Source organism: Pimephales promelas, chromosome 4 (genome assembly GCF_988280905.1).
Source record: "Pimephales promelas chromosome 4, fPimPro1.hap1.1, whole genome shotgun sequence".
Classification (NCBI taxonomy): Eukaryota; Metazoa; Chordata; class Actinopteri; order Cypriniformes; family Leuciscidae; genus Pimephales; species Pimephales promelas.
In genome coordinates, this window is record NC_142772.1 from 9,302,640 (window position 1) to 9,374,728 (window position 72,089).

A 72,089-nucleotide genomic window follows, 5' to 3' on the forward strand; every position below is an offset into this window, starting at 1 on the left:
AGACTTGGAAGTAAACGCCCACTGCTGTGAGTGGATAACAGTTTTGCCTATTTAGAGTTTCATCTAACCTGTCAATGCACTTGGGGGAAATTGTTTTGAAAACGTCCAATGTTATAAAATGACAACTGGAATTATTCGCTCATACATGTGCGCCCCAGAGTCCGTGTGTAGCACCATTCCTGTCGGATCCAATATAGGCGGCACAGCACCGTTCTTTAATCTTAATTGGTCTGCAAATCCAGTCTTGTTTACAAAACAATCCTCAGTGAAATGAAGCGAACAGACGGACAATGTTTTACCCTCATCAGCTGGAACGTCATTAAAAATAAAGTTTAACCATTCAGTCCTACTGGAATCCAGAGGAAGCATATGCAGTGACAATACGCATCACGAGGTAGGCCTATGTTATTTAGCTATGCATGTAATGTGCAAATCGGTGGGCGGGGCTAAACCGGCCGTGTTGAAGTAGGCGTTGATCTTCTTCTGCGGGGGTGGTGTTTTATCCTCTGTCACCATAGTTCCCCACTTTTAAAAACGAGTCGTTTGCTGGGCCTGGTGTCAATGAAAGCTTTTATTGGACCCATAAGGACGTTTTCAGTTCTGAAACTTACAGGATATTCTTATATGATGACCTCTTAGATGTCAAAAGATCAAGGAAAATTTGATTTCTCAGTTCATCACCCATTTAACTCTGAAATATGATCAATATGAGGGGCCACCAGCCTAAAATGAAAATGTGTCTGGTATAAAAAGCCAATATATATAACTGCTCTCTTCTCTTCCACCAACTATCAGCTACTTTGTGTTGTAGTCACTTACAGGCTGGCGCTGGGTGGACTGGTGTGAGTGCCGTGAGTAATGGAGGCGTGGTGGAGTCTGCGCAGGGAGTCAATGGAACCGTGCTAGCCAACCAGTCCAGCATGGGCACTGCAGGATACCACACACACTGATGGGGCGATGAACATCTCTAGCACTCTACTGCGGCCGCAGCAGGGATCTACACACCACCCCCTCCCCATTCTCAAACACCTGTCAAGATGGCTGGCCTGGGGAGGGGGTGTGCCATTCCCCTCCGATCCTCCCCATCCTCCACTTGTAATTTTCCTTGAGTTTGAGACTTTGAGGCAGATCTTGCTCATCATTGCGGGGTCTCGAGTTGCCCTACACTGGGATTAAACCACGCACCCTGATACACAAGCATATTCAGACGCATTAACACACACCCACATAAATCCACAAGTCTTCGGCCTGGTGTCCGACTGACTTATTCGGAGAGGACTATGCCATTTTTAAGTCAAAGTACTATAAACGAATAAAATCAACTTCAACTTTTCCATTTTGCTTTTTTTGGGGGGGGTTTGTTTAGAGCGATTTCAGCTGCTGATTTTGTAATATATGAAGCTTTGCCTTTTTGTTTTTTTGGACTTGCCATTTTAAAAGCAAAATTCTTTTGTTGAAAGGAGCGACGACACCAACGAATCGTGTGAAATGTCAACCTTTTTTGTTTTTGTTTATAAAATGAATAAAATGGATGTCAACTGTTGTATTTTTTTAATTAGACATTCAATTTCTCAAACTAAACCAATTGCAGGGATGACTGCCACATTTTTTTCCTTGAAGGCAGATGAATATTGCACAATATTAATACGTTTTCACAAGAATTTGATGTTACGCAAATTTTAGGTATTTTAAATTGTTTTGCATTCCACTTTTTTTGAGGGCTTACAAGTACAGTATACCATTCTGTATGTAAATAACCAAACTGTGTTTAACTGTTGGGACGCTATATAAAGATAATTCAGATGTTGATTATGGATGCTTGCTTGCTTGCTTTTTTTTGTAGGTAGGAGGGAGGGAGGGAGGATAGGTGGGTGGGGAATGGGCTTGGGCTTCATTGCAACTATTCGGCATTAGCGGCACTGTTAAATGCTGGTCCAAATGGTTTAGGGATTCTTCCAGAGAAGTCTCTTGACTCGCGCTGCAACGGGCGTTTTGTTAGAATTGCGATTAATCCTGTATATAAAATCGAAACATTGAATTTTTTTTTTAAATGAAGTATTTAGTATCAAGACGAGAAACCTGAATGGATCAGAATTTTGCACTGTTGCCCATTGGCGTTTTAATACACGAGACCAATTGTGTTGCCTTATTTGAGTTGATTTCATTTGAAGAAACTGATGATCTTTAAACATAGGCAGTGCCTACGAATAAATCGAGAATTTTTTTTAAGAATAATGTTCATCTTACAATTATGTATTCTTGCTTTGTCCCATTAAAATGCAGATGCAAACAAATATTTCTGCCTGCCCTGTTGTCTTTGAGGTGGATTGTCTTTTACTACCTTGTACAGACTTATACCCCTAGTATAAGTCAACAATACTATACAATGCAATTACTAGTTTAGGCAAAATTATTGGTTGTGGTGGAAATTAGTTTTAATTTGCTTAATGATAAATCATTACCACACAAGGAATAAAACGTGTCACTGTTTTATTGTGTTTGGGTTATAGTTTTAAAAGTGTAGTAATGCAAAATATGTTTAAGGTTCATTGGTTAACTGCATGAACCAATAATAAACTGCACTTATACAGCATTTTTTAAAAAAAAAATCTAAGTTAATGTTATTTTCGCCATTTACTTTATTAAAATCTTGTTAACATTTGTTAATGCACTGTGAACTAACATGAACAAACAATGAACAGCTGTATTTTTTTTATTAAGTAACGTTAACAAAGATTAATACAAATACAGTAAAAATGTATTGCTCTTTGTTAGTTCATGTTAGTTAATGAATCTTATTTATAAAGTGTTTCATATTTTATCTGTAATATTATTTTCAAAAGTAAGAAAAACAATATCATAGGCGCTAGTGTAATTATTTTACAAAACTACTATTATCTTAAAATGCAGAAAAAAATAAACAACGAGTCAGCGAAATAATTTTTGCTGAATGTTAATGAGTCAAGAGCAGGTCAAGAGTTGCTACTGGCTTCAGTTCCCAGTATGCATTTGATTGGTCACCCTATGGCCAATCGGAAAGCTCGTTACAGCCGCAGCAGAGCGTCTGTATGTAAGGAGGAATGGCGACGGTTGTTGAGTCTCTGAAGTGAAATCCTCCGTGGGATCTGACCACTGAGCGCCTGGAAAGCGCCCTTGTAGAGGTTGGCCAGTCTCCCATCATCATTTACTTCATTTCATTCATTCACTGTCACACAGCTAAGGTTAAACTCGATGTCATTTCAATGTTTTGTTAATCTTTACTGTACTAACGTTACTGTGTAATTGCAGGAACATGGCATTGCCTTTTTAATGCGTTTGTGCAAAGAATTTGAAGAAACATTTTAAAGAATGTTTAATGTTTTTATTTTTTTTAATTGTCATTTAAATATACTTTATGAAATGTGTACTAAAACTACTCAAATAATTTTAGTAATAGTTTAACTATGACCTATGATGAGGGTTGCTTTCATAGACATCTCTATATCTGGTTGGTTTTTGAGTGTTGGTGTTGAGGGAGTTTTTTTTTTTTTTTTCTTCTTTTTTTTCTTTTTGCTATATCATGCCAACAGGTTATTTTTTTGAACATGTAGCCTACAATGGTATTCTTTATAGCACACATACCATGGTATTTTATGTTAGCCATGCAGTGTCATGGCCAATACTATCACTGTACCAGAGCATTTTTATAATATTGTTTATACACACACACACACACACCTCAAAAACGTACTGTTATGTGAATTGTCTTTTCTTACAGTTGCATGTGATTGATGTGCTGCATCATTGCTGACTTTCCAGCAATATATTGGAGGTAAACATTTAGCTCATTCAGCGCTATTTTTGTTTACTCTCTTATAAAGTATCCTGTTACTTTTTAGAGGTGAGAATCCAATTCAAACGATTTAGTGTTGTGCATGAATTGTCCGAATGAATCAACTGAATCACGAATAATTGGTGCTTTTCCACTGCTGGTACGGCTCAGTGCGGTTCGGTTCGGCTCGCTTTTCCACTGCGTGGTACGACTCGGCTCGGCATGGCAGGTCTCGGTTCACTTTTTCCTTGTTTGCTTTTCCACTGCTGTTAGTACCGCTTTAAAGTGGGTGGGATTAGATTAAAAGCAGTCACTACAGCGGTGGCTGTTACTGGCTATGTAAACCTAGCGGGTTTGGTTTCTCGTGTTGCATACAATAACGCTGGTAGTGACGATTCTGTCTGACTCTGATCAATCAGTGATCTGCAGTGTTTAGTACCGGTGCAGTACGCTTGGGACCTCAACAGACCAGGTACCATTTAAAGCCAGCCCTACCGTACCATGCAGTGGAAATGTGCCATAAGTGAGCCGAGCCGTACTGTACCATGCAGTGGAAAAGCGCCAAATGTCAGACCTTTTTGCAAACATTTACATTGAATGTGGTAATCTCCACCATCAGACAAGGATTTATCAGTAATATTTTACTGGGATGGCGCTTTCACTGGGCTTTGTGCTCCTGTAAAAAGGAAAAAGTCTAATGATTCCTCTGCACTGTATCATAGTAGCACTACAGTTCTTAAATAATATATTGCTTAGGGCTCCCCCCAAGTTCATGAAGAATAAAATTGTTCTCTGTATCACTCCCGGTTTCAGTGTGTGGGATAACAATGGATGGTCCTCTGGTAAATTCTGGAATACCGCTGGCGACACAAACGGTGGTTTCTCCTGTCACTCAAACCTCCGGTAACTTAAGCGGGAAACTTCGGGACAAGCGGAAGACTCCTGCGTTCTTATCCAATTTGGGCAAGGCAACCTTAAGAGGCATCCGGAAGTGCCCTCAGTGCGGTGTTTACAACGGCACTCGTGGTCTCAGCTGCAAGAACAAGGCCTGTGGAACAATATTCAGGGATGGGGACCACGAGACGGGACGTTTGAAGAAAGGGGTGTCTGAAGTGGTTCGAGTTGTGACGGACAGCGAAGGTGGTAGAGCTGGAGGGCCGCAGGTATTCTCTGTGCGTCAGCGGGGACGTGGCTCTGAACAGCGAGGCTTTGTTGAGTTAGTCCTCACGGATACAGCCATTACTACCGCAGATGGAACCTTGCTGACCCGTGTCAACCTTGGTCGCTGTTTCATGCCCTCTTGCCAGGAAAATGAAAGCGAGTCAACAGTTGAAGGTTCCCATCAGCAAGTGTCGCAAACATCCAAAAGTCCCTGTACCCATGTGAAGCAAGCAATGGAGTGTCAGACCCAAGCAACACCTTTGCCACTCAAGAGTTCTGTGCTGGAGGCCCTGGTGGCCACTCCCCAGGTTAAGGAAGAGTTGTGGAGGCTGGCTACAGAGACACCGGGACCCTTAGTGCAGAGGGTCTCCAAAGGTACCCTAATAGTGAAGTGCCAGCCAGGTGAAGCCCACCCTCTGGGACTGTTGCATTTGACTGTTGGCTTATCTAGTGGTAAAGAGAAGACTGAGGGTGTTGCTCCCTTTCGCTGTGCATGCTCCGCACCCAATGCCAAGGGGGATTTGGAGGCAAGAAGCGGGAGTCACCCTAATGTCAAAGAACGAGAGAATTCCCATGAGCACAGTTTACCTGAACATTGCCTGCACTTCTATGCCTGCGTTTGTGCCTTCACGAGTGATGAGAAGCTTGCCACTGAGTTTTCAGCTTTCCTCAACTACAACATGAATGGTAAGTCAACCATTTAGCTCAGGGGTCTCCTGCAATCCTTTCTGCAAGAGTTTAGCTTCAACCTGCTCCTACACACTTGCCTCAAAGTTTCTAGTAATTCTAAGGGGACGTTAACACGTTTTTTTTTGTGTGTACAGATGACAATATTGTCAAAACAATCCCTGTTCACACGTACTTGCATGCCAGGCCAGTAGTTGGCGAGGTGACTTTGTAGATAAAAACTATATGCCCAATAGACTGAACACATAATGCACATGCATGTGACGTCACGGTTTTTACAAATTTGGATTTTTGTAGTTTACACAAAGATGAAAATGTTATCAATTACAAAAACTTGCACTTTGAAACCTGTTTTCAAAAGTTTGCAATTTCTGGCCCACGAAATCAGGGATCAGGGAGTCGGCCATTTCAAGAGCTGTTTCAATTGCAATATCCTTATAATGCTCTGGGATTTTCATTCCCCCCAAAAATCCCACAATGCACTTAATGGAAAACTTACCTAGCCTTGTAATGCTTATAATATGAAGCTATACTTGTAAATCTAAAGATAGATTATATAGCTCTGACTGATTTTAAAATGTAATGTTGCCCTCCCCTAAAATGAGGCATAACATAGACATTACCTGAGCAGTTGAGTTAAAGTCTCTAGAGTTCAAATCATTTTATCCCTTAACTCATTCTTTGATCACCAAAATTACATATTTAAACGTTTTTTCCTCCAAAAAAAAATTGTCTTAAAATAGCTTGAATGTAACTACACCTTCGCTTCATTTAGAGTACATGGTTCTATGAATATGCAAATTAGCCCTGCCTCCACGAGCTCAGAGATCCACTCGTTGACGATCACGTTTACGTTATTGGTTACAAGGTAGTTTGTGACATCAGAAACACCAACGATTTCAACAATTTCGTCTTTGGTTCACTGCTGTATTAAAGGGATACTCCACCCAAAATTAAAATTCTGTCATCATTTACTCACCCTCGAGTTGTTGCAAACCTGTGTGAGTTTCTTTCTTCTGTTGAACACAAAGGAAGATATTTTGAAGAACGATTGGAACCAAACAGTTGTTTGGTATTATTGACTTCCATGGTAGAAAAAAATATATATTATGGAAGTCAGTGGTGCCAAAGTTCCAATCGTTCGTGCACATATAGGCTAACATGCATTACAATGTAGACCTACTTATTTTGTTGTAAAGCATTATACAACACCTCTGACCCCCTGAAATTCCCTGATGTCACCTGAAATGGAGCCATCAGTGTCCCAATGTGTATTGAGCCAGGTTATAACCTAATTCGAGTACACAGTATACTGATTCATGACCTAGTATGCTGATTGACACACACCCCTTGATTCAGGTGTGTTACTTTGAGGAGGATTTGCGCTCAACTCTGCTGGATTGATGGTGGCCCTCCAGGAGCAGGATTGAATACCCCTGATTTAGGTTGTCTGCATCTCCACCCACATAAGCTCTATTCTGAAAAACATAGCGCAGTGGTTCTTAATTCTAGATCTGGCGAACCACCCACGACATGTCTCTCTTATCTCTAACACGCCTAATCATTAGATCATCAATAGTGATATGACGTTCGAAGCTTGTGTGTGTGTGTGTATATATATATATATATACACATACTTTTATTGTCTTTTGACAAAAAATGACTGGATCTTCTGGGACGTAAAGGCAGCTTTTCTACCTTTTGACCACAAGATGTCATTAATGTGCACTGTGTTCTAAAGCTTTGAGGAATGAACCATTCAAGGGCCAGAGTTGCCCACCGCTGTTCTGTGGCAGTGTTAGCCACCACTTCTCCTTGTCTAGCACACTCAAACCAGATAATCGAATTCAAGTTTGTTGTAGCAGGCTTGAAACTGAAGTCTGCAGGAATGTAGTCTTCCAGGGTTGGCTGTCCCTGCTCTAAGGTTGCATCCTTACCCAGGTTCCAAAAGTGACAGATTTGAAAAGCTCCATATAGGAAGTCAAGTCACCTTTATTTCTATAGCGCTGTTTACAATACGGATTGTTTCAAAGCAGCTTTACAGTGATAACAGGAAATGAATGCAACAAAGTTTGTTTTGGCTGTACTGCAGATCTAGAAGAAAAAAGTGTCATAGTCCATGATCTTAAGTAAGTTCAGTGATGGAAGCAACTAGTTCAGTTCCAAAATAGTGCACCTTATGTGTGAACTGCACAGGAAACTTGACTGAATTGTTTCCTGGATGTTACCACGATGGTCTGCTATCTATATAATGTATACACACACATATATAGTAGATGAATAACTGGACAGACTTTACATTTTAAAAGACTGAAATTTTTGATTGATACTTCTTGGTACTGAATGAAGCATATTAATATGTTAAAAAAATCCTCTTGCCAAATTTAAATGATTTTTCTTTTTTTTGAGTTTTAGCACAGTCAATTCTGGAATTGCCTTCTCCATTAAGGATACTTGCAATGCTTATTTACATGTTGGCAAGAATTACCTGTCTTAGAAGAGAGTTTCTATTCCTATTCCTGCAAGCATTTTGGTACAGGTTTGATATGGTGCCTGGAGTGTTTTTCTATGCATCAGACTGATGACTGTCTAATAATCTGTTATTATTGTGTATGTCCAGGACTGCAGGACAGTTCAGATGCCACGGCTTCAGGTATATCTCAGCAGCACATTGAGCCCTCCATCTCTCATCGTTCCAAGAGACTCAAATTTATGGAGTCGTCTGTGGGTAAGTTCCTCTGACCAGCCATCCACAGATTGTCTTGAGCCCACTGTTTTACTAATTTCAGTGGAAAGTAGCTAAAATCTGCTTAAAAATGACTAAATGTCATTGGATGATTAGCGTGTTAAAGAATTAGTTCACTTCAGAATTAAATTTCTTGATAATTTACTCCCCCACATCATTCAATCTGTCATGGATTCAAATTTCCAAATTGTGGTTTCAATTTAGCATCAAAGGTCATTATTTTTAAATAAATTAAATAGAAAATAAGGTAAAACACGATGTTGAATGATTTTGAAGTTGGAGGAGAAAATGAGATTAGTTTTTCGACCTACATTTTCCGCCTACGTCACGCGTAGGGTTGGGTATCGTTTGAATTTGAACGATTCTGATTCCGATTCCTTGTTTCGATTCCGGTTCCTAACGATTCTCAATTCCGATTCTTTTAAGAGGCAGGGTCAAAAAAGTTTAGCTAACCTTGCTAACCAACGGTCTTTCGGAAGGAAATAATCCTTCTGTCACAAATACTCCTTTTGTCACAAATTTTGCATTTTGCCGCGATTTCGTTATTTTTAGAAAAGTGAAGCCACACTTTGGACCGCCGACGTAAGCTACTCATGTTCGACTCGCGCGGTTATGCCAACACTTCCGGTAGACGCTTCTTCGTTGGTGTTGTTCAGCAGTTTCTTCTTCCGCTCGGCGGACTGTGAATATCGAAACTAGGAATCGAAATTTTAACTTTTGAACGATTCCGGGAAAAACGAAAAGTTAGTCTCGGTTCCAATCGATACTCGATTCTCGATACCCAACCCTAGTCACGCGTTACCTTTCCAACGTGATTACATAATGCGTGAAGTCGTGGACGTGCAAGAGTGCTTTTGTGGTTAAAAATTAAATTAATATTTTTTAAATGACCGATCATTTCACTTGATAAGACCCCTATTCCTCGACTGGGCTTGTGTAGAGCCCTTTGAATCCGCATCGAAACTGCAATTTGGACCTTCAACCTGAAGGAAAAAAAGCCTGAAATGTTTTCCTCTAAAACCTTAAAGCTACACTGTGTAACTCTTTTAGTTTATTCTTAGCTAAAAACACGTAGTTCTTTCAAAAATAAATGTGCTCAATAATGTATATTTACTTTGTTCAAGTAATAAAGTATTCTCGTGAGTGTATAATATGTTATATATGTTGAAAATACATACGGGTAAGGGGTTCTAATGTCGGTCGCCATGTTGCCCCTCCATCTTGAAAGTAGATTAGCCAAAGAGGGACATACCCGTTAATTCAAGCTTCGCCTTTCGCGTTTACGTTTGAGTTAACACTCATGGACGAGGTCGAACTGGAAGCCATGTTAATCTTGGACTACACTGGCCACCGTAGGAGTTAAAACGTAATTGGAATTGGCCTTATGCACAGCTGCACTACTTCCTGAACTTAGGCCAGCTCCTTGTTTCCTGTCTGCCATTATTGGTCAAATTGATTAATTTTAGGTGTGCTTGACCTCAGTAGTACAACAATAATCAGACACACCTGAATTAATCAAGTTTGGCCAATAATGGGCTATATGCACGCATAAATTCCGCATTTGACGCAAGGATGCTCGTCCATTTCCGGTTGTGGAGATTAAAGCGGAGGAAAACCAAGGAAAACGGGATTATGGCAGAGTCTTCAAAATTTACTGTCCTCCAGTCTTTGAAATGAAACGTACATACGTTTAGATGTAATTTTATATATATTTATTTAATATAATTTTAAAAAGAAGCATAAACACAACGAGGGGTGTCTGTTTTATCTGTTTTTGTGACTAACGTTTCTTTAGTATAACCATGGAGTATAAAATTCAATATAAATTCTCGGTATTGCATTGGACTCTACGATCGGCGGAAGTTATCGAGCATCCCTAATGCTTCACCGGAAATACCGCCGTACATAGAGCCCATAGCAGACAGGAAACAAGGAGCTGGCTTAAGTTCAGGAAGTAGTGCAACTGTGCATAAAGTCAATTGAGAGGAACAGAAACTAATATTCACTGGATGGTCATATACCTTTTCACCGCTAGATGGGTATAAAAATCACACATTGTAGCTTTAATTTCTTTTCGACTGAAGAAAGAAAGATATGAACATCTTGGATGACACGGGGCGTGAGTACATTTTCAAGAAATTTTAATTCTGAAGTGAACTACTCCTTTAATGCCGTGATTGCATCGTATTTTCATTCTGCCTAAACCCTTCACATCTATTTACTTCTCTCCTACTCTCTTTTCTCACATTCTGTATCTTAACAGACAAATTACGAAAAAAGCTATTCTCATTTACATATTTTTCTGTTTCTGACAAGAATTGAGCATGAAATCCTTATGTCTGTGCCAATCCTTATAACAAGTTAAAGACAATGGCTGTGCTATGATTTTGGTTATATTTGCATAAATTATTGCTCCTAGAGAAGGTTAGAAAATACAAAATGTCTTTCTTAATGTTTCTCTCACACAGTGGATAACCACCAAATGAGTAACAAACCACAAGAAGGAGATTCTGTTTTCAGTCAGTGATGATTAAGCCAAATATTTTCTATGGAAAATAGCTATGGTTCGTCTAAAAAGTCGCTAGTTATGTTGCTAGGTGCTTTTTAAAAAAGGGATGTTCGACTGGAATGGAAAAATGTGACATACTTGCAGCAACTACATACATTTACATACAAATTAAAATCCACCAGAATGTTTGATAAACAGACACATAAGGAAGCAGGTAATTTTGTGAATGATGGATATTTGAATTTTTTTTAGAAAATCTTAGCTTTCTGTTGATGCAAATTCTGTGTGGGGATCGAAATGAATCCTTCCTAGAGCCTCTTCTTCTCCACCCACTGAAATCTGTCGTTGATGTCTACATGCTGTGGTTACTGACCACCTCCTCTGTAATCTGCATTCCTCTTTTATTCTTTGGCTTTCTGGACCTGTCACTGTTTCACACAGCTTCCTCTGCTTCTCCTCTGGCTGTCAAAGACACTTCTGCTCCCACCCTAAACCAGCGCAAGCCCACTCACAGAAAACACTCCAGTTCTACTGGAATTAAGAACCCAGGTGCTCCAAATATTTCCTGTTACACGATTTTGCTTTTCTTGGTTTCTGTTTCTTTTCTAGCACTCTGGCTGTCATTGTTCTTCAGCATTGTTACAAATGTTGAGATATTCATCACATTACCCCTTTAAGTTTGAAAATATAAATGACGTACACATGGCTTTTATTATCAAAAGTTGTATTTTTTGATGTGTGTAATGTCCTCGGGTGAATTTAACAGGAAGCAGCCAGCCGGTGGATGAGACGCATGTGTCATTGGGTTTCCAGCAGTGGTTAGCCAGTGTTACAGAGAGGATCCATCAGACGATGCACTTCCAGTTTGATGGTGAGAAAACATTAGGGCGACCCTCACAAAGCCTGTTAAAAACCTGTTATGTCTGGGTTTTCATATTTCACTTCAAGATAAAAAAAAGAGAAGATCATTTGCTTTTCCTCACATTTTTACTTAATCATTTTGTAGAGTAAAAAAAAAAACCCCAAAAATTCTGAAAAGGTGCATTTCCATCTTGCTCCAACCAAAGTAATTTGAACACCCGTGATGTCATAATTATAGACATTACAGGAGACCTTTAAGATTTCTCCTATTTTTTTCAGTTTTTCAATATTTGATAACATTTTTTTATGACAATTAAGCACAATAATAAGAATCATCCAACAGTGATTTTATTTTTTTTATGAAAAGGGCAGAACAACAAATACTACTATGATTTATTAAATAAGTCATAGAAGAATATACTTTTTAAAAACTGAAATTAGTGTAAAAATTAATTTAAAAAAAGTACAATAAATGTAAATGCTCATAAAATATTTATATATATATATACACACACACATACAGTCATACACATATACATACATGCATATATAAATATGCATACATACATACATATATATATACACCTTATTTGCAGCTGTATCATACATTTATTAGATTATGTTTCTCACAGTGGACATGCACCTATGATGACAATTTCAGTCCCCTCCATGATTTCTAAGTGGGAAAACTTGCAAAATAGCAGGGTGTTCAAATACTTATTTTCCTCACTGTATATACAGTATATATTTTTTTCTTTTTTTCCTTATGTCTATATATTGTATAATGTTATAATTTTTGTATAATATAATTGTATAATAACACTCACCGGCCGCGTCTTTAGGTGCACCTGTTCAATTGCTCCTTTTCACAAATATCTAATTATCCAATCACATAGCAGCAAATCAATGTATTTAAGCATATAGACATGGTCAAGACAATCTCCTGAAGTTCAAACTGAGCATCAGATTGGGGAGGAAAGGTGATTTAAGTGACTTAAGAGACGGGCTGGTCTGAGTATTTCATAAACTGCTGATCTACTGGGATTTTCACATACAACTATCTCTAGGGTTTACAGAGAATGGTCCAACAAAGAGAAAATCTCCAATGAAGTGGCAGTTCTATTCCACAAAGAATTAAGGCAGTTCTGAAGGCAAAATGGGGTCCGACTCAGTAGTACTATTGAGCTGTACCTTTTATAAAGTTATGGGCAGTGAGTGTATTATTCTGTTAATTTTTGGGATAAATTATGACCAGACATGTTCTGACAGGCCTGAGTGTTTCCCAGTTTTCAAGTATTTCTACGTTTTGTATCAGAATTTCAGATTAGAATGTTGAGTTAACACTGAAGTTGAAGTTTGATGTGAATAGGCAAGCCAGAGCCGTTGGTGTTCCACATCCCTCAGTCTTTCTTCAATGCCCTACAGCAGCGTTTATCATTGGGCTCAAAAAAGAGAAGACTCCCCAACTACACCACCAGTGAGTATAATGTGTGTAGTCATTAAACATGTGCTAATTATAAATCTTGTTATACCTTGTTTTAATATTTTGTCATTTCTGTGTTTTTAGCATTTGTGCGTGATGATGCTTTGCCACTGGGCTCTTTCTCTAAGTACACCTGGCACATAACCAACCTGATGCAGGTGAAACGAATCTTTGATACACCAGAGGTGTGTAACCGTTTTCAGATCCTCACTAATGGCCATAGCCTCTGTGGGCAGTCTCTAAATGAGGGCACTCTGTTTGAACAGTTACCTCTGGAACTCACTCAGAGTTTTGTGAAGAACAGTGACGGCTCCTATTCACTGTACCGCTCCCGGGAGACCCATCCTGATCCTGGATCAGACACCAGCCACCACTCACGCACAAATAAGCCTCTGGCCATCAGACCACTGGAGCAACGCACCTTCCTCAGAGTGGGTAAGTGGATGTGTTCAATTGGGGGCTTTTTACATGACACTTTTTTCAACTAAAAACCGAAAACCTTTTATGCATTTTGACAGTGCCGTTTTGGGGGCCTGAAAACACTTTGCTTGTGCTTGTTTTCGAAAACTAAACCATTATCGTCTCCGTGTTAACTACAAAATTGGAGCCGGCCGTCGCCCTCTTGGCAGCGCATCATTCTCTGATATCTGGAAATGGTCAAAGAGGCGGAATTAGCTGAGGTGACTGCTAACAGACAGCAGACAAACGGCTAGTAGTGACCGCAGCGGCAATACACTCAAGTGGCCCCGCCCTAATTATGCAGAACTTTAAAGCTTAATATAATTTAAACGGATGTTATAAAAATAAATCATTCCCCTCACTGTTGTAATGAAGTGCAAAATTAACTATAGAGACCACTTTTTGTACTGGGCTGTAAACTTTTTCTTTGGCTGTAAAGTTGGGATTGACTCTCTTTTGCATCCTGTCTCTAGTGGCCAGTTGATGAATTGCAGTTTAAGTCACCGCGTCTCAAGAGAGATAAAGAGCCACTTGGTATTACGTGTCTATAGGCATGTAGTGTTTCTTTACAAAGTGACGTTGCTAACTACTGGCCTGGCAGCATAATACAGATTTTTTGTCCTTTTCATAGATCCTTGGGAATGGGGAACTTTTTGACAATGTTGTCGTCTGTATGTGAAAAACACACTTTTCCTTTTTTAGTAGATTGTTGTCATGTAAACGTACCCTTTGTTTAGAATTGGATTTATGGTTTCTGAGATTGTTTCAAATCTCATTCCCCTTTCAATTGCTATCCCCAAGGACGGCAAAGTGATTCCACTGGCTAAACGAACTTTCTATTGCATTCTTTTTGATTCCTGATCAAACATTCTACAATATTGCTTGTTGTTGTTTATATGAAAATGCATGAATTGCTTTATTAATTATATATCACATGACCAAAGCAACAAATGGTCAAACCATTTTAATTTTACATTTTTTTCAGAACTCATATATTAGCAATATTATTGATCTTTGTGTTTAGATATCATAATACCCAATTTTCTCTTAAAATTTGAGATTGATATTCAGTTTTCAAAGCGGAAATGTTTTCAGTGCCACAACAGAAAGATTCCACATTATATTCAATACAGTATCCAGATATATTATAACAGCGCTTTCTGGAATACTTGATTCTGTGGAAGCCCATTCCATCCACATAAGAAAAATATCATGCTTTGGTGAATTATAATTATGACATGTTGAAACAATGACAAGTCAAAATAATAAGATGATTATGATTAATAATAACTACGATGTCAGACTCATAATTTATGATTTTGTATTTCATAATTTAATCTTTGTCATAATCTTGTCTCAATTTTGACTATGACTTAGTATTTCACAATTTCGACTAGCTCATACTTATTACTTCATTTCTAAGAATTTAGAGATTTTTCTCTCATTAATAAGACTTATGATGAATTTTTAATGTCATGATGACTTTTTTTATGATGGGTTAGCATAACACTGGCAAGAAATAAGACATACTATCACCATTTAATCTGAGTAAGGCATTTGGAGGTATTTCTCCCAGTAGATAATTCGGCCCGGCTCTAGCTTTGAGATATGAGGTGGGCCAAGTGAAATTTCTGGTGGGCCCGTATTAACATAATTTAATCCTTTCCCCTGTATCAAATTTTGTAACAAAGAGGCAGGTCTTCAATGGGGCTGTTTTGCTGTGTTGTTTTTTTATCACTATCACTCAACTGTACGGTATCCGAAAGTAGGGTGTTTTGAAAGTGCCAACTCTGAAAATCACACCAATTTTAAAATTGGACGTTGTTTGGCGTGGGGCCAGGGTGGGCCATGCTCCTAACAGGAGCCGGACATGGGGATAGTTATCACTCCAAGTATTCTGCTTTACTGTATAACTAAAACACTGTGGTATCGTCTCTCAGGGACCTGTGCTGCTGAGCAGACGGAGCCAGTGCCCTTTGTAATCGAATGGATTCCAGACATCCTTCCGCACTCACAGGTGGGAGAATTGAGGATCAAGTTTGAGTATGGCCATCAGCTGGGTAGTAAACCGGAGCACTGCAACAGCTCTCCTGGGACGGCGAGGACTGAGCAAACAGCAGCAGATGCCATCCCACAACAGTGAAGAACCACTGTAGAAGACTCAAGTAGAAACTTATAAGGTGCTTCTCAGAAAAATGTTCATTGTCAGAAACTGTTCAAAGGTTGCATTACAGCATCGGGCATACAGATGTAAATTATTTATATAAGTGTACAACTAAAATGATCTCGTCCATATATGTTTTGTGCGGTAACAAAATATTACCTCATGTTCAAGATATCCACATTTCTTAAAGCTGCAGTCCATAGCTTTTTTGGGTTAAAAATGATCCAAAATACATACTTGAGAAAATACATAACCAAAACTTTCAAAACTCTCTGCTTGCCTTATTCTATTCAAAGCGGTAAGCTTGTAATGTTTTTAAGTTCAGTGGTACTGGTGGATTTCCACGGGAGATTCAAGCATGTCTTTGACCCCATTTACACCTGGTATTAAAATGCGATATGTATCCAGATAAGTTATCCGGATAATAAAAAACGCATGTTAATGCAAGGTGTAAATGCGTTGTGATCGGATCGCGATCGGATCTGCCTGACCACATCTGGAGGTAGTCTGGCTCGCATTGTGTCCGGATCTTTACTAGGTGTAAACGCAATCTGGTTGTTGAAACCACATATGTATATTTTACTCCTCCCAAAAAGGCACAAAAATAAACGAGTGAGAGCTTGTTATATAGGCTATATGTCATGTTATAGTCAGATATGACGGCGCTACTGCGACACGCATCACCCATCACCGCAGATGAGCAGCTGAGCGTCTATTCATCGAGCCAACGTGCAAACATCGCAAATAAAAGTGAAAGTAAGTCACAGACGCTTCATCTTCAAGTAAAGAAACGAAATTATCTTACCAGCGCTGTTGCCACTCTTTTATTGATGTCTTTGATTTGGAAATTAGCTGATGATCAACGAAATGCAGCTCAAATCTGTTGCTTTTGGTGGCGTGCAATCCATTAAATCTGCATATAACGCGGGAGTTTAAGATCGGATTTATATCCGTTTTGCAAAAACACATTTATGTGGCCAGGTGTAAATGGAATCGGTACTTATTATCCGGATAACTTATCTGGATACAGATCGCATTTTAATACCAGGTGTAAATGGGGTCTTTGTGTCATTACGTCACATCTGTACACATAAAGAAGGAGTCTCGGCTAGTCGGCTATATTTATAGCCTTTTCTAACAGCACTTGATATAATTAAACTCATCAATTTGATGGCGGATCCAGAAAGGTTCAAACGACAATCACCAGTGACAACAGATTAATCTGTTGTAAAATGCAAAAGACTTCAAACTTCGGAGTGGTTACAGGAAAAAAGAGACTTAAACCGGCCCATGCGAAAAACAAGGATACATATCGGAAGGACATTACATGTAGTCACGCAATGCTGATGTTGTTAACATAAACAATTTGAGAACAAAGTATAATTTGCACGGTTTTGCGTGATATGATAACTTATAAGTGATTAGTAGATTTAATATGCGCGCTTTACTGCAATGTAAGAACCAGAACAAAAGTGGATGTTACTTTTTCAGATGACATTTTCCGGTGAAAATTCTAATGTTGGTCATACTTCCAAAAAGAATAATCTGTGATTCTGAATGCCACTATCCACACTGGCGCGGCGACTGACAGCTGCAGACTCTCCTCAAATATTGTGTTCATCCCCGCTGTGCCATGTCAAAGTACAGCTCATGTAAAGTTGATAATATATATCCGCGAATAACTGCAATTGCAGATTTCGAACAGAGATGGTGACAAAGAGGAACAACTGCGGACAGCAGCTTTAATAATGGAATTTTAACATAACCTTTTTACAATCAAACGATGGACTGTACTAATGACAAGTGAAAAGTTCCTGTTTTCAGAAATCATGTAGATTTAATACCTTTCAGTATTTATATAAAAATAATAGAGAAACTAAATCAATGTAAATATATTAAAAGCCTTCTACTGTTAAAGGTTTTTCTGGTAATATATTATAATGCATTTAATTAAATAAATAAACCAAAAATTTAGCCACTTGATAATGTTCATGCATTAAGTTATCTTAAGTGTCCAGACACTTAATATAGATACACCTCACAAAACACTTATATCAGATAGCACAGAATGATTATTATAAGCACAGAATGATTATTATAACCATTTGCCAAAGTATTTAAAATAAAATATTTAAAGACTATTCCAGTACTGATACATTCACAGTGAATTCCAACATTTGACCTATCTGAATTTATGCCTGGGAATCTGTTTACTCCCTAAATTAATTTGTTTTATTTATTTACAGTTGTAATCAAAATGTAAATATTGTGTGCTGTATGTTTTGTGCTGCAACCGCCTTTTTAAAAATGTATTTAACCAGATGATCTCATTGAGATTTAAAACCTCTTTTTCAAGAGAAACCTGGCCAAAAAGGCAGCATATTAGGTATATTATATTTTGGGTCAGACTCAGTAGTGGTGTACATCTTGGAGTTCTGGCATGGAAACCGCATGCGTTTAGTATGCCTTACTGTGAAAGCTGAAACCTCAGCGCATGTTTCTGCATCTTTTGCAGTCACTCAAGGATTTTTCTGAACCTGCCTTCTCAGATATCTGGTTGTAGCAGTTGATGGCTTCCTTTTTATTCCCCGTCCTGGGAGTCTAACCAATGTTCCTTTAACTTTGAACTTGCGAGCTATGCTTCCAACGCTGTCTCTAGGAACATTTAGTGTCTTCGCTATATTTTTGTATCCTGTTCCTTGTTTGTGAAGGGCAATGATACATTTTCTCAACTTTTTGGACCATTCTTTTGACTTAGCCTTATTGCTAACATGCAGTCAAATGTGACGCTCAACAATCCTAGCCAGTTTAGATATTTCATGTGTTTTAATATTTCATGAAGCCCTTGATTAGTTGCATCAGGTGTGCTTGAGACAACATCTGTTTTGCAGAATTGTGCCGTCGGGAATCTATTCCGGGGGGTTGAATAATTTTGAGACTGCAGAAGTCATTAAAAGTTGAATTTGGGGAAATGACTTAACATTTTTGTCAAGCTATTTCAATTATTTTTATTTGATTTGTTAATTGCAAACAGCTGAACGTTTGTACATTTTGCCAATAAACCGGATTTGCAAACTGTACATTTTGCAGATGTTTTTGTCTTTACTCAAACAACTGACGTAACCTGATGATTGTAATCCAGGCTGGTTTGGCATGACTGAAACTCAGGGCTGGTAACAAAGATTTCTGGCTGTTTGCATTGCAAAAATGTGCAGTATGCAACAGAGAATACTGAACGTATTATGCAATAGTACTGAATCTGTCAGTGCAATACACAATGCACAACTATACTATACCTTTTATTTTCAGTATGATAAATAAATTCTATGTAAAATTAGCTACATTCTTTTTTGAATGATTATTTGATCGGACAGCCAAAAGGCTAGAAATTCTACACAAATCTGTTTAAAAAAAGGCATATTTATTTCTGAGACAATAACTGGAGTCCTCTAACATTGAATGTTTAATTAAGTGGGTGGTGTCTAGTAATCGTCTTGGAAATTAAAATATTCATTGGCATTTTCAATTCAATGCATCTTAATGATGGAGCAATGGTAATATAAGTAGTACACAGTTTTGAATATTGTTACCATCATAAGATGTAAAGTCTAATTATTAATCTCAAATCAGTTCAATGTTAATTCAGGTTCGGTCAATAATAGCGCAAAGTTAATAACATTTTTAAACAAGCTATATCAAAGACTTGAATTAGCTATACACCGTCTACTTAACAGTATGCAGTAAAGCTAGTATTCCATTTTGAGAACAGACAATTTCCTCCTATGGCAAGCCTTTTAACATTGAACATCCTTAAAATGTACTGGTATCTATTTTCATGTTTCTAGTGCTTGTTTTTAGCAACTATTCCATTAGTTACTAGAACCTGTATCTTTAAGAAGGTATAAGGTATATCTTTTAAATAAGTATTTATTCATTAGATACCAGTTCGTAGTTAGCAGATACCAGTACCCATTAAATGGATATTAGTACACGTTCATTAGATTCTAGTACTTGTTCATTAGAAACTAGCACTTATTCATTAGATACTACTGGTACTTATTTTAATAGTGACTATCAACTGTTGTATTGTTACTACTAACATTTATACTTTTCCCTTTGACTTATATGGCGATCTGTCATTCAGATATCAAACAATCGGTTCTGTATTCCATTTGTGACTGTATTTATTATATAGTAGTTATTTCATTAGGTACTTATACAAGGGGAGCTCAGAGGGTTTGGTTAAGCACTAGTAGAAATGGTGGTCTGAGTTTCAGAGAAACTGGAGCGTGAGAGAGTGTCCCAGCTGAAGGGGTTTATTTTGGATTATGTCTGCATGTTTGAGGTATTAAACGCATTTGCCCTTATGGTTTTGCAATAAAAATCTACAATAATAATAAAAAAAACATATTTCACATTAAACAAAAGGAAGCTGGAGCGCTGCTGGTGTCCCTTGTATCCTCTGGTGCTCTTGGAAGGGTTGAAAGTTCATAAAAATTGGAAAGAAATCCAAGTCCAGGCACTCAGGGTTACAAAAGTGAAAAAGGCCTTTATTAAACAATCGAGGGCTAAACCATTAAAAAACACCAACGCGTATCGGCCCACTGGCCTTCATCGGGGTGTTGGTCTTCAACAGTAAACTATATTTCTCTATCCATTTACGCTTCTTTCCATATGGTGGTGTGACTCCTCTTCTGTCCGGCGTTAAAGGGATAGTTCACTTTGAAATTAAATTTTGATATGTTTTAGCTTACCTCAAGGGCATCCAAGATGTAGGTGTCTTTGTTTCCACAGTATTTTCAATTTTGACATTTTTGGGTCAAACCGGTGTTGTCTGTCAGTCATATAATGCAGGTTTAGGCGGTCCACCTCAAAGAGCATGCACAGAGAAGTCAAAATTAAACTTGATTTAATGACTCGTGAATGTAAGTACACGTTGATGGCCTAAGACACGAAACGAGCGGTTTGTGTGAGAAAATGAACAGTATTTATATCGTTTTTACCTCTTGTTAACACCCATGTCGAACTTATCTGAATCAGATGTCCAACTGAACCGAACTGAACTGTGTCCAATGTATGCCGGAAGTGATCTCTCGCGTCACGCAATGTTTACACAGAGATTTCAGAAGTTTTACCTTTCACTAAACATATTTAGATATATGGGAAATCGCAATGGAAGACGATTTCGATATATCTAAATATGTTTAGTGAAAGGTAAATAGAAAGGCGTGTCAGCACACACCACGGCTGCAACTACAGTATGGTCTCCCCAGTGGACCAGCACCACAACCGTCTGGATTGAGCCGAGTAGGGGACATCTCTGGGGTCTTCAAGTGGGCACCTTCCATCCTCAGTGTTTCGTCGACTAGCCCACGACACCTTAAGAGGGCTCGACAGTGACTCTGACCTCTACATCCCTCCTGCTGCTGAGGTTGCTCCTTCCTTGAAGTTAACATGTGACCTAACTACAATCTCTCCGCAACCCAAGCATTCGCGCCAACCCGTTTGACTATTGCTGTCGAGCCCCACTGTTGCGTTAAAGTAGTTTCAGTGGCAACGGTTCCGTATGGCATACCACCTACCGCAAAACACAATATCAGGAAACAGGAACGTAATGACTGTAATTACTATGCAACCTATACAAATAAACCAACAGACTCTTCAAGTTTTTCAAGAATTCTACGAAACCCTATCGTGGCGGCCTGTACACGGTCAGGTAAAATATTTCCGTCTCAACCACAGCCAGCCTTTACTGTGCGATGCAACTCTTGGCCACTGAATCCGACGTCTCTGAGGAACCGGGTTGTAGAGTGTGCCACAAATCCACTAGATAAACCTAGACTCTCCATCCTCGCTGTTCTGCTTCAGTGGCCACGGGCCAGATGAGCATACCACAGTTTCTTCCTCTCATATGCCTCATCTACCGCATCCTCCCATGGCACTGTTAACTCTATCAGTTGAACAATGCGTGCTGATCCAGACCACAATACAATATCTGGTCGTAGGTTAGTGGTGGCAATCTCAGGTGGAAAAATAAGCCGTTGATCAAGATCAGCCAGCAGCTTCCAGTTGTCCTGGGCGAGAACTGGTCTTAACACCTTTTCTTGGTGGTTGCTAGCTTGGGCGGAGGAATATTGTCTTCTGCCTGTAATGTTTTGCTAGAACAGGCGGCATGTAAAACTGCATCTTGGTAAGATATATTTAAACAGGTTGTGAGTCCTGTTTTTTTAGGCAGTTGAATATAACTTTTAAAACTATTCAGCACAAATGTTACTGCTGGTAGACTATGGAAGCTGTCACAGTTGCTAGGTGACAAGAACAGTCCCCCTTTGACTAGACATCCCATTCAAAAACACTCAGTTCAACCTTTCTTTTGAAGTCGTGGCCTCGGAAGAATGCAGCCTTTGAATAGGGACACAGCCATTGACTGCCCCCTGATACTTGTTCAGGCATGTCTTGACTTGTCTAAAGTGTCAATGAAGTAATATACATAAAGAAACCTCCAGGTGGCGTTTTTTTTTTTTGGCTTCTTTACAGTATTAGTTCTTGTTGTGCCTCTTAAATAGATGCAGGTATTTATTCATAAGATACTAGTTCTTATTTGTTATATACTAATACTTATCCATTTGATACTCAAACATATTAAATGTATACTAGTACTTACAAATAGCTAAAAAAAGAAGTACTAGTAACATGGAAATAGAAACCAGTATGTTTACCCCTTAAAGGATGATGAACTGAGAAATCAAATTTTCCTTGAGCTTTTGACATCTAAGTCATCATATTATAAGAAATTTTGTAAGTTTCAGAACTGAAAACGTCCTTATGGGTCCAATAAAAGCTTTTATAGACACCAGGCCCAGCAAACGACTCGTTTTTAAAAGTGGGGAACTATGACGACAAAGAGGATAAAACACCACCCCCGCAGAAGAAGATCAACTCCTACTTCAACACGGCCGGTTTAGCCCCGCTCACCAATTCCTGCACTACACACAATCACCATGGCAATCACGCATAGCTAAATAGCATAGGCCTACCTCGTGATGACAAACCGGATCGAGGAACCGAGCAATACAGAATATTGTGCAGTGCCTGGTTGTGGAAGACAGTCGCTGCATAAGCTTCCTTTGGATTCCAATAGGACTGCATGGATAAACTTTATTTTTAATGACGTTCCAGCTGATGAGGTAAAACATGATCGTCTGTTCGCTTCATTTCACTGAGGATTGTCTTGTAAACAAGACTGGATTTGCAGACCGATTAACAGTAAAGAACGGTGCTGTGCCGGACAGACAGGAATTGTGCAACACACGGACTCGAATCATTCTAGTTGCCATTTTACAACATTGGACGCTCCAAGTTCATTGACAGGTGAGTTAAACTCATTATAATATGCAAAACTGTTATCCACTCACAGCAGTGGGCATTTACTTCCAAGTCTTCAGTGTGAGACGCCCATAAAAATCCAGCGTTTTTCAGCTAGGCTCAAAACTAGGGTAAAAAATAGCCTATTACTTGTTCATTTTGATGTTTTTGAATGCAAAAACCAAGCGAACGTCATAAGTTGACCTCAGACACCAATATAATATACAATTTAAAAAGCCAGTTCATGACCCCTTTAAGCTTTAAATTCTAAAACGGATTGCCATTCATTTGATACACGTAACTATTAAATCCATGCTAGTACTTATTTATTAGATACTAGTAGGCCAAGCTAAAAAAAAAAAAGTATTAGTAACATGATAATAGACGCCAGAACATTAAGGTTTGAATCTTAAAACGGCTTGCCATGTTTCCCTGCAGCGTACACAATCCTCCTGTCCAACAGATGGCGCTAATGACACGTCTGCCTGTATCACTATGTGTCTGTGAAGGAAGGAAGACTGGCAGCTTAGAAAATAAACAAAAGACGGGCTCAGATTAATAAATGTTTTTGAGGTTAACCGTAATCTTTTAACCACGTTTGTGCAGTCTTTAGGTTGAACTATCAGCAAGGGCTGACGGACTGGCCATGAATTTAGACCTATCGCTGCGAGTGAGCGTCTTCTCCGAACAAGGAGGAAGGAAATACATGGAGGATTTAACTGAGGTGATCGTGGAGCTGGAACCCAGCGACGATGAGCTGCGAGAGGCCGGGCACATTGATCCAAAGCCGGACCAAGAGCCCGTCTCTGAAAGCGACCCACCGGACTGCACAAACAAGCCTTTACCAGTCATGGTAACGTGGAGAAACACCCTGTCGGCCGACGAGATCGACGGGACAGAGGAGCCCGGGACTCAACCGGCGGCAGCGGACAGCAGGAGATCGGTCGCGTTCTTCGCCGTGTTTGACGGCCACGGAGGGCGAGAAGCCGCGCTGTTCGCTCGAGATCACCTCTGGGATTTTCTCAAGAAGCAGCGGGGCTTTTGGTCTAAGGATTACCGGAAAGTTTGTGCCGCAATTCGTAAGGGCTTCGTCGCATGTCATCATGCAATGTGGAAAAAGCTTCGTAAGTAACGTTACATTCATGATGACTATTTTCCAATAACATTTCCTGACGCTGGATTTTTTTCAATTGCTTTTTTTATGTCTAACTTTGACTTCGTTGTGAGCAGGTTCGATAATAAGGTTATTACGATGAGTGTAATTTAAGACCTCCAGACAAATTTAACGAATGAAATCACTTACGTGTTCAAATTATTTTTAGACAGATGAATATAAATTCTGGGGCTGCGATTGATCTGTCACCAATTATACACTTTTTGAAATTGGGCGCCACGCTATACACTCGACTGCAGAAAACAGGAAAAAAAAAATCAAATGAACGGATGGGTCATAGTGCGCACCTGCGCATGCGCGGAAATTAACAGACTAAAAAACGCAGGTCTGTCTAAAAACTGTTGCAGACCTAGTTTACAACTTTACACACTGAGAGAGATGAAGCAAATTCATTATACCACGGAAGCCGTTTCCGCAGTAAGGGTAAAATCTTTCCGTGGCAGGGACAGCTGCCACCGAGACCTGTCACTCCAACCGTCACCGCTAGTGGCAGGTCGAGTAAAATATCATTATGTTGGCATAATAAATATTAACTGTCTCATTATTATTTAGTGTCTCATTATAGTGAGCATGTTACTCATAATGACTTCCTATTATTATATTAAATTTAAAAACTGTCCCATAACTGTGTACTTAGTATGTCATAATAATGAGAAATGCTCTCAATAAAGTTAATGTTATAATATTTATTTAGAAGAAAAATCTAATTTAAAGAATTAATATTAACATCTTATAATGAGAAGAGAACCTTTCTTTTTAAAATGGCTTAATATCGTGTATTACCTCGTAATAAGAAATATTCTAAGAACGACTTGACGACCGTACTGATATTTTTTTCCTAATGATGAGGTTTCTTGTAAAAAAGGGTTCTCGTAATGAGTTTCTTGTAATAATGACTTTGTATCTCATAATAATAAGAATCTTTCTCATAAATAATAATGATTATAAGAAGCTTTCTCGTAATAATGACTTAGATTCACATTATTATGAAATACTTGGGCTAGCGTCTCATTATAATGAGAAACTCTTATAATAATGATGACTTTAAAATGTAGAAATATCTACCTTGCAAAAAAAGGGGAAAAGTCTCGCACAGCACACCACTCGAACTTTAATAATTTAGGCACTTTTGTTTATAAATGTATCCTAATGTGCGCATGTGCAAAGCCATAGAACAGGTGCGCGTGATGGCAGGCTAGTAGTGATGGGATTTATGGCTCTTTGAGGGGATCCGGATCTTGGCGATCCGTTCCTTTCAAAGAGCCGTTCAAAAGAATGGCTCTTTTGGCTCTTATTAAATATTTAGTATAATCACTGGGAGGAATGATGAGGTGAGATTTGTTGTCAAATAATTCAAAATCAGATATCACACATCAATATCTGAGTTTGAATTATTCTGAAATATTGATTATTACCTCATTTGTCATGTGTGGACTATATTCCATAGGGTTGCACAACATCCCTCTGCTTAGAACGTGACATCACTATTTTGGATTTACCTTTAGTACAAAGTGTGTGTATGTGTAAAGCTGTTGACTTATGTTATTCATACAATACCACAAGAACATTTTGATAAAAAACAACAAAAAAAAAATTTGAAGTTGTAAATATATACTGTAGATACAATGAACACAAAATGCAATGTAAATAAATACAAGCAGTTCCTTACTTTATGGCTTTTTTTTAACTGGAGTAACCATGTGATGGCGGCGTGCACAAGTTTTGGCTCCGCTCCTACCCAATGACATAGGCATGTACGTGGTAGGGTTATAAAAGATAACGTAAGAGTAAATGATGCACGCGCGTGCACTACTATCACACTTATCACCCCTGCGCTGGGTGCGCCCCTTCCCCTTTAACTGAGGAGCTAATTTGCGTGCATCTGTGTAAAACACGCATAAGAAAAAAAGAACGACAGAAAGAAACGGCTCCCCTCCAGCCGCGACTCGGCTCCCATCGTTCATGTTTATGAGCCGTTCAAAAGAATCGGTTCGTTCGCGAACGTCACAACTCTACAGGCTAGCGACATCTGTTGGGCAAAGCCGTCTAAATGCAAGAACACGACAAACATGGCACGGTTTTTTTTTTTAAACTGTTATTTTCATTCATGTGTAATCTATAATATAGTTAAATAACAATGAAGATAAAACTATTATGAGATGTTAATTCATTATTATTTAAAAAGTATCTCATTATGACTTACAGAACTGGATTTTATTCATCTGTGGAGAATTGGCCTTGTAATCAATGTATTGATGCAGTTGGTTAACCCTGTTAACCCTGTTCTTCAGCGGAATGGCCAAAAACATTAACTGGCCTCCCCAGTACTTCAGGCACTACAGCCAGTGTGGTGGTCATCAGAGGGGACCGCATGTTTGTGGCTCATGTCGGGGACTCGTCCGTCGTGCTGGGTGTGAGGGAAGATCCCTCTGATAAAGTCATCAAAGCTGTGGAGGTCACACAAGACCACAAGCCTGAGCTCCCGAAAGAGAAGCAGAGAATTGAGGGACTGGGAGGAAGGTGAGATAGATTTTTAATATTTTTTTAGTCATCATAAGTATCAATCTCTTGGATTTATGCTGTCATTTCCTCTTATTTTGTGTGAGTGTAGTGTGGTGAAGAAGTCTGGCGTGAACCGTGTGGTTTGGAAGAGGCCTAGTCTAACTCACAACGGCCCGGTCAGAAGGAGCACCCCGATCGATCAGATCCCCTTCCTCGCTGTTGCTAGAGCTCTGGGTAAATGCTTAATATTTAATAGATCAGAGTGAGATTGTAATTAAGTAATATGTGGTTTGTACTGACTTCAAAAGACACTGCTTTAAATGGTGTTTAGAAGGATTGTGCAAATCTATTAGTCAAATTCAGTGCCTATTCACTATTCATCATCAGGGACACAGTAGTTCACCCAAAAATGAAAATTCATTCATCAGTTCTGGCAGCATCACCCACATGTTGTTCAACCACATACGACTTAAGACATAAGACCACAAAATGAAGAGATTTATTATGAAACCTGAGAGATTTGTCTCTCATTTCCCCAAAACATTCATACTTCAAATGATTCGAGTGGTTTAAATCCAAGTCTTCTGAAGAGACACGATCTCTTTAAATGATGTACTGATTTTATTCACACACCATAAAAACATAATTAATATAGAAACATTTTTCACAATTGCCAGTAAATGAACAATTACAGGAAAACAGCATTGAAATAACATGAAATTTTGGAGTTAACCCCTTAACGCCTGAATTTATATAGCTGTATATAAAAAAATGTTTTATGTGTTTTTTTGCCTTTAAGTAGATGGTAAATAATGTTGAGATTATCAATTTCACTTTTGCACAACAAATAAATCGAAATTTTGTTATGTTGCAAATTTGCAACAGCGGGCATAATGGTCAATTTGGGGTCAATTTGGTATGTTGAAAATCTCCAACAGCAGGCATTGGTCAATTTGGGGTCAATTTGGTATGTTGCAAATCTGCAACAGCGGGCATAATGGTCAATTTGGTATGTTGCAAATGTTCCTGACCGTGCGTAAACAGGAAATACGTCCGTCACTTTGCGGTCCCACTAGAAACAAGTGCTTGTCGAAGGTCCGTAGCGAATATGCACTAACCGGCATTGGGGGAATGCAGACGTTATCTCGGCTGGTTGACTGAGTCAAACGGTTTGTTGCATATTTGCGACAGTGGGCGTTAAGGGGTTAAAAGACTGAAATTGTATTTTCTTGTAAATCATAGCCTACCTCACTAATCGGTTTTATATACAACTTTAAAAACAACAACAACAAAAAAAACATTTTACAGTGTATAAACTTTGGATGTGCTCAGGATGTTTATGCGTTGTTGAATGTGCTCGTAAACTAATGAACACGGAGAATGCGAGCAGATTTGCTTTGGCTGGTGTTCTCAGCGCCTTCAAAATAAAGGTTCAAAATTCCTACTGGTGACCATGCAACCATGACAATGTGGTGGCTAGTTCCTATAACTCCTAGAACTACCCGGTGCAAAAGCTTCTATACTGGAATGGTAGGCATATGAGGGTGAGTAAATGATGAAAGAATTTTTGTTTTTGAGTGAACCATCACTTTAAACTTAAAGCTAGGATGGAATTGACAGACTTGTTTTTCGGGCTGATGGTTTTAGAGATTTCCAGGATATATTTATTGACAAATGCGACCGTATGCAAGTAATGTTGTAAACGTGTTCGTCCAGGTGATCTATGGAGTTATGACTTCTACAGTGGAAAGTTTGTTGTGTCTCCCGAGCCTGACACCAATGTGGTGACCCTTGACCCAAGACGGCATCGTTACATCATCGTTGGCAGTGACGGCCTTTGGAACATGGTGCCGCCGCAGGAGGCGGTTACTGTGTGCCAGAGCCATGATGAAGCTGTGGTACGAAAAAAAAGTTTCTAACCATATGTTTTAATATTCTAACTTCTCTATTTGTGTTCATTTATAAAGGCCGATTCACACCAAGGATGATAACTATAAAAGTATAGTTCTAAATCTAAAAGAATAGCAGAGTTCACACTTTAACAATGGCACAGAGAAACAATATAGTTGGAATGACTTTCAGAACAATTTTTCTCCGCTGATGAAAGATAAAAAATATTGACAGCCAATCAGTATCTGTCCTGCTTTAAAGCGCTTGAGCTAATGTAGTTCGCTATCTTTCCAGTTAGCATTCTTGGTGTGAACTGGCCTTAAGAGTGCGTTTTACACCCTACAGGCACCCTTCGGGATGTCGGTTGCACGTCGGTTGGGCCGCCATGCATTGATGCGATGGCGCCAACGGATGCTCCGTGCAGACAATACCAGCGTTATAGTTATCGCCCTTCCTGAGCCTGGCAAACCCCACCTTCCTATGCATAGAGATGAGGTCATTCTCAGCCTAGCAGAGGGCCCGCACTGTGACCCAGCTATAGGGTCCCGCTCCAACACACCACTCATTAAGGTAAAAAAAAAAAAAATTAAGGTCATCACAGCAGCACAAAATGTTTATCAAAATGATATACATTTGTCTAAATTTTATTCAAATGATACTAGGGGTGTCCATGGTTAACCGGTTAACCGATTAACCGTTTAAAATTGCATAACCGAGTGAAACCTTTTTGCTCGGTTAAGTGGCGTCAATACATATTTGCACAAAACTTTTGCGGGTTTTTTTTCTGATTGTCGATAAAAAAATATTGTGAAATGACAGCGTTTCTATTAACGGTGTTATGCGACTAAAACATTTTTTTTTTTCCTTTCGCGATAAGCCATTCCAATGGCAACGGACGTTGGTATATCACAGCCACCGCACTAGACATTATTATTATTTATGGAAGGAGACGTGGTGTGTCATCCAAGCATTAATGGCAGGGAAAGTCGCAGAGTTTCTGTGTGTTTCTCCCTCATTTCTGCTCCGCGGTCTTGATTGTGGCATTTCTTTGAGGTTTTGTCTAGTAGGCTATTCCATGTATCATTTATGAATTTTAAAAAAGAACTCTGCCTCGTATATGTCCAAACGGTCAGTGTACTTTTGTGTTCATTCGTTTCCCCTTATTTAATCCGTAGGCCTAATTGCAAAACGAAAAATGAACGGTTGTTGTATTTTGTAAAACGCAGAGTTGAACACCAAAATGTTCATTTGAACTGTAGGACTACGTGCTGCGCAAAAATATATAGGCTATATATCGACGAATTTTCAGATATTTGTTTGATTTTTTTTTTTTTTTGCCCCTTTAAACATTTAAAATATTTGACAAATGAATATGAAAAAAAAAAAAAAGATTTTACTGGTTTTCTGAGGCCAAATTAGAACCTGGAAATTATATTTCCCCCGCAGTGCTGAATGAGAAGAGCCGTAACCACAGCCTACAGAAAGGGGATTTATAGATGATTTATAAGATATAATAAATGTGTCTGATAATGAAATAATATAAAATAACGAGGCATTAATTGTTTATTAATAAACTATTGTTTTCTAAATCAGTTTCTGCTAAAAACAAATCTCCATCCCCGGATGCACCTTTAGAGAGAAATACATAATTAGCTAGGCTACATAATTACATAGTCAGAAGATATTGTCTTTCGATTCGAATTTGTTCGTTTTAAATTGGACATTTAAAGTTTTAGTCTACAAGACTAAAGCTTTAAATGTCCAATTTAAAACGAACAAATTCGAATGCGGTGGCTGTTTCAGTTCTCGCGCTCCAGTTCACGGAGATCATGAAACGCGCCTGTTTGTTAAAGCACAACGTTTTCTTGTTATTGTGAGTTTACGCAAATAAATGTATTTGCGAATAATGTATTATTATTTTCTGTATGACCAGAAATGAAAGAGTATTTTAAGTTGTTTCCACTGAAAGAACTGCAATGAAACTGCAAGTGTTCACATGGGCGTCTCGCAGCCTCCACACTAAGCACACACACTGGATATGCGTCAAAATATTGTGTTTATTTGTGCTTTGTTGCTTTTTTGGATAAAAGCGTCGTCTACATATGCAGCCTAATAAAATGTTACAATAATGATGATTATTATTATTATTTGTGGACACGGAGTTTTTTGCGAAATGGACGTGTTGCCATGTGCGTATTTTCAATTGGCAATTACAGTTTGAAGGGTGATGGAAACGCGCCTACTTTAACTGCTCTGAACTCACCACTGCGTTTTATTTCTATAAATTAATTTCGTTTCAAATGGGGTCCAACCAGTTATTAAAGGTGTTAAAAAAATTAACTCACCTCGAGGTTGCGGCGCGCACATGGTTAACCGAGTATTAACCGATAAGGGCCTCGGTTAACGGTTAATGAAAAACTTGAAAACGTGCAGCCCTAAATGATACAGAACGCAAAAAAAAGGTCTCTTATAATCATTGAAGCCGTCAATCAGCTCAAGCTCACAGTTTTGCACTTGCAAATTCGAATTCATGTTATAATCAAAGAGGCTGTCTATGCATCACAATTAATATCTTGTTTACATTGTTTCTAGTGCTGCAATAAAGGATTATTTTGATAAACGATTCGGACGATTATTATTATTATTTTCCGATTAATCTGATAAATTCAATTAGATTTTTTGGTTTATTATAATTAAATAAATACCCTGATTACCCTAATTTATGGGTTTTATGTGTAAAAGTGTACTTTAAAAAGTGCAAAAGCCACACATTGAGTTTTACTAATATCAATGTTTGTGTTGTTTTTAATTATAAACTATGATCAATGTAAAACATAAGAAAACATTATATCCAATGTTTTAACACAATTTTTGTTAAAAATAAATAATTCATTTAATTTTTATTCAAAATGAATTGAATTATAGGGATAAATTGATCAAATAAATATAGAAAGTCTGAAAACAAGTGTGTGAACAGAGCCGCAATAGATCGCGTTTGAAAAAGAATTTAATCTTAATAGAAGACAAATGCTATAAAAAGAGAACGGAATGGAGGTATGTAGCAAGCTAACAGGCTTGATGAAAAGGACGGGAAAAATGATGCATTAGTGCACAAGCATTCGCTGAAAACCACTGAGTACAGTGACTAAAAAACAATATTTTACTGCTGCTGTTATTAACTGCCTTTATATTTAGTGCTTCACTTTGTAAACTCTGTTTTAATTTAATCTATTTCTGCGGTTGCGCTATTTTAATCCATCACTTATGTTGCGAGCAAATTGATTGTGCAACCTGATGCTCGAGACAAAATACAGACATCCCAGGTCTCCCGGAAGTTCTGGGAGTCACCCGCATATTGATAGCAGCTCCCTGATGCCCACAAATTAGTTCAAAACTCCTGGAATCTAGAGCGCACAAGCAAGAGCGTGCAAGTGAAAAAGAAGAGGCTATGGCTGCGTCCCAATTCGCCTTTTTATACTACACCCTAAAAGTATGTACTCTTTTTGGGAAGAAAAAGTACGTACTTTTGAGTGTGTAGTAAAAGAGTAGGCAAGCTTTGGGACATACTACTTTGTCATATTTAACGGACAGATCTGTCGCGTGCGTCCTATCACCGTAAACTGCCCTGTCAAACATCTCGTCACAGTTAAAATCCTTCATAGAATTTCTTACCATTTCGGAGAGAAATGTAGCACGTTCATCTGCCAGTCGTGGGTCTTTCATGCGGACGTAACACCTCCTTTACAATTTGAATGTAATGATGTATTTAAAAGTTAATGGCTAAACGTATCTTTACAAAAGTTCACAATGCTGCTGCAGATGCAATATAATGTAGCCAACATTGAATACATACATTTTCATCAGGTGAGATACTGATAATGAATCACTCAAACCTCTCTACGCAAACATGTCCATGTACTAATTCTATTTTCGAATACTATTTAGGACGGATAGTATTCGAATTGGGATGCAGCATAAGCTCCAAACCATGTAGCGCATGGCGGGAATGCATGTAAGACAAAGAGCATCATGATTGGCTTGTTTCAGCCAATCACCAGTAAATGCTCCCTGAGACGTAAGCAGACCAACTAATTGATAACGACATTGTTTCTACACTTTGTTGGATATAATAATAGGATTCGCAAGCATGCATAAGTTAGCTGTACTGTTTGCACTGGAATTGAGTGGATTCTGAACTTAAAGGCCTCTGATTTGCCATTGCATCTTAGCAGACATTTCTGCGACCCTGTTTACACCTGGTTTTAAGATACGTTTTGGTTGATCGGATGGGCGTGGACGAGGGACACACGTACCCGTTTACACCTGGTGTTTGAATCCATCTCTTTTGTCCACTTTTAACCACGTCTGTGGGCGGGTAAATTTATGTTTTATTCAGATCTTTCGATCTAGATGGACAAAATAAACTTGTGCAATTTACATATGCACGCGTCCAGAGATGACGGAAAAACATACGGATCGCATCATTTAGTTTCTGGTCTGATAGCTGCAAGACCACACTGAACGGTACTATTAAAGTGTACCGGCGGTGAAGGTGTAAAATCAATGACGATGTAGAATAATTCAGTCCAGGGTGTTTATTTTGGTGCAAAAATCGTGATTCCCAGCAAAAATATATACAATGAAAAACAAAACAAACTAAGGCAAAAATAAATATATATCTATAAAAATAAATATACAAATCTAGCAGTCTGTATTCCGGCTATGCCAATATCAAGGCCCAAAATACAAGGAGTAATGCCACACTCCAAAAACACACTCCACAAAATGGCTACCAGAAGCCCTTTTATATAGTTAGGCTCCTCCCACTTCTGGAACATCCCATGTAAAAGTAAATGAAAATTTCAAAGTAAGATAAAACTATACAAATACTTCAAATAAATGATATTAATACACAATCTAAGCATCACATTAGTAATTACAAAGTGTTGCTTACACATTAAGAAGAAAAATGCCAGAGACATGATAGTTTCCCAGATTTCCCCCTGTGATGTCACTGACAATGGAATTTCCCTTCCTACTGGGCAGATGACGACTTTAAAATGGCAGCCATGGCTGCACATGGGTTTGAGAAGTGAGAAGTGACCCACCATGCGAGTACAACGGTGTTTTATGTGTATGTTAGTTAGTTATAATAAACTGTTAACATTTGTAAGAATTTGGTGTGGTTTCTTTGAATGTTAAATCATACAACAAAACAAGAGAAAACATTAAGCATTGTAACAAAACCCACAAAAGAAAAGAAAATTATTTAAACAAAACTGTAGGACAAAGCAGAGGTTATTACACCAACTAAACAGAGAAATAACCACACATCAATATATATATATATATGATGTTATTTTGCCGGCATCTGGATTGTGTGTGGTTGTATAATGAATGATGTAAACTGTTAATTGGTGTACATGTACTTCAGCAGTCCTTTCAAAATAAAAGTCATAAGTCACAGGCTATCTGTGACAGGTACATTTTTCGTCTTCAAACCAAACTTGGTTCTCCAATCGCCAAAGTTTAAATCCTGTCTTGCTAGTGCGCTTCCCATTACGTTTACACAATAGGTCAGTAGGCGGAGAGTAGACGGTATTTTGCTGCTTTTCAAACACATTCAATCACATGAGTATTTACACTATGAAAGCAATCCGGTCGAATGGGGTTTTGACTTCCTCTGGAAGTGGTTGAAAGTAGACAAGCTCAACATTTAAGACCCCGTACACGACACTAACATAATACCAGGTGTAAACAGGGCCTGTGATTGGCTGTAATGCTCAATGCTAAAAAATAAATCCATTTTTGATGCTTTTCAACAGTGGGCACTAGTCAATACCTGTATCTTGAGTCTGGGATTGTCACATTCGAACAATTCCGGTATCGACTTGGTACCAAAGTACCAGTGCTTTTCACAACACTTGTCTGCAACTTCAAGCAGACAAAAACAGGAGTTCATGATACCCTTGAACTTCAAGAGATTTCTGTACACTGTCCAGACTCACAGCTAATCAGAATTTTTCAGATAAGACTTTTCACAGAGTTCCTGCTCATGTTAGCCACACTTTGGCTCCATGCCCACCAAAAGAGAGACTAACACACTGCTCATCAGTCCTGCCTACTTTTCCCGATCGAGGCCTCCATTGTCAGAGCAGTTCCGATGGAAGCCATGTCTCCGTGTTTGTTTGGCCCCAGTGTGTTTGAAGCACAGCTCCTCCAGCTGCTCTTGGCTGTTTTGCTTTGGCTCGGAGAGCTGGAGAGTGGACAGATGTTTGTGTTTTTAATCCTTTTAAGTGGAGTGGATTAGAGGTTTAGGGAGGCCGCTTTGATCATTTTTCCTGTTTGCTCTTCTGGTGCTGTTATGATTTTGATAGAGGGGAAATGAAAAATACAGAACAGGGCAAGAGAATGCAAAAGAGCAGCCGTGATGCGTTTCCCCTGTTGTATTGCAGTGATGAAGACCAGACTTTACACTCATTTTATTCGCATTTTGTCTTTAAGAGTTGTTCCATTTGCTTGCAGTTTGAATCTTTTCAATTTCTGGTACATTCCTTTGGAATATTTTTTTAAAACTTTTTTTTTTTTAACTTTTTAATATTTCTTTTAGGGATTTACAGATATTAAAATTCTGGCCAACACGGATAAACTGATCATTATTGTCATGGTATGACTGATATTAAAATTCGGTACTATTTTGTCTAGATAAGTTGAACACCGAATGGTTTCAAATGCTACACGATTTCTATGCATTAAAACATGATGTACCATATGGAAAATTAGTATTAATTAAGACTTAATACTTTAAATTTGCCATAATCTAATGCTTAAAGTTAACGTTAATCTTTAATACAATGATAAATATTACATTTAACAATGTTTAATGCAAAAAAGGGCAAATGAGCATGCATAAGCTCATTAGCATAACGTTGGGTAAAATTTCCGACGTTAGGAGAATAAAGTTAACATGGCATTTTAATGTGATATGGTATAACAATAATATCTATAGCAAGAACTCTTTTTAGTCACTGAACTTTTCCTCCTGATTCTTTTCTTTTTTTGCCTTTTGTTTTGTTCTTTTTTCGCCTTTTGTTTTTTAACAATGTTTAATGCAAAAAAGGGCAAATGAGCATGCATAAGCTCATTAGCATAACGTTAGATAAAATTTCTGACGTTAGGAGAATAAAGCTAACATGCCATTTTAATGTGATATGGTATAACAAGAATATCTATAGCAAGAACTCTTTTTAGTCACTGAACTTTTCCTCCTGATTCTTTTCTTTTTTCGCCTTTTGTTTTCCCTGTAACAGTATGAAAATACTGTATAGAACATACACTCCACATTTGTGGTCTGTTTTCCTGATATAATTTGCTAGATCCCATAAATAATTTACTGGAATGCGCTAAGCTCTCGTTTTTCTCCCCAAATCCTCACGTCTCTTTCCAGGTTTGTTTTCACACAGACGCTTTACAATGTACTCGTCTACCCTTTTCGCTACTGATCATATTAGCAGTGTTTACTGGAATGTTTCTAAAGAAGGTAAATACAATATTTATTGTCTGTCAAAATGACGGAATTCCAGTTAATGAACAGTTTTGATTAAGGCAATGTAGAGTTACATACATCGAAATTATTCAACCCCCATTGCAAATCAGGTTTATGTGCAAAATGTACAGACTTTCAGCTGTTTGCAAAGACCAAATCTAACAAAAGTAATTGAAACAACACAACAAATGTTTCAAGTGTTTTACCCAAATTCAACTGAAATTGCAAATTTTAATGACTTCTGCAGTCTCAAAATTATTCGATCCCTTCATGGCAATTATCTTTAGTACTTAGTAGAACACCCTTTTGCTGTTATGAACTGCCGCAAACAAGTTGTATAACCAGACACCAGCAGACGTTTTCAATATTTGTAATAATAAGAAATGTTTCTTGAGCACCAAATGGATCATGTGACAGTGAAGACTGGAGTAATGATGCTGAAAATTCAACTTTTTCATCACAGGAATACATTACAATAAATTAGAAAAATGTAATAATAGTTCTCAAAATTTTTGTTCTCCTAATTTGATTTATTCTCTAATTGAATGCTGTGTTTTTATGACAGATAAATGCTGCTCTGTTTTTCTTTCTTTTCTGTTTTTAAAAATACATTTAAAAAATCTGTTATATTATGATAAAAATAATCCTCATAAATAGATTAATTGTAGTTTGTTAATGTTTGTTGTATGAATTTCTTTTTCTGCTGAACACTAAAGAAGATCATTTGAAGAATATCGGTTACCAAACTTGTATAATTTGGGGGAAAAAAAAAATACACACACATATATATATATATATATATATATATATATATATATATGGAGGTCCATGAACTGCTGGGTTACCATCATTCTTCAAAATATCTTTTGTGTGTGTGTTCAGCAGAAGAAATACATTCATACAGGTTTGGAACAACTTGAGGGTGCGTAAATGATAGAATTTTCATTTTTGGGTGAACTAACCCTTTAACTTGTTATGGAGCTGTCAACTTTCTCAAAAGGGTTTTGCCTACTTTTACTACTAGCTTGGCAAAAGTAGCCTTAAAGGTGCTCTATGCATTATTTAACGGCCTCTAGTGGTGATGTTTCAGAATGCAACAAGAGCGCTCGTGCTTGTGTGCGTACTCAATCTCAAGAGCGAGCGAGCATTCACTACCGGCCACACGGAGACTTTCAACGCAACGGTGAAAGCATCACACAACATGCTGGAAACTAATGTAAACATTTAGCCGACATGTGATGTTATATAGCATAAGCCATTTCCAGTGGTGGAATGTAACGAAGTACATATACTTTGTTACTTTACTTAAGTACATTTTTCACGTATCTTTACTTTACTTAAGTAGAATAAATAGTGCATACTTTTTACTTTTACTTCGTTACATTTTGCAGCAATTATTATACTTTCTACTCCACTACATTTCTACAACTTCTGTTACATTTTCATTACATTTTCTGATCAGTTTTCCCCTGCCAAAACGTAATCTGACCGTCCGTTCGTTGCTCGTTTGTCTCACCAGTGAGGTTTGGTTGCCATAGATGCATCAACTAAATGCGTCTCGCACGCAGTGTGTTTATCGTGCAATTTATACTCAAAAAATGTATTTTTACGTGTATAAGAAACACACCGTGTGTAATACGTTTGGTTAGGATTATGGCAAGCCAAGAGGTTCAGAATAACACCATAAATTAATCGCGTCTACTGCCAAACATAGTTGTTAACATGTATATACTATATATATATATACTATATATAGTAAGGATAAGCATGGTTTATATTGCCTAAATGCAAGCTTGTTTCATAATCATTGAACATCATTATAGGAGTATTAGGTTGAATGAGTTAGAATTAAATGTTTTATTAATCATTAGAAAATAGTCATTAAGAGAATTAATTGTTATGCAAGTACTTTTACTTTTAATACTTAAAGTACATTTAAAATCAGGTACTTTTTACTTTTTACTTAAGTATGGTTGTCATTGTGTTACTTATCTGGTTATTTGTACTTTTACTTAAGTACTGAGATTCTTATAATTCTTAAAGATTACTTAAGTACTGAGATTCTTAAATAATATTTATCTGGTTATTTGTACTTTTACTTAAGTACTGAGATTCAGTACTTCCTCCACCACTGGCCATTTCACTAACTATTCGTGTATCTTTCACAATCAGCAATGTCAACATCGGTGAATGTATAATATGATAACGGTGTAACAGTAAGATCGTATTAAGTAACATTACTGTACTAAACGTGTCTGGAAATGTGTATAAACAATATGGTAGTAGTGGGATGAGTGACGTTAGTCATTAGATCTAGTAAATAAAATAAGTTACATCCTAAAGCACCGACTTTTTGTTATCCTGGAACATTCTTTTGTATTCATGTCATGTTTCATGTAGTTAACCTTGCTATTTCACTAGAGTTTACTATGTTGATCCGCGTTTTCGTCCGTAGTCGATCAGATTCACGTTTTGCCTGACGAGCTTGAGCAGATAAAACTTTTTTTGTTTTTTATGTTTATGTGGAGTTTGTGTTGGAGTCTGTGTTGTGCTGGATGCAGGACGTTTTGGGGGGGTTATCAGACTCCATGTCGTCAGTGCCGTTGGTCGCATGATAGACTGTAGGATAGAGTAGGGCTGTCGCGGTAACCGCCAATATTGTAGTACCGCCCTTCTGACAAGTCAACCGCAGAGGATTGCACGTAACCGCAGCAACCGCGATATTCACGTTTTTTTTTTTAAAAGGCTATACCCTTCTTGTTTTGAACTTAATGCATGTGTATTGAATGTTAAACAAGTTCATAATGATAACAAGACTGTTTATCATGGTGATGTGTAGCCTACAGGCTTCACACAGACAGTGAATGAGAGAGATCGGCAGAGCGCGTGCAATTACCTGCGTCTGTCTTTGAAGTCGTGAAAAGCTTGTCGTGTCAAAGGGAATCGAAATATTTGTCGCATCATCATTTTAACGTTCTCTTCACGGGTATTTTCCCATAAATAAACATCAGCGCTGGTCAGCATCCCACAGCACAAGGAAGCCGTGGGGTCACGCATTGAATCAATGCTATATTGGTCTCTAATAAGTTAAGCATCAGCTTCAGTGTTGTCCATGCGACGCTTTGCTGCTCAGCTGAGCCTTGAAAAGTTGAACCTCAAAGTTAAAAATAATTAACATCTTGTTTCTTTACATCTCTTTTAATGAATCAGCTTTTTTAAACGTGTTCGTTGAATGAACGGTTCAATGACTCGCTCAAAGTCCGTTGTCATAACAAAATGCGCGCTGAGTGAAAGTCTTTCAATGCGCATATACTATGTAGACGCTGTTTAGTTTCGGTTACATTAGTTACTGAAAATGTCCTCGTTTTTGTCCACATCGTAAACTTTATTTATATAGCAACAAATACATCTAAATTAAATAAGTAAATAAATGGCGGTAATACCGCATATCGCGCTATTGAGCCACTCAATATTACCGCAAGGGAAATTCCATAACCGCGACAGCCCTAAGATAGAGAGGCTCGGGAGCGCGCATGCACGTCACATCCGACGGATTTCGCAGGAAATCCGACCCGGAGACCTCGCATATAAATATGAATATTGGCCTTCAGAGGTAATAGCAAAACCCGAAAAGTGGATCATTGCAATGTGTGATTACAACCCCTTCAAACACAGGCAATTAAAAAAAGGATTCATTTTATATATAAAAAAATTACATATAGGACCTTTAAAAGGAGCTTCCCAACATGTGTAATTTGTAAATGATAATGCTATTTCTTGGTTTAGAAATGGGTAAAACACAAAATGACTGAATCTTTGACCCTCTACAGACCCCGGATCCAGACCTGTCCTCAGCCAGCAGCGAGTCTTTGCCGGCACTGGAGAGAAGGAACGGTCTGTCAGGAGTAAGTCTCAGCACAGAACCCCCGTTAGAGGAAAACCTCCCCTACATTGAGCTCATGGACAAAGCTTCCTTGACTGTGTGCCCCTTTGAGGGCAACTGGACCCCAGAGATGCCCCTGTCCTCACCAGATGTGTCAAGTCCGGTAGGGAAGAGGCCCAGGCGCAGCCCCCTCACCCCGAGCAGCTCCCGCCGGAGGACTAGGGAACGCTCCGTACCCAAACGCAACATCGGCAAGAGTCCCAAACAGGCGCCCAGCGTCACAATACTGCAGCACCGTAAAGCGACCCTCTGCGTCTGCTAAAGTCAGACTGCACACACTAACACAGATGAGCGAAGATGGATGTTCAACCATCCACTCGGATATTCTGCATAGTCACAGGAATAAATAACTGCTATTGTTTTGACTGCCACTTTTTATTTGTAATGTATGTTTTTTTTTTTAAATAGTGTTTCATTTCCTCCTTTTCCTTTTAATGATGTGAGGGTAAAAAATTGATCCCCCTTTTAGTGTTTGTATTTAGTCATTTTATATGAAAAAAAATATTCAGATCAGTCTCTAAGGAATATTCTTTTAAAGGATGTTTTTAATCTTTTACCCTTTTAAAATTAAACAGAAAATCCATCTTTTACATTTCATGAATTGCTTGTACAGATTTTCTGAAAATGACCAAATAATTGTAGACATACAGTATATAATATTTTTATATTTGCTATATTTTTTCTCCAAATAATCAATTTTCTTGCCCCACAATCCCTGTGCACATTTGGCCATGCCAATATACTTTGTGCATTAAATGTTCACACCAATGTATTTGTTATTACCCTGTCTTTCTAATTTTGAGTTACTGCATGAGTTGAAACTAAGACGCATTTCTGATCATTGGATTACAGAGCAATTGTTTTATTATTATTATTTTGATAAAACCTTTGTAAAGGGTGTGGATTGCATGTTCTGTTATATCCTTAGAAACTGGCTTTTTCTTGGGGTGTGTTTTGTTTTTTGACTGTTGTATAATGGAATCTACATTTTCATATGTATTTCGATATTGTAAGTTATTTAATATCAATAATGTCTGTTAATGAAAAGCAGATAGCATCTTCCAACACCAGTTCCAGAGCTAATGTGAGGTGTGGTTTAAGCTGATGCTGAGGCCGAGGTGTGAGTGTACAACACATTTTTAGCGAGATGTTTCTCGAGGTCTTTGAGATTTTGTCTTTCGAAGGAGGTTTTCCAGTAAACTGTCAGTGGATAAGTAACATTTTCATAGAGTTGTTTATGAATATTCACTATTTGCTAAAGTGACAGTTTTGGTTTGATTATTTACTTCATGTGGTGTTGCCTGAAGGACAGTTACAGTTTGATGGATTTAAATGCATAGGAAATTTATTAAAAATGAACACATAAATCCAGTTATATTGTGGTTGCTTATTTCAAAAACATCTACAAGGGGCCTACATTATATATAAATAATGGTAATAGTTTACAATAAGGTCTAATTTGTTAACATTAATTAATTAATGCATTTGCTAACATCATCTTATAATTAGCAATATACATATATATATAAATGCATTTATTTATCTTTGTTAACGTTAGAAAAATCAACAAACACAGCTTTGGATTTTAAAAATGTGTAAGTAAATGTTAAAATTACCATATATTAAGATAAATAAATGCTGTGGACGTATTGTTCAAAGTCATATATATATATATATATATATATATATATATATATATATATATATATACTGTATATATATATATATATATATATATACAGTATATAATGACAGAAATAATATTGTTTTAATGACATTCTGTATGGTAAAAACTTTTTTTTTTCTTCTTGTTGAAAACAGCATTTGTAAAAGCCTGTATAGATGGCCTGAGCAATAATGGAGGTTTAATTGAGGTTATTCCCTTTTATTGTGCTTTTCTGAAATGCGTAATCGTTTATATTGAACTGCATCTCTCTCTGAAATGGTTTTGAATATTAGTACATTAGAAGCCGTTTAGTTATGGGTTTAATGTTTTTTTTCTCCTTGAATTGTAATAAAGAGACACAGTTTTCGTGTTAGATTTCTTGAGAAGCATCGTCACATTACATGGACTTAAAGGGATACTTTACTTTGAAATTAATTTTTGATAAGTTTTAGCTTACCTCAAGGGCATCCAAGATGTAGTGTCTTTGTTTCCACAGTATTTTCAATTTTTAAATTTTTCGGTCAAACCGGTGTTGTCTGTCAGTCATATAACTTAATGCAGGTCTATGGAGCCCACCTCAAAGAGCATGCACAGAGAAGTCAAAATTAAACATGTTTTAATGACTTAAAAATGTAAGTAAGTACACATTGATGGCCTAAGACACGAAACGAGCGGTCTGTGTGAGAAAACGAACAGTATTTATACAGTTTTTACCTCTTAACAGCCGTCGAACTGATCTGAATCAGATGTCCAACTGAACCGTCCGTCTCCAACGTGACGCCGGAAGTGATCGCGTGCGTATGTAAGTTTTACCTTTCACTAAACATATTTAGATATCGAAATCGTCTTCCATTGCGATTTCCCGTATATCCAAATATGTTTAGTGAAAGGTAAAACTTCCGAAATCCGTGTAAACAATAGGTGACGTACATACGCACGCGATCACTTCCGGCGTCACGTTGGAGACGGTTCAGTTTGACATCTGATTCAGATCAGTTCGATGGCTGTTAACAAGAGGTGAAAACTATATAAATACTGTTCGTTTTCTCACACAAACCGCTCATTTTGTATCTTAGGCCATCAACGTGTATTCACGAGTCATTAAATCAAGCTTAATTTTGACTTCTCTGTGCATGCTCTTTGAGGTGGGCTCCATAGACCTCCAATTATAGCTATGACTGACAGACAACACCGGTTTGACCGAAAAATGTCAAAATTGAAAATACTATGAAAACAAAGACACCTACATCTTGGATGCCCTTGGGGTAAGTTAAAACATATCAAAAATTAATTTCAAAGTGAAATATCCCTTTAACCAAGTCACAGTTGTCAGCAAATAGGTAACGTTAGGTAGAGAATTATTTAAAAGCAAACCCAATATGAGACCGTTGCAAATATTGTTTATTGACATTTTTCGAAGTTATTTTTAAAGTATATTTGTAAGTATATGTGTGTGTGTGCAAAAAAAAAGGAAAAAAAAAGAGGAAAAACTGGTGGGGCGGTGATTCAATGTTCAACCGCCAGGTGGCAGTCAATACTAGCGGACAAGCCCGAAAGTCAAGTAATGTGAGCGTCCGTTGGACTCCGTTCATCGCTGAATAGTTTTACTTGACATTTTCTAGAAGGCTAATCTCAGAGCATGAGTGATAGTGACACACACCTGACAGCAGCTAAACCCACACCCTCCATAATGGTGCTAAACTGACAAGGGGACACTCCTGATCTGCTGCTCCTCTTGAGTGAATAGTGTGCGCGTGAGTGTGGATGTTTAACTATTCGTGGGGAAGAACATTGTTGAAACATGTGCTGCTTGACCGGCGTTAACTAAGTTACTTTTTGGAACGTCCTCAAACATAAATAGGTCTTTATAGCATAACAAAATAATGTTTTCCTAAAAATACAGTCTTGTGAAAAGAGTAGGTTTAGAATGAGTCTGTATTAGGCTAAATATAATTAGCATATTGCGTAGGCTACCCTTTGTCCATAAAGGGTTAAATGATTAATAAATAGAACACTTTTTATTTTTATCCATCTACCTATTCTCCAAACAGAAAAGTGAATTAGCATTTCGTTCACTTTTGGTGTTAAATGGAATTTACATTTGCCAAAAATAACTTTTTTTTGTTTTGATATAGTAGCAATATGCATTATATATGCATTCCAATATTGCTATAGGGAGTAGCAATGTTGTAATGCATAAGCCTAAAAACACTGTAATTATTGAAGGTTACATTCCTTTGTAAGGACAACCTAGGAAAATAAAATTTTCCAAAATTTCAAAAAATATATAATTGTTATTGATGGGTTAGGATTGGTCTATATTCTATTTGTCTTTATAAAGGCTAATTGAATTGTTTAATATTTAGACTGTGACCGATTGGTTGTTTGTGTTTGGTTTTATGTATAATCGCAGAAATGGAGTTCACATTATCAGTCTGTCATGATATTATGAGGAATTACATTGAGATAAAGTGTATGAATTGTGTGTGTGTGTGTCAGTGCTCTTACTATTTCACTTGTCTAATGGTTATCAGATTTATATCAGCTGACCTGATGGACAATGGTGCAAAGTGAAGGGATTAACCCAGAAAGACAATCCCGCTTTGAAAAGTTCTTGTATCTGAACTCTGAAGCCAACATTACATTACAGTGCCTTGGGCCAAGAGATTGGCGTCACACCTGTCACTGCTACAATCTCTCTATGTATTAGTGCACTATACTGCTGCGCTGCTATAAGCCTTCTTATTGTGCTTGCTAAGAGCTGTTATTATCATTAGAGAGTTTAGGACACAGAGTGACAGGCTTAAAATGCCTGTTGAGAGAGCTCAACTGGTCATACAGTGTCACGAAAAATGTCTAATGGGTTGATGGCATGACACACATCTTTTCAGGATTTATTATTTTATTCAAAAACACATTCAAAATGCAATTCATGCATGCATTTACTTAAATAAACCTATCATATTTTTTTTTACATTTCTAATGTAAAATGTATTTATATATTTTGGCAGCATAAAGTAAAAAATATAAAGAAATTCAAAGTTTAAGTAAGCAGAACTATAATCTTTCGGGTTATAATCATACATTTTAATTGCTATTAACTTAATATTTTAGCAAGCTAATTCATTCATTTTACTTAAAATTATCATGTAATTTCAACTTTTAGTTCTGGAATATTTAGCTTTAGCTAATCCATAACTTGCTAACTGGTAACTCAATGCTTTGAAAGCATAGTATAAACTCTTAGCAGCAAAGCATAAAATCTCCCACTTAACATAATAAACCATTGTATACCACTTCATTTGAACATTTGCTCTCCCTTTCGAGTGTCATGGCAAAGCATGGTGGGAAACAGAAATCCCAACCCAGTTTCAGTTAAATTAGAGTTTGTCTAAATTAAAAGAAACAAGTTCACCAAACTCAAAACAATTAAATGATTCAGATTACTTCAAATGTGTCAGTTTTTTGAACACAAAAGCAAAAGAAGATTCCAAATACTCGGAAATTTAATTTGATTGAATTTGTTTAATTTACCCAATTAATTAGTTTGAGCATTATGGTTAAAGTGTAGGGTTGCCTATACCCTTTTAACACTCTCTGAATAGTTAAAGTTGAACCAACCCGATCTCACGTCCAAGTCGTACGAATTCGACGAATGATTAAAAAGTGGCTAATTCGTAACAATTCATACGACCTCACTCGTACGAATTAATACGTTTTTGCTAAATCGTACATATTTTACGAATTGGCCAATTCGTATGAATTCATACGAATGACCTACCCCTTACCCCGCCCCTAAACTTAACCATCACGTGGGTTTAGACAAATCGTACGAATTAGTACGAGTGAGGTCGTACGAATTAGTACGAATTAGACACTTTTTAATCATGCGTCGAATTCGTACGAATTGGTCGTGAGATAGTGTTGGTTGAACATATTTTTTTCCATTAGATCAAAATATAAAATCTAAAAAAACAAAATAATTACAAATATCAAAGATGTACTTCGTGATTAATTCTGCAATCATTTGATCTGTTGTATTATGTCAGCTAAATAAACCATACAGCAAACATCCTGAGAAAGAAAGGTTTTGTTTGATATATGACTTGCCTTTGTTCATCAAATTTGACCAATGCCATCAATATTCAAATTCATAATCACACTTACTTTTGATCGGTATTTCGGTTGCGGGTGGAGGAATTTAAACATTTAAATTATGCAATATGTAAAATGAATTAAAAAATGATGGTTTTGGGTGAAAAGTAGAGGGTCTAAGCTTTGTAATGATATCACATATGACTGTAAATGTTTCATCAGGACCTTCAAATATTAAAGGGCGATCATAATATAGCGACCTTAATAACGCAATTCCCACCCGGTACCGAGTTTACGACCTTAACAGGTTAACACTTGTCTAGTTAAACTTTAACATATTCATATTTTGTCCATTAGATCAAAATCTAAAATCTAAAAAAGAGAACCGAAGTGGTTGAAAGTGAACAAAAGAGTCGGATTAAACTTGTGATCCAATCGACCAAAACGCATCTTCAAATCAGGTGTAAACAGGGCCTTAGACACACTTATTCTGACTCAAGTTGTTGGGCAGAGCTTGCTGGGTAAAGTGATAATATTTTCCGATGGCAAACTAACCCAACCAGATGAATCAGCTTCAGATTTACAGCTCAAATATTTCAGAATGGAAACATCTGGTCTAACACTAATGCTTAAAATAATAGCACGTTCAGCATGACGACAGGCCATTATCTTCGCATTTTATGGTATTTTTCCCATTATGTGTGCAGTTGATGCAGACAGAGGTCTCTCTCCTGGTGTTTCCTGTCTAGGGTTTGGCTATTGGCATTTATTGAATGTGTACAGTATTGATTCAGTGTTGATACACAAGGGCACAGCGGCATGATGGAAACTTCAGCCAAGTCGATAATTGTCATTTTATCCAAGTTCAATACTTGACTAATATATTCCACCATATGGCCCAGCTGCAACCCCATTTATTTACAAACCATGCGTACACTGAATTGTGAGAGTATCATTTATGGCTTCATTACTACAATACAGGTGGATTGTCTTATGGCTGGTTTTTCATTACATTTATGGAGCGGACTCAGCGGAGTAATAAAAAGATTTGAGGTTTTGGAAACTGATCATGAATATTAACGGGATCCTGTGCAACAGGGAAGTGTTTAATCCAGAAATCCCCAGCTCTCATTTCTTTAAAGCTATGATGGTCATTCATATTGTGATAATGCTGCAAGAGGATGAGCCAAACCACTGTGAGAATTCAGATCGTTTTGTTATACATTGTGATATATTCACACTGGATCTAAATAGTAAAAGTAAAAAAATAAAATAAAAAAAATACACTGGATCCAAAAATATGTATTTTTTTTAAAATAACTGGATGTAAAGTTTAACACAGTGGATCTAAACAGTGATGGCTTAAGTCCACGCTGAATCCAAAAAGCAGGATTCAAAGAGCAGAAATTAAAATTTACCCTGGATTTAAGATTGGAAGTTCACACTGGATCCAAATATCAAGTAAACTGATTCGAAACTATAGGGACAGAAGTTTAAGTTTGATAGCTGTACCTTGAGTGCCACATAATTTCAAAAAAATATTTTCCCCCAGGCCCCATAAACACTCCCCTCCATCATGCTATGGTTGAGCCTGGTTGTGATGCTCAAAGCTATATATATATATATATGAAGAGTTCAGATGCAAAAGCCTCTAAGTGACATTTGAAATTTTCTTCTAAAATGATCATTTTTATCAATCTTGTATATTTAAGTTCACTAATTTCACTTAAATGGCAATGAAGATTACCTATTAATTGTCATTTAAGTGAAATTACTGAACTTAAATATACAAGCTTGATAAAAATGGTCATTTTAGAAGAAAATTTCAAATGGCATTTAGAGGCTTTCGCATCTGAACTCTTCATATATATATATTGAGAGAGTCAACCTACAAATGGCTTACTTAGTTTTGCCTTTGCATATGAAGCTGGGGTATTTAAAGTATGAAAAGTATTAAAACTTAAAAAAATTATACTTGTGTTAAAATGTAATCTTTGTCCTGTGTTAAAGGCTATATACAAACATAAATCTAAGGCGTTATTGCATGACTTTGAGCTGAATGGTCTTCTTGATATATTTGTCTCTAGCACCCCCACCTAATCCAATATTCATCCTGGCATCTGCTTTGATTCCCAGTCAATGGGGAATCACATTCAATGTAACTGATACATTAATATAATATAATATAATCAGCAGCGGGACAACAAATAGAATCTAAGAGAAGAACTCTGGTAAACCTCCTGGATTTTAGGGCTCTGACATTTTCAAATGTGATTCATGATAATGGGCCTCATTTAAAGCCATGCCTTTGCTTGTCAGCTGGTGGAAATTTTGTTATGACCTGACATGTGTAATGTCGGCTGGAACAAAGAGATCTGTCTAAGGGGTGGGGTAAAATAGTAAATTATGATTCCTATGACAGAGCCCCGAGCACTGTCTCATTCCTAAGGGCATTCATGGATTCTGTTGTCCCCCTTATCCGGTTATAAACTGGTTAAGGAGGGCTTGAACTTCTTATTGAATTTAACCTCAAAAGGGCATGTGTAAGACAGACACCTGTGACACATAGCAATCAACAGAAAGATACACTTTGTTCGCCCTACAACAGACACACACATGAAAAGGACAAAAAGCATGCAAGCTGAGAGCATGACATGTATTTTCAGTAATGAACAACCTTCCACAATTTTTCACTAAAAGAATTGTTTTTCAAGACTGTGAGGATATGTGTGAAGATGAGGTTACTGCTCATCATCTAACCATCATCTGTTACTGCAATCATGTAATGTTGTTCCAGGTAACATGTTTAGATGATTACTTACTACTACTACTAATAAATATGACTTTTTCTTAGTATTAGATCAAATTATTCATACTTTTCATTAATATTTTTGTACTTCATAATAACAAAATGTGTGGTGTTGGAGGAGGATCAAGGACTTGATGCAGAGAACAATGGGTTTTTATTATTAATAAAAATCAAACAAAAACTTAAATGACATACCCCTGACACTACCCCTTCTCAAAAGGGGATCCCTAATGAGGAACACAGAGCACAAGACATAAATATCACACGACAACACAAGACCGACACATGAACACAAGGCACCAACATGACAACACATCATGGCAGGAGGGGTCAGCTCATAGGCTAGATGTCTTACGGTGGAGACTCTATCGTCATCACCGGCGGCCATCTTGTCGCAGGCAAGCTGATGTAAGATGAGTGATCAGCACGAACACAAATACTCTTATCTCATTGAAATCTTGACAGATTTACAAACAGTTTGGCTTCATACAAACTTGGTTTCATACAAACATACACACTTATTATTCATAAGTATGCAGTGTCATAACTACATCCCTGATTGCATCTCTGACGTTTAGAACAAACTAACCCATATGGAAATCGGTAGAAAACTGAGCAAGTCATAGTTATTTACTAAGTACATGCACCATTAAAACAGGGTTACGAGTGAGCGAGCTGCCTGTGACAAGATGGCCGAAAGGTGCAGACGTCGACCTCCATTTGCCAGCACCGCGGACGAGACATCTAGACTTTATTATGGATATCTATGGGTCAGATTACAGAGATAATGAGGGGAGGTAGAGAGGGAGGTGAGCCAAGCCAGTTCCGGCGGTACAGCCCAAAAAGTCTTAGGGGAATCAGGAGGGATGGACCAGGGAGACTCCGGTGGATCTGGAGTCCTGGTTGAGGACCAGGGCGAAACCGGGCGGAACAGAATAGGAAGGCTCCAGCTGATCTGGAGTTCTGGCTGAGGGCCATGTTGGAGCAGGAAGGCTCCGGCAGGTCTGGAGTCTTAGCAGAGAGCTAGAGTGATTCTGGAGGGAAGGACCAGGAAGGCTCCGGCGTGTAAGGAACCCCGATGGACGGCCAGGGCAGAGCAAATGGGCAGGAAACTTTACTGAAATCAGCAGAGCAGGGAGTCTAGAGCTTAAGGCCAATTTATACTTACCCATACCGCGTACCCTTCGCCGTCGCCTGACGCGCACCTCTTCAAAAATGTAACTACACGTCGCGACGACGCGGACCGCAAGATCGGTGATTGGTCGGCTTGGTAGCGTCGCATTTCCTCCTACGCATTTCCGCACTTACCTTCTCACGCATTTCCACCATTTATATGATTTCCACACGTACCATCTCCTCCGACGTCTTCTCTCATTTCTGCCTTTCAGTTTTAGTAATTTCACTAAAGTGAACTGTTTTTCCACCTCAATAAGCTCCAACCCCAACATGATCAGCTCTCTTTCAGTCGCTATTGCTTGTAGTAACCTAGCCGTGAGGAATCTAAACACAGTGGAACATTAAAACCCTCCGCCGCCAACTGGCGTTTCGGAGCAGTACTGCAGAGCAACCAAGACCTGAACGCAGAAGTATAAATGCTCACAACGGCGTCGCCTACGTGCGTAGCCAACGCCGTACATTACGGCGTACCCTCGACGCAGAAGTATAAATTGGCCTTTAGGCATCAGAGACTGAAACTTGGGTCTGCGACTTAGACTTGAGTTGCAGTAAAAAAAAAATTATTTGGACTCATGAACAAGTGACTCACGACATGATTTGGACTTGAAGACAGAGACTGGGACAACCTCTGGGCTGGGAATGGACTGCTTTGTGATGGCATACAAGTCCAGGGTCAGAGGAAGCCAGCAGGGAGGTATGTACAGCATGCCACCCCTCTTGGCAATTGCAGGACTTACAGGAATGGTCTCCATGGCTTGGATTGGCAGACCAGGCAGATTTGGGTTGGCCGGGACCACCGGACCTGGGAGCTCTGGGACCACTGGAAATCAGGCCCCCCATGATGGTATATCTGGTACACAAACTCCCAGAAAGTCAAAGTCCCCAGCCTCCCCATCTCCCAGGAGCTGAGGGCTTTGTCGAGGCTTCTGTTGAAAACCTCTTTAATATCGCAGTTGTCCTCATAGTCTAGATCATTCACTACCACAAGAAAATCACAGGTGCATTCCCTGAGGTCAGCCCCCTTCTGACGCAGGGACAAGTGCTGGATGATCCAGACCACCTGATCTTTAAAGGAGCCCCAGCAACTGGGAAATGGGAAGGGGAAGATGCACATTGTATTATTGAGTCCTCTTTTGTTGGCGAGTTTGTACTGTTAGGGGGTGTTGTTGAAGGAGGAGCGAGGACTCGATGCAGAGAACAATGGCTTTATATTAAGAATAAAATAAAACAAAATCATGGCAGGACAAGGCTTAGCAGGGCTATATGTACGACAATGAATTTATTTGCAAAGGACTGCAAATACACAGAGAATAAAAAGCAGGTAACGAGTAAAGACAGGTAAATAAACTAACAAGAAGGGCAGGGTAAGACAATGGTCAGGAGAGCACATGGCATGTAGAACAAACATGACAAGCCATGTGCCCACACCAAACATGACAAAAACAAAAGCTGCCAGTGAACACAATCAGAAGTCATGCGTTTAAACAAAACATGCACACGTAGCCATGAGAGCTCTCACCGGCGGTGTGCCAAATAAAAAACATGACAACATGAAAGCATGATGAAAACACAAGCTGCATGCTACCCAGCACGCAACACACGCGGACAGTAGAGCAAACATCCCGAGCGAAATTGAAACCGCACACTCACACAACGAGGCCAGTGAACAAAAAAAGACAAACACATGGAGCAAGAATGTCCAAACCCTGACAATGACCTGAAACCAAATTAGACTGAAGTTCTGGGATCTGAACATCCCACTCCACACACAAAACTCATGAGGATGACAAGAAAGTAGGTGGTCAGGGCTCTGTCACCAAACAAGAATAAACCATACCAAATTGGCAGAAACCACAGTTTTATAATAATTATTTCTCATTGGATCTCACCTGTCAAAGTATCAGAAAGTGCCATGGTAATTCAATGTTTTTTACGTAAATATTTTTGACATGTCTTTTTAGTACCATGGAGTACCATATGAATAGGATGATACATGAATATAGTAATCATTCTGAAATATTTTTTTTTTGTTATTTTATTTGAATGCCCGCATACTGAACAAATGCAGTACGTCGAACAGCACAGACTGATCTCATGAAATTGCGTGTGTATGACACGCCAATTCGTATTTCCATTTTTGGCGTGCTATCAACACGCATAATCGCTTTTCAGCGTGTTTATGAATGTCGTTGACTTAACGTTATCACTGTATATATAAATATATGACCTACCCCAACCCCGTCCCTAAACTAACCGTCACTGGGGTTAATGGCATTTATGAGTGTTCCCCTACCATCCTAGGGAAAAAAAAGATGATGTAGATCTATATTTTGCTTAATTTCGCTCGGACATTTAACGGCGTGTACATACACGCAGAATCACTCAGACATTAATGGCGTAGACATACACGCATGCACGCGGATACACACGGTTAGCTCAAAATGCGTATAGATAACACGCCACTTGACTTGAAAGTGCCGTGTATGTTTACGCAAAAGTCATGATGTCATGTTGAACAGCAAATCCTTAGAGATGATTATATTATGAAGATGACTGATATGATGGTCACAAGTAATATTTTGCTGCCAATGTACATCATTATTACAAATAGAGACATGACATTGTGATAGAATGATTTGACTGGCTAGGTTCCGTAAAACTTCCTCTTCATCAGTTTATCTTTGCAATAACTGCAGTTGGGTAATCAGGTCAATGCTGAAACCAAAGTCACTTTAGACTAAACAAACAACTTTCCCTGCAGTCCTAAACAGATCACAGACAGTGTTCCTTTCAAATTGCTCCCCACATAGGCCATAACCCTTTGTCTTGAAAAAGATCTATGCAGTATGAACCATGTTTGTGCTATTAGCTGCATCTACTTTTTGCTTAATGCATTACTGGTTATTGTGAGCTCTCTGCTACGTTTGAACACAGGGAGTCCCAGATTTATTCCTTATGACAAGGGTTTCCCCCAAAGGGCTTTAAGAGGTCAGGCGGGTCAATGTGTCTGCCAGTTAATCAGTACAGGAGCCATCCTCCCGCCAGTGGCTAGCATGCTCTCCACTTAGGCTGCGTAATTGGTTTAGATGGACACACTTATTTCGTTGACTGGTGCGCTAATTGTCCCCAGGATACTCTGGAAGGAAAACCTCAAGGTTTTTCATAGAGAAATAGGGCAATGGCGTGTTCAAAGCTGATTCAGTTAAAGAGAATGTGGTCTGATTCTTTCTTCTAGCTACTTGATCTAATGTTGTTCCAAACTGGTGTGACTTTGTAGTATTTTCTAATCAGGGTAGTCAGGGTGGAGGGAATGGTGCACATGAGAAATAGGCTCATTTTACAACTCCCCCAGAGTTAAACAGTTGAGTTTTACCGTTTTCGAATCCATTCAGGCGATGTTCTGATATTTAGAGGAATATCAGTAACCAGACAGTTTCTGGTCTCATTGACTTCCATAGTATATATTTTTTCCTACTATGGAAGTCAATGAGACCAGATACTGTCTGGTTACTGATATTCTTCTAAATATCAGAAAATCGGCTGAATGCATTTGAAAATGGTGAAACTCAACTGTTTAACTCTGGGGGAGTCGTAAAATGAGCCTATTTCCAAAAAAAAGTGGAGTATCCCTTTAAGGCAACCCGGTCTCATCCCAAGACGTCATATAACTGACGTTTTGGGACGTCTTTTGACCATACGTCAATATTCGCCTTTTTAGGGCCCCCTTAAACGTCGGTAGATGAGGTTATGGGATCCTAACTCTACCCCATACCTAAACCTAACCCTAAACCTAACCCGTCACCTAACTGACGTTAAAGGTAAAGCGTCAGTTGTATGACGGCCCGGGATCGCCATCTACCGACGTTTAAGGGGGCCCTAAAAAGGCGAATATTGACGTATGGTCAAAATACGTCCCAAAACGTCAGTTATATGACTTTTTGGGATGAGACTGTGTTATTTAAGGGGGGCCATGGAAAGGCTATTTTGACCCCAAATAATTAGAACTGCTGTCCACATCCTTTGACATAGATGTTTTCTATATGGTACAATAAACATGTATGCACACAACAGCATGCATTTTAAATTTCATAATTTGTAGCTTCCTTAAAGGGTGGTCTGTCAAGTTAAGTAAATTCAAATTTATTTATATATTGCACTTTTCAGAGCACACATTGTTCCAAAGCAGCTTTAGAAAAATTCATAATGTTAATGTTTAGAATTTCATAATATCTTTGAAAGCCCTATAGTCGCATTTAGCAGATTTGAGCTGGTCGAAAATATAGTTTACATTTTGCAACAATATAAACAATCCTGCCGGCGAGATTTGGTACATGGTATATTTTGCTTTACATCAGTGTACTTTATGCGTATAAAATAAAATACTATATGTCCAACTTTTAATATATTGCTGGGCGACAATATAGCTCACATTTTTCAACAATATAACAATCATGACTTGATATTTTGTGTAGTGTGCTGTATCCGGGTACAGTTGAATACACTTGGATAGTTGTAGCAATCTGTATATTGTATAATTGTATAAATCTTGTTATTTAAAAATACAGTGACAATGAATAAAGTTCAACAATATTGTTCAAAAATCTATATTGGGCTTCACATGAATAAATATACATAATAAACATGTATAAACATTAATAAGCTTTAATTAAACAGCATAATTGAGCTAATCATGATTTTAATGTATATTTTCACAGTATACTTTATTCAAAAGTAATACTACTACATACATACATAATCATCTCACTCATATGCTTCACCCAGCATGACCCAGCAGCTAAACAATACCTTTAGAGACATGTGGATGCACGTAATTGACCTTTGAGTATTCACTGGGAGGAGGGTGATGTCCACTGTCTTATAATGTAATGCTTTATGTGACCTTTTCTGCTCTTCTGCTGATGTGGCATAGTCATATAGCCTCCCATATGGTTTCAGTCCACTCCCAAATCCTAAAGCATTGTCATTGATTTACTGTGTGTATTCCCCAGACACCTGATCGGACCCTAACGAACCTCAACAGCTTGTGCGAGACAAGGGCCATTAGGCTTAATGGTTGAGGGCATCAAAGGGAGTACGCTGAGAGACCGAAAGAGAAAATGAAGTTAAAGTGACGGGGTTCGCAGACTGCTTGTCTGTGGCTGAAGTCGTAATTTATGAAAATGCCCCTGAGTCTGAGCCTAAATCTGAGTCTAAGTTTAAAGCCCTTAGTCCAGACGTAAAGGAGGAACAGTGAAAGACACAGATAGTAGAGATAACAAGAACAGGTGTGAGAGAAAAAAAGTTTCCTTTCAACTGATTCCATGGTCTAAAAAATAATCTAGAGCATCAACAGTCTAAGAAGGGTGCCATCACCTCCCCAGGTCAACAGCCATCCACGTTATGTAAAAGAAAATGGGTCTCATCGGACCAGGCGACCTTCTTCTACTGCTCTAAGGTACAGTTTCAATGCTCTTGCACCCATTGTAAGTGCTTCAACAGTGGACAGGGGTCATTATAGGCACTCTGATTGGTCTGCGACTACACAGCCCCATATGCAATGCAAAGCACTTTGTGTTGTTACACATTCCTCCCATAAGCATCTCTATAGGTCACATGTGTCAAACTCCGATCATGGAGGGCTACTGTCCTGTGCTTTGTATTTATAGACGCAGGTGTTTTGCATCTGGTTGGAGAGCTGCAAAACACCTGCCTTGAAGCTTGTATCCTGAAGGTTCAAGTGTGTTTAATCAGGGTTGGAGCTAAACATTGAAGGACAGTGGCCCTCAAGGAACTGAGTTTGACATCCCTGTTCTAGGTACATCATTACATCAGTAGGTGATGACCAATGAGTGTTGAGTCATTGAATAAATCATTCACTCAATAGATTTTTAAAAATCAGGGTCAGTCACGTCATGATTGTCATGGTTCTTTATTAACAATGTACATGTCTATCAAAAAAATACCTCTTTTGTCAACATTCAAGTTATAGAAAAAAAATAGCCTAAATACGTTGATTATGGGTTTCAACTGTGTATCATTTTGTTGGGATCATTTAGTCTGGAGACTGAGAGGTGGTAGTTCTCATTCTCAAAACTTTTGCTGATAATTTACTCACCCCCATGTCATCCAAGGTGTCCATGTCTTTCTTTCTTCAGTCGAAAAGAAAAACATTCCAGGATTTTCTCCATATAATGGACTTCAATGGGAACCAAATGGTTCAAGGTCCACATGAGAGTTTCAGTGCAGCTTCAAGGGGCTTTAAACAACACCAGACGATGAATAAGGGTCTTATCTAGCGAAACCACCAGTCATTTCAAAATTAAATGAAAAAGTTTAAGTTTTATAAGTACAAATGATCGCCGTGACTCCCCTGTTTAAACTCGTTCATCAAAATGAACAAATCTTTTTTCGAGTCATGACTCGAAGGGTCCTAGATAAGACCCTTATTCATCGTCTGGTGTCGTTTAAAGCCCTTTGAAGCTGCACTGAAACTCTCATTTGGACCTTGAACCGTTTGGTTCCCATTGAAGTCCATTATATGGTGAAAATCCTGGAATGTTTTCATCAAAAAAACCTTAATTTCTTTTCAACTGAAGAAAGAAAAATGTGGACATCTTGGATGACATGGGGGTGAATAAATTATCAGCAAAAGTTTTTTTAAAAGTGAACTACTCCTTTAAGTAGGTCCAACCTTCTTCACCATCAGCACTCAAATGTTATTTTTCTTGTTATAGTCAGTCTTTGAAGCCAGAAAAAAACTGCAAGGCAGTCAGTGTATGGAAGTAAATTAATCTTCACGGAGCTCTTTTCCATACAATGGACTGTCACATGGTGATCACATCTGTCTAACACCAAGAACATCAAAAAACGGCACGAAAATACTCCAGCTTGTGCGCTACATTCCAAGTGATACAACAGCTTTGTGTGACAAACAGACCAAAATTTTAGTCATTATCCACTTCCCCTTTCTTTCAAGTCAAATATGGTGCATCAGGTTGGACATCAATGATGTCCGTTCCTAACCTAAGTCTGTTCATAATCTAAAGATATTGTATGGAGAAGATCAGAAAGGTTGTTGAAGGTATACATTTTGTGGATGTTGACCCCAAACACGATCTCTAACTTTGTTGATGGTCTCAAGGCTCATGTACCGCAGAATCGTTACTTAAGTGAAGCAACTTTTTTCTTGTTATAGTACTTCAGCTGTCTGTTAGGGGACATCTTCAGTATCATTCAGTTAATGTAGCGCTAGTCTCTGTGGCTGTCTGCAGGGACCGGACAACTCCATCACTCTGGTGCATGTCAATAGTCTACGGCGCCTGAATTCGTCAAACACTGGGAAAGAGTTCCCTGCACAGACAGTGTGTAAATTGCCTGTCATCAATTATTAAGAGAAGCATTTGCCTTCTGATTGATCAGCCCCTAATGCATGTTCTAATCATTGCAGTTAAGGGAGTTTTTCCTGCTGATCAAAAACGGTAGGAACAGAAAGGTCTGGTCTGGCACAGATGAGTGATAAGACGATGACTGGGAACTGACACTTTATGGAGCTGGTAACTGTGATCTTAGTTCATGTAGCTCTTCAGATGTTTTGATCAGCAGACTAATATCTTGCATGATGTCACATGCAGTTCTTTAACAGTCAAAAGAGCTAATTAAGGGTGTTTGGTAAGGTATTTTAAACCCCCTTAACTTAAGTAATACAATTTTGCATTTACATGATTTTGCAAGTTTGTGCTCTGGACATATAACACAGTCTCATCCCAAGACGTCATACAACTGACGCTTTTGACCATACTACACATCAACTGTTTATCTTGGACCGAAATTAGATTAAATCATATTTTTCTACTGTAAAATGACTCGTAATCTCACATGTATTTCACAAGTCACACTTCCTCTGTCCTCAGATTTACCAAAAAAAGTCTGCAATCAGAAGTCAGAGATTTAAAAAAAAAAATCTTCTTTTTTTTTTTTTTTTTTTTGCTGCTCTCACTCACGGAAACCTGTCTGTTCTCATGCTAAAATAGGAAAAGAAACAGCTGGGGTTTTTTTTGTTGTTGTTTTTTGTGTGGCTTTAGTGGTTCTGATGAGACGCCTGCATTGTCTCTACCTACCTCCGTGCGGACTCACGCCAGCTACATTAAAGTCTCGGTTGCACCGACTCTGCCAGCACACACAGAAACAAGCTGCATAGTTCCAACAGCCTCATCATCTCTGCCAAGAGCTTAGAGTGGCCAGGCCTGCACTTTGTCTTTAAGGTTTCATCTAGGATGAAAAGGTTAATGTTTAAACGGACTTTCCCAGTCTGAACATTTCCCAGGACGCATGACTAATTCTATCCGTATAACCCTAAGCCTATCCCTTAGCCCGACCCTAACCTAGAAACAAACCCTAAAATACAGGTAATGTAAACGTCTGATAAAACCTGTCTGTTACACTTCCTTTTGCAGTGCTGCCAGCTTCTCAAGCCCACTGTCTTTCTCCACTCTATTGTTTCTGGTAAGAGTGAGGTCATTCAGGCCCTGACCCCTGATCGAAAGCAGCGATCCCCTTGTTTCCTGGGTAATAGGATTACCTAGCGTATGTGGGCCCACTCTTATTTCTCTTCAAAGGGGGCAATGGGATTTCTAACAGGGTGACATTGTCTTTGCTCTCAGTGCTAAAAAGACCCTTTTAGTTTCAACAGTTTCTTATTCTCAATCCCTAAGCAGATGTCTTTGTGCAAACAGTCAAGCTTTTAGCTGTTGTTTCGGTCGGGATCCTATTAGATGTAGTTTAGCAGCTAATTTAACACCCTTTCTATTTACTGCCTACACACATAGGGAGTCCAGCATCCAGGCTTAGTTACAGAAAAGCTTTTTAGGTTTAGCGACGTGAATCGACTCACGGCAGAATATGTGTGAAACTTTCATTTCCTTTCTGTTGTGGAGTCGGGTTAAGAACAGAATCCTGATACTCGAATTTGAAGCTGTAAAATTGATGTTACCTATGCCATGAGACAATTCACAGATGTATTGTTTGCATTAAGAAGGACTGCTCTCTATCCACATTTTCTGAAGGATGGAAAAAAAAATATTTTTGGCATAGTCACTTTGCAAGCTTGCCAAAATATGGCGCAGACATTGTGCTTTCTAAACACCATCTCTGTCTGGCTTGTGCCATTGAAGAGGCTGCTCTTAGGTGCACTTAACGCTGAGTACTCCTCTTGCACACCCGGGCCTGGACTCCAGACGTGCCACGCTGTCTGAGGTGAGGGGCGACGGAGGGCCTGTCAGACCGAGGTTCCATTAAGCTCAGACAGGCCCAGGCTTCAGGACCTTGCCTGAAGGGGGTTATCACGCTGGACAAGTCCCTTCTCTGAGGGCCTGTGACGGGTGAAGAGAAAGAGGGAACATTGATCTGATAGGTGGGATGGTGGGAGTGGGGAAACCTCTGCAGGTGTGAGGTGCCACATGAGTGTGTCTGGGCAAAGTGTGAGTGACAGGGAGATAGCGGCAAGCAATAGACAGAGTGAGAAGATGGGGGAAAGAGGAAAAGATTTACAAAGAGAGTGTGAGAGAAGCAACGAATGATGTATATTCGTATATATGTCTATCATGACTGTGTCGATGTTGTACCCTACATCCAACTAGGGTTGCCCCGAACTTTATAATATTTTTTTATAGTCAACTAGTCGTTCATTTAAAGGGTAACTAAACCCCTGGTCAGTGTCTGACTCCGCCCACTGGCAATATTTGAAAAATGCTGAAAAAGTGGGCAGACCCCAGCGGATATAGAGGGGACGGAATACATGCTAAAACACTCTGTCCTGATCGTTTTTAATACTCGCAATTCCAACTCCTGACTCGCTACAGTGGTTTTGACGAAACAAGCTGTTTTTTTTACTGCCGCTCGTACCAAGAGCAGGGTGAGCTGAAATCTGCATACGTCACGAAGTGCGGAACATCCAATAGGAAAATTCAACTGCAGTAGCCACCGTTCAACCTGAAGAGGGCAGCAGTAAGACGTTTTTACACCATATATTGTACAAATAAAACACTTTATACACAAATGTCAAAAAAGTTACTCGAATCAATGACTGGTATTAATAAAGATCCATTCTTACAGATCATTAACTAAAAAAAGTTGGTTTAGGGTTTAGTTACTCTTTAAGTGAATAGTTGACTAGTCGCATGTTTATGTTACAGGGGTTGGCATCAAAAAATGGTTTGGGTTTCAGGGCTGAGAATAATATTATATGTAACATTGCTTACATTGTTCTATATTACAGAGAAAATACTAAACCATAATGAGCCTTTAAAAAAATAAATTAGTGTTCAAGTACACACATAACACTTGTTATTCCCCAACAGCGAGGGCTCTCCAACAGCACGTCCCTCCTTCATTCCCGGTTTCGGCACCAATATAACACGGTATGTCGTTCCCCAGATAGCAAACTGACATTGAATCAACGTGGAAACATGACATCGAAACAACGTTGATCTGACATTGTTTTGCTCATCGAATTAACGTTGAACCAACGTCAGACGGGTCATTCTTTCAAAACTAACGGAAAATCAACTTGAAATCAACGTTGTTTCAACGTTATGAAAGCAAACCAATTTTCGATTTTCATTTAGCTTTGAAGAATGCCGCATCTGCCGTTGGTTCAACGTTAATTCGATGAGCAAAATCAACGTTGTTTCGATGTCATGAGAGACGTCGTTTCCACGTTGATTCAATGTCAGTTTGCTGTCTGGGTCAGGGAAGACGCGAAGATGCGGCGAACGGTCAAACACTTTCATAAATAAACAAAAACAAAACGAAAGTAAAAGCGGCAGCCCCTCATGGACGACTGCCGCGCTCACATAAACAAAAAATTATGTAAAATAGTCCAGGCCTGGTTCTCTCTCGTGCTTCACTGTCGTCGCTCCTCCTTTTATCCTTCCGCTCTTCTGTAAGATACGAGGCCAGTGCGGTGCAAAGGTTACAGTCATTATCAATCACCACTGGCCTTGCGCCATTCTCTCATGGCTCTCGGTCCACCCTGTTAGCCACAGAGTATTTTAAATTATTTTTGCTGTTATCGGGAAAAAAATACTACTTTAATGTTTCAGATAGGCTAACGTTTGTATTTTCTGCCCAACATACTGTAATTACCACAAGGACCAGGCGTGTTAACGATCTGCCTCTGATGGACTGCTTGACTTCGCCACTTCCAGTGGAGTTTTTTTTTTTTTTTTTTTTTGCGACTATGCGACTAGTTAAAATTAGTTTGACTGAGCCTCGTCTCGTTGACCAACATTTAGTCGACTATTAGGGCTATAGCCCTACATCCTACACAAAGGACTATGTTAGTTTCCATAGTACAGTGTAGAGAGACAGGAAAGCAGGGGGTAAGAGATTGGGACGCCACTCTCTCATCGAACTCAGGTACCCATGAACCAACAGCTTGTAGTCTCGTTAGTCTGCTCTAATCACTCCAAGTCGGGTCAGTTGTCACCCTTCTGCCGGAACTCAACTCAACTCTCCTGAACATGCATATGGCCGTTGCCGGAAGCCAGTTATTATGGTTAATAAAGTTTTAAATATGGATATTTATCTTACAAAAACCCATCACTTCAGAAGGTCTTTTTTTAACCCACTGGAGTTGTATGGATTACTTTTAAGATGGATGGATGCGCTTTTTGGAGCTTCAAAAACTCGGGCACTATTCAATGCCATTACAAAGCAGGCAAGAACCAGGATATTATTTAATATTACTCCAATTGTGTTCGTTTGAAAGAATAAAGTAATACAGTATGCACAAAGGATGGCTTGAGGGTGAGTAATTTATGGGATCATTGTAATTTTAATTTAATTTTAAACTATTTCTTTAAGTGACTTTATTTGACTAATATTATATTAGCTGCAAGTACAGATTTTTAAAAATATACTTTTAAGTACACAACAAGCACACATTTAGCAAAGTACAAGGGCACTTATTTTTCAAAAGGGAATGCTTGCCTTATGGCGCTTTTCCACTGCATAGTACGGTACGGTTCGGCTCAGTACGCTTCGACTCGGCGCGGAACAGTTCGGATCGCTTTTCGTTTCCACCGCAGTACCCCTTCAAAGTGTGTGGGACTGATCGTTATTTGCGCGCGCCTCTACTGCCATGACATCATCTTAAAAGCGCCACATTTTCAAACCCACAACACAGGAACAATGGAGACTATCGAGGGGATGGTGTTCCTGATTCTCGGTATATGGTTGTTTTTAACTGCTAGACGGAAAAATGTGTTTAAAATGAGGCTGATGGCAGCAAAACAAAAATACTGCTAAAAAAGTGTCTCGTGTCTCGTGTTACAAATCCAATGACGCTAGTAGTGACGCAGGGAATGACGATTCTGTCTGACCAATCAGTGATCTGCAGTGTTTCACGTCACATTTTAGTACCGGTACGGTACGCTTGGAACCTCAACAGACCAGGTACCATTTAAAGCGACCTGAAGCGAACCGTACTGTACCGTACCATGCAGTGGAAAAGCGCCTTTAGCAAACACCACTGATTGCTTTCAAATCGGTTCCTTAAACTCATTGTTCATTGGCCATTGTTCAGACAAACTTGGTTTTAGCATATTTTAAAACAACAACAAAAAACAGTCACACTTTTGTTTGGTGAACACATATTCATTAACTGTGACTTTTGCTTCAGTAAACTCCTAATTTGCTGCATATTAATAGTTAGTGAGCTAGTTGTAGTGGTTAAGTTTAGGTATGGGGTAGGATTAGGGGATATAGATTATGGTCATGCAGAGTATGGCAATAGCATGTGCTTTATAAGTACTAATAAACAGGCAATATGCTAGTACTATAGTTAGTAAAAGTAACATTTTCAAAAAAACATTTTCATAGTGATCTTAAAGTATACCGAGATCATTTCATGAGCGGACAGAACATTAAAACGAGCATCTTTTTAAAGACAGCGTACATTTGCCAGCATTATCGCAGTAAAAACATGCCTTATCTCTGTCACCATAGCTATGGTGCAACAGATCCTGACCCCAGGCTGCATCTCTCTGATGATTGCTTTGATTCATACAGCCCCTGGTTTTCTGTTTCGCTCTTCCACTTCCTTCCGCAGAGAGAGAGAGAGGCAGGAGACAATGCTTTATTGTGTCCTCAAAGCTGCCTTATTAGAGAGGCTGCTGAAAGCTTCTGCCTCCGTGCAGAGTCTATTCGGAGACACTTGATAAGGGACATAATTCTAGCTTTTTATGGAAAAAAGTGACTCAATTCTTAGTCATTCCTGCTACGTGATAAAACACAGGTGAATGTCTCACAAAAGAGAACAAGTTCACTGAGTGTTTTTGAAAGACAAAAAAAAAAAAAAGTGTTTACATTTTGAATTGTACTTATAGGCAATATCCTGTCAGCTGCATTAATGTTGCAGTGACAGTGAAAAATGAGGTTGTGTCATTAATTCAATAGTAAAACTAATTTGTACAGGTCATAGTTTATAGGTCACGTCGTAATGACATAAACAAGTTTGTTAACTCAGGGGGGCACTGTTGCTCAACCTTTGAACCTTAAATTCTTTGAAGGAAACCCCTGCCATTTCTTCATCATTACAACAGTGGAACACAAAACTTAAAATCTGGGTTAAATCTTGAAATAAACAGAAATATTTAATTTAGAAAGTTTTATTTGTCAGTTTAAATAAATAAAAATAAATATTTATGAGAAATGCTTAATATAGATTATTTGATCCCTCTTTATATTAAGTTTAAGTACTGTACTTACATTGAAAAATAAGTACAACGTATTATTGTGCTCCTGTTGTATTGTAAAACACATTTGCTGCTATTGAGGTGTGATACAGGTAAGGTTAGGGACAGGTGTGTGTGGTATGGGTTGGTTTAAGTGTAGGTGTGAGGGAACTGTGTAATTACAAATGTAATTACAGAAATTAATTATAGCTGTAATTACATGCTGGTATTTTTTAAAATATAAGTACCATGTAAAAACATGTATGTACACAATAAGTCCATTGTATCAAATAATTCATTTCAATGTAAGTACATAGTACTCAAAGCCACTTAATATAAAGTGGGACCAATTATTCAATTATTCACAAATCAATTCAGAATTATTTTCATAATAGATTTTGCACTGTAGGTCTTATTGTAAAATAAGTCAAATAAGCGACACTGATCATGTGACTCCAATTTCCAAGATGCTTTTTCTATTTCAAAATCGTGGTTTTTCATTATTTTTTAAAACAATGAAAAACAGAAGCATTTTCTCTTGCGGTCTCAGACATTGGGTTTACGTTAAGCCTCTGTAGTGTATATCTAGCTGACTTCAAAGTTCATTTGTATTAATTTATTAAACCGGTCTTGCTGTTGTCACCTGACGTTTTCCTCTAGACAGAACTCAGCTGTTGTTGCTGAAACTTTCCTAAACTTTCTCCTGACCCTTAGCTAAGTATTAATCTGTGTAAGTGGCCCAGCACAGGCCGGTGAGCTGAGAGGGGCTGAGTGCCGCCAGTCCAGATGCCCCATGGTGAGAGGTCTGCAGGCGGCTAGTTTTAGATAACAGCAGGGGCACCGTCGACTTCAAACGTTTTTAACCTTTGCTGTCAGGTCTGATCAGAAATAATGAGACGTGTTTGTTATCACCCCAGTTGTTTCTGAGAAATCCCGAGGATTTCCAGTTGGCCTATAGTGTTTGCCATTTAAGTATCTTAAACAAAGGTGATGAATCGGAAAGCCGAATGATTCGACACTATTTCTGTCTTTTTTACCATAATGCTGAAGCTGAACGAACTATCTTTCGTGTAAACCTAAACCAATTTAAACAGCCTAAAATCACTAAGACACAGCGAACGGTCACTAAAGTTTCCTTCTTCCTCCACTTCAGTTCAGAGCTGGGTAACTCTGAATGGTCTCAGCTGAAAGAGGAAAGTATTTTGTCTGTGGCTGCATCCTTGACGGCAGCCTTTCTTAACTTGGCAGCAGATTTGCTTTTTGTTACTTTGTCGCTGCTTTGCCGTTGTTTTTAACCCAGCCAAGATGTCTCTGTTTATCCGAGATGTTGCACATCGGCTTGCGAGTAAACAAAACGCCTCAAGAATGGGATGAACACCAACAGTTCATTTTCTACACAAGCTAAACTAGCGTTGAGGTTGCAAAGGTCATGCAAATGAGTTTGCAGTTCTAGGAAGAGAGAGTGTTGGTAAACATAAATGAGGATGTACTTTTAGGTACTGCTAAAAAAAATAAGGTTTATGATTCTTACACGTTGTTCATCATTATAATTTTCACAAATGAACACAACTATGTATTTTGAAGCCACAATACAAACGTCCGAAGTTAAAAGCTAAAAGTACTTCACGGTCAACATTACCCTTTCTGACAGCTTTCAGTCTTTATTCGAAAACTTTTTTTTTTTCTGAAAGTTTGAGTTTCAATATTTCGCAAGAGCGTGATTATAAACACAAAGAGGTGGTGAAAGCGAATTAGTGAGTAAATGAGTTAACCAGTTTTGTGTGATAATGATTAAGGACAACCTCATTTAGCCACTTGTTAGCAAGTAAAACCTTTTAAAAATCATTGAATATTACCAACGTATTTTATGTTGTGGAATAAAACGTATAGATATAATAAGCTTGTGTTAACCATAGACCTAATTAAAGGAGTAGTGCACTTTTAGAAAAACTTCTGCTGATAATTTACTCACCCATGTCATCCAAGATGTCCATGTCTTTCTTTCTTCAGTCGAAAAGAAATTAAGGTTTTTGATGAAAACATTCCAGGATTTTTCTCCATATAATGGACTTCAATGGGGCCCAAAAGGTTCAAGGTCCAAAATGAGAGTTTCAGTGCAGATTCAAAGGGCTTTAAACGACACCAGACGATGAATAAGGGTCTTATCTAGCGAAACGATTGGTCATTTCAAAATAGCTTTCGTGACTCTCCTGTTCGAACTCATTCATCAAAATGAACAAATCTTTTTTCGAGTCATTTCGTTCGTTTCGTTCGTGGAATGAACCAAATGACTTGAAAAAAGATTTGTTCATTTTGTGAAACTTAAACTTGAACTTTTTATTTATTTTTTAAATGACCGATCGATTTCCTAGATAAGACCCTTATTCATCGTCTGGTGTTGTTTAAAGCCCTTCGAAGCTGCACTGAAACTTTCATTTGGACCTTGAACCGTTTGGACTCCATTGAAGTCCATTATATGGAGAAAATCCTGGAATGTTTACATCAAAAAGAAAGAAAGACATGGACATATAGGATGACATGGGGGTGAGTAAATTATCAGCAAATGTTTTTTTTAGTGTTTTTTTACACTACACAGGTAGTGTAAAATGACAACTTGTTTTCGGGTTCTGGCCGATAAAAATACGCAATTCCTGCAGCATTCTATTGGAAAGATTGATTACCTTTGTCGTCCCTCAAAAAACAAAAATATACTAGATATCAGCCTTGTCTTAAACAATAATTATAGAGGAGACTTAAAGGGTTAGTTCACCCAAAAATGAAAATTAAGTCATTAATTACTCACCCCCATGCTGTACCAACCCCGTAAGACCTTCGTTCATCTTCCGAACACAAATAAAGATATTTTTGATTGAATCTGAGAGCTGGATCAGTCCTACATAGACTGCATAAGGGACTGGCTCTTGATGGCCCATAAAGTCATTAAAGAAAAGGTTTAAATATTCCATGTGCCTACAGCGGCTCAATTATAAGTTTATCAAGCGACGAGACTACTTTTTGTGCGAAAAAAACATAAATAACGGCTTAATTCGACTATTCCATTACTTCCTTATGGGCGCATGCGCGAGAACTGAGACGAGGACGTTCTCATTCGACCACTTCTTGTTACCGGCTGCTCACCGCTTAGGAGTATTACCGCCCCCTACCGTATAAGATGATGTGCTGATATAGCTGGAAGCGCAAAACTTTCTGTTTACAAGCAGAGGAAGATGCGCGCTGTACATACGCTTTTCAATTAGCGTATTTTCCGCACTATAAGGTGCACTTAAAAGCCTTTAATCTTCTCAAAAAACGACAGTGTTCCTTATAATCCGGAGCGCCTTATATATGGATCATCATTTTATACGGTAGGTGGCGGTAATACTCCTAAGCGGTGAGCAGCCGGTAACAAGAAGTAGTTGAAGGAGAACGTCCTCGTCTCAGTTCTCGCGCATGCGCCCATAAGGAAGTAATAGAATAGTGGAATAAAGTCGTTATTTATGTTTTTTTCACACAAAAAGTAGTCTCGTCACTTGATAAACTTAATTGAGCCGCTGTAGGCACATGGAATATTTAAACCTTTTCTTTAATGACTTTATGGGCCGTCACGAGCCAGCCCCTTAGGCAGTCAATGTAGGACTGATCCAGCTCTCAGATTCAATCAAAAATATCTTTATTTGTGTTCCGAAGATGAACGAAGGTCTTACGGGGTTGGAACAGCATGGGGGTGAGTAATTAATGACTTAATTTTCATTTTTGGGTGAACTAACCCTTTAAGTTGTCTGACGCTGCTATTAAGTACATGTCAGTCAAGTCAAGTCAAGTCACATTTATTTATATAGCGCTTTTCACAATACAAAATATCAAAGCAGCTTCACAGTGATAACATGAAAGTAGTACAACACAGATCGATAATATTATTAAATATTAAATATCCCCAAATAAGCAAGCCAAAAGTAAGGCAACAGTGGCAAGAAACCAAAACTCCATTAGATAGTCAGTGACTATAAGGTTTTCAGTCAAAATTCCAGTTATACAAATGGTAATATAGTGATTCTGGTGAATCGGTTCTAACTAAATGGTCCTATTCCTTTCACTTTCACTAGCTTTGAAATGTTCTTACAAGTCAATCTTTTTGTTTGGATGGTTCATGTAAATGAGCAGATTAAAAATAATGGATCACTGATTCAATTCCATTTGTGGCGCTATACAGTAGAGCTCAGTGTCGTTGTTTTTGACCAATAAATTGAATAAATATGGTTGACATCAAAAACTACTAGCCAAACTCATTTAAATTTAATTAAATAATATAAGAAGAAATAATCTGAATATGTGTCTACAGAACAATGAGAAAGATTCAGAAGTGTGGCAGCTAGCTCATTCATTATGATTTTTTTGTCCATTTACCATATTCATTTTTGCCCTCTTGCTGCTGAAGGCCATTTTTTGGGACTATTCTCTATACCGTCTCTTTAGATGCTCTACACATCCTTGCATGACACACTGAGTGCTGCATGTTGACATTTAGTACTTGTTTGTGATGCACTGTTGTATAGACCCTCCATTCTTCCTGAGTTTCGTAACTGCTCTGCTGAACTCTGAATATTTCAGTGTGCCTCCTTCTTTGTTTAAACTTTCGCATGGCCACCCAGTGCTGCACTGTTTACTGCGGCGCTGTGTTTCAACGATAACTGGAAGTCGACGTTCACAAAACGTCCTTTCATCCCCTCATGTCTTCGTGTGTATTCTAAATACTGTCAAGAGACGAGACTCACATGCACACACGCGAGACTCTACGCTCAGAATAGGCTCATATTGACAGAAGACATTGTTGTTTAATAGACCTCGCAGTCTGACAATGTCATTTTCCGCTGGGGGAAGAGACAAGCCGGCTATTTGCACAGAACGAAGCATAATTGATTTGTGAAAGTCATAAATTAAGTGTCATGTAGCAAAGGCTGAAATTCCTTACAGCTGTGGGCTTTGACGCACGGCACTAAACCAAACCCTAATTGTCCAAAACAAACAATATTTCTGCGCCTGAACAATTAGCATGATGAATAGGAAATGGTGATAAATGCTTAACTGCTGTTTCTTCATGGCCACTTTGTGCTGTGTTTGCCATACTCTGAGGAAAATCGAATCCCTCTAAATTACTGTGACTTTCACATCATTGTGCGTTTTCAAACCTCAGCACTAAATCAAACCTGAGGTCCAAACTACAATTTTCTTGTAAAGATGGAAGCAATCGTTTTTATTTCAATGCCAGACACTTTTGCTTGGCCAGACATTTTAACTCAAGTTGAAGGCTTGATGTTTTAAAGCAAATTCAATTCCTTTCTAATACTCATTACTAGTCATTTTTGATTTGTATAGTAACCAGGATTCCAAATGTAATGGCTTGGGTTGTATTACTACTAGTACATCCAGCCATCTCTGATCTCGGCAGCCTGCAAAACTCAAGCCAGTTTCTCTCCCACAATAACCTGAGGCGCCGTAGACTTAAGACAGAGATTCCCTGTGAGATAATGGGAGAGTGATAACGAGACAGCAGGCTCTGGGGTCAGGGGTCAATCTACTGTCTGTCTGAATTCTGGAGTCTGAGGATATTGAGAGGCTTTCCTGCTGTCTCGACTTCTATCGTTAACACATACATGTACAAAATCACTTCATATTTTAACACTTACGACATCAAAGCAATCTGTAATGGTTCAAATGGTCTTCCAATGATGAACAGTTTGGGCTACGGACATGAAGGGGACTTCAATTTATGCGGCTTGTCAAGGAGAGGTATGTTGTTAGAGACTTGGTATGTGCTGTTTTTACTTGAGCCAGTAAGAAACTCCCTAGCAACCCCCTAGCAACTACCCAGGTGCGTTTCCCGAAAGCATCGTTAGCCAACTATGGTCGCAAGTTCCGTCGTTATCAGCGTAGTTCAACGAATTGGTGTTTCCCGAAACCATTGTTCCAACGAACATTCGCAAACAGCACCGCATAGTTGTGTGGTTTGAACGACAGCTCTCGACCTGTGGTTAGAGGCATCGTTTTTTGTATGACATTTGGAGGTAATAAATCCTTATCTTGAGCACAATAAGCAAGCTGACATTCAGTACAACCTGTGTATTTTATTTAGAATACATACAAAATAGGGGTGGCACAGTAAATGAAAAAACACCCGAACCGTTCGGTTCGCTTGTCTCGTTTCCGAGCGTGTGTGCGTCTCACGGTTCGACGCATGCGCAATGTAGCCTCGTGCCCGTGTGTGACATGTGTTTTCTTTTCGCGCGACATAAGCTTGTTCGACTTAGACTGGCGCTGCACAGAGCGACCGGTGAATAACATCAAACTAGTGCGAGAGCGACGGCTCCGTATGCTTTTCAATCACTTTCGCGGTATTTGATGTCATTACCGATCGCTCTGTGCAGCGCCGGTTCAAGTTAGTAAACAAGCCAGTAAAAGTGGAGTATGGAGCGCTGCAGGTCACGGCACGCGGAGAAATGGCAAGTGGGAGAGATGAGGGAGTTGGGGGATGTGCCAGCGTCGTATAAGTCTATGGTATAAGTCCAGTGTGTGGGAACATTTTGGATTTCATGTTATGATATTTTAATATAACGCTACAGTGGCACTTTATGTTTAGATAAGAGCTTCAGTCAAATGTTTCCAAATCCTGCACTTTAATTTCAAGTGAAAAAAAAGTACCCTCTCTCTCTGGGAATAGAAGCATTGTTGATACTGTCTTTTGTGTTGAGGTTGAACTTATTTTTCACTTTATGTTTATTGCCTTTACTATTGCTATAGCCTAATTATAGGCAATGAGGTTTTCATGTATATTGGCTTATTCATAAAAGACAGTGTTTTAAGAGTTCCTCTTTTTTTCTTTTAAAAGATAGAATTTTTGTAAGAGCTAAAAAAGTTGGCAGTTGATAAATGCAAGTTAATTTCTTTGTGTAAATAAGATTTGTGTGATAGAAATGCACAAGTTCTTGTAGACATAGTGATACACATTCTCCTTTTTTTTTTTGGCAAATAAACGAAAAGCATGTCAATGTCTTCTCTCTTGCTGTGTCAAAATCTCCAACGCATTCTCATCCTTTAACGTCATATAGAACGCTATATGCAAAAACGGCGCTATACTACGCACATGGCACCCTTTATCGTTAATATAACACGCGCTGTGAGGGCTAAGTTTAGGCGTGGGGTAGGGTGTGCGTGTCATATTCACGCTAAAGGATTTATAACGTCTTGGGTTTGCGTGTTATATTAACGATAAAGGGTGCCATGTGCGTAGTATAGCGCCGTTTTTGCATATAGCGTTCTATATGACGTTAAAGGATGAGAACGGGCTGAAATCTCACCTAGCTTTCCTCTGAGATAGTCCCAAAATGTGCTTAAAGTCAAAGAGTCAAATTCAGTTTGTGCATGATTGCATGAATATCATTTTTTTATACTGTATCCTAAAGTGTGGATAATTAAGCTATATATCACATGCTGAAGTACATTTCTGGAGTGTTTAAGATTAAAAGAAAAAAATAACAAGAACCGTACAGAACCGAAAACCGTGACCCTAAAACCATGATACAAACCGAACCGTCGGTTTCGTGAACCGTGCCACCCCTAATACAAATGGAATTTACGTCTTTTAGTTTGTCAAAAGATTTAAAGTAACGTGTTTGAAGAGTGCGCATGTGCGAACGAGCCAAATATTGAGTCTGGTAATGAAGCAAAATAACTAAGAACAATTAGAAATAGTCCTCAGATGACATGTTTGTAATTTATATAAAAAATCTAGTATTAATTGGATCTCAAATAGTTTCATTAAAAGTAGTTATTACTCCACCACATGTGAAACCAACGTGGTTGAACGATACTTTGCGACAATGGGTTTCGGGAAACAGTCGTGACTAGCTAGTTGATTTCTCCAACGATGCATCATACTATGGTAGTGAAGCAGCGAGCTACATTGTACGGGAAACGCACCTCTGAACAGTACGGTATCATGGCAAGGAGTTTTACACAGGCAAGCATTTTTCTTTAGAAAACGTAACAAATGTGTTTGTTTTTATGTTATCCTTTGGAATGGTGCAAATAAGAAACCTCCCCACATCGTTAGTCCAGAACAAACTCATAACTGTCTCCAGACTGTGATATTTATCTATTTATATCAGACTGTTTACATTCAAAGTAAATAAGTAGGTGAGCCTTTTCGCTTTAGGAAACCACTGTGGTAAACAGACAGCTGTTAGCATTGTGTGTTGAACAATTGACACTTTCATGGGGAAGGGGTTGCCCTAGAATCTTCTGAGGTAATGTGA

General features: G+C 38.5%; 3 protein-coding genes across 5 annotated transcripts in view; all 3 read left to right on the forward strand.

The window, feature by feature from the left end:
• The window catches only part of tia1 (TIA1 cytotoxic granule-associated RNA binding protein), a 9,323-nt gene extending 7,780 nt beyond the window's left edge, over nt 1-1,543 (forward strand). For all 3 annotated transcript variants that reach the window (XM_039662045.2, XM_039662043.2, XM_039662044.2), the window contains one exon: nt 812-1,543. In XM_039662045.2, the coding sequence (XP_039517979.1) occupies nt 812-950 (139 nt within the window). In that variant the 3' untranslated portion in view covers nt 951-1,543. The remainder of the gene's footprint in view (nt 1-811) is intronic.
• A 1,490-nt stretch (nt 1,544-3,033) lies between these two features.
• Nucleotides 3,034-18,563, forward strand: c4h2orf42 (chromosome 4 C2orf42 homolog). The gene is given in 11 exon segments (XM_039661808.2): nt 3,034-3,161; nt 3,758-3,811; nt 4,625-5,659; nt 8,280-8,387; nt 11,356-11,463; nt 11,681-11,785; nt 13,145-13,252; nt 13,343-13,443; nt 13,525-13,693; nt 15,658-15,827; nt 15,829-18,563. Coding segments are annotated over 9 exon segments (1,935 nt in total). The 5' UTR covers nt 3,034-3,161; nt 3,758-3,811; nt 4,625-4,638; the 3' UTR covers nt 15,874-18,563.
• Nucleotides 18,564-23,726: 5,163 nt separating this feature from the next.
• On the forward strand, nt 23,727-41,672 carry ppm1db (protein phosphatase, Mg2+/Mn2+ dependent, 1Db). The gene is made up of 6 exons (XM_039662310.2): nt 23,727-24,370; nt 26,712-26,940; nt 27,032-27,156; nt 28,639-28,820; nt 29,158-29,382; nt 40,189-41,672. Exons 1-6 carry the CDS (start codon nt 23,893-23,895, stop codon nt 40,561-40,563), a joined length of 1,614 nt encoding a protein of 537 aa, XP_039518244.2. The 5' UTR covers nt 23,727-23,892; the 3' UTR covers nt 40,564-41,672.
• Nucleotides 41,673-72,089: the final 30,417 nt, after the last annotated feature.

What these genes read in the sequence shown, in the direction of transcription:
- ppm1db (XM_039662310.2), top strand. Translation starts at nt 23,893, where the DNA reads ATGAATTTAGACCTATCGCTGCGAGTGAGCGTCTTCTCCGAACAAGGA. An exon ending in ATTGAGGGACTGGGAGGAAG is followed by an intron (nt 26,941 to 27,031) that starts GTGAGATAGATT and finishes GTGTGAGTGTAG; the next exon opens with TGTGGTGAAGAAGTCTGGCG. An exon ending in CGCTGTTGCTAGAGCTCTGG is followed by an intron (nt 27,157 to 28,638) that starts GTAAATGCTTAA and finishes GTGTTCGTCCAG; the next exon opens with GTGATCTATGGAGTTATGAC.